The sequence below is a fragment of the Puntigrus tetrazona genome, chromosome 6 (assembly GCF_018831695.1).
Source record: "Puntigrus tetrazona isolate hp1 chromosome 6, ASM1883169v1, whole genome shotgun sequence".
NCBI classification, from domain to species: domain Eukaryota; kingdom Metazoa; phylum Chordata; class Actinopteri; order Cypriniformes; family Cyprinidae; genus Puntigrus; species Puntigrus tetrazona.
In genome coordinates, this window is record NC_056704.1 from 15,342,555 (window position 1) to 15,414,643 (window position 72,089).

At 35.5% G+C, this 72,089-nt stretch overlaps 1 protein-coding gene across 1 annotated transcript; it reads right to left on the reverse strand.

The window, feature by feature from the left end:
- Positions 1-2,374: 2,374 nt before the first annotated feature.
- Positions 2,375-51,569, reverse strand: sgip1a (SH3GL interacting endocytic adaptor 1a). Its single transcript, XM_043242571.1, is given in 26 exon segments — positions 2,375-2,619; positions 2,724-2,888; positions 3,542-3,606; positions 3,806-4,008; positions 4,428-4,560; positions 5,632-5,787; positions 7,100-7,211; positions 13,017-13,076; positions 14,058-14,211; positions 15,071-15,195; positions 16,306-17,049; positions 17,439-17,513; positions 18,758-18,844; positions 19,314-19,402; positions 20,510-20,657; positions 20,831-20,852; positions 21,665-21,676; positions 23,035-23,046; positions 27,845-27,966; positions 27,969-28,027; positions 28,248-28,294; positions 28,442-28,504; positions 28,683-28,703; positions 29,502-29,526; positions 30,411-30,474; positions 51,279-51,569. Coding segments are annotated over 26 exon segments (2,796 nt in total). The 5' UTR covers positions 51,289-51,569; the 3' UTR covers positions 2,375-2,596.
- Positions 51,570-72,089: the final 20,520 nt, after the last annotated feature.

The following is a 72,089-nucleotide window of genomic DNA, read 5'->3' on the forward strand; positions in this document are numbered from 1 at the left end:
GTTTTCTTCCACATCGAGTCCAAATGAATACGAACACTTCTCAAGTGTACTCTAAATGTACAGTCAGTTGTAATTTATTTAACAGCTTAATTTGCCAGTAGATGATGCTAATTTACATAAAAAGCATGTCTAATTTGGGATTAGATGATTCTGCTACACTTGTACTCTAAATGCACCACGAAAGAGGTTAAATATCAAGTCACCGACAGCAGTGAAACTGCATAATGTGGTGCTCAGCAGTGATCGTGCTTTGAAAGTGTTTAATTTTAACTTGTATTTTGCAAACTTTGTCAATAAACATTATTGCATATGCATCAAAGGTGTTTATTCTCCCCCCTCCCCAAACTGTTATTAACCCAATCTAATTATATTAAATGACTCTACATTAAATAAGGAATATTATTGCATAATACAGATAAGCATTTCAGGCATAATATTTTATAATGATATTAACGGATCAATTTTAAACATGACAATACATCCGCTTATCAGGCTTATATGTTTTATTGTTTTGGAAAGAGCAAAGTAATCTCAGTATCAGATCTTTGTTAACATTTTTTGTACAAACACAGCTTGCACATGTTGCTGGGAAGAGATGATTTACAGTTACCAGACGCGCGCACACACACACACACACACACACACTCTCCCTCTTACACACACACAAATGCAACTTTCACACACAGCTCCACTTTACATCTAAACTGACGTGAGTTTTCTCATTTCTTTTCGTGCATCTGAGTGACGTTTCACTTTAGACCACACTGATTAAGCACTACACAATTTAATTCATAGGTTTTTTTTTTTCCTTTCAGCTGACAAGACTCCAAATTGTTCTTCGATTAAACTCAGTGCAATAAAACCCCCTTTAGTTACAGTGCTCAGAAAATACGCAATGCGGTGTTAAAGGATGGCGACGCTCATCCTCAACGTCAAATGCGGATGAAAACCCATGAATCACAAAGCACCAGAATATTCTTCTCCAAACCATCACGACGTCTACATCAGACACTCAAAGATGGACCCAAAATGTTTGTTCTTGACACTGAACATCAGAGCATCTGGGAAGTTAAACAGTAACACAGTGTTTTTTTTTTTTTTTCCTTTTCGTTTTTGTTTTTTTTTTCCACAAGAAACAATATTTTTCACTTTATTCGTAGGTTTAAACATTTAAAAAATATGCAGCTCGTTTTCTCTTAAAGGACAATTCTGGAGATACACGTACAAACGAAAAGAAAAAAGAAAAGAAGCGATTTGGTCATTTAACCACTCAAGAACCTCGTCATCTCACAGAGACCATTACCGTTTGCAAAATAAAGATGTTCTGAAGCGCAGGGGCTCATGCTCAGGACACTCAATAATATGTGCTAGGGGGAGAGAGGCTGGATACAAACACGTCTGCGTGAGTGAGAAAAGAATTTACAATGTCCAAAAAAACGAATAGTGCTGCTATACATAACACTGTAATAACATTAAGCGTGACGCATCTAGGTAGATACAGTATCCCGTTTCGTTTTCTCTTTTCAGTGTCACCCCCGACCCATATATAGCATAAATTTTCTTTTGCGCTCGAGTTAAAAAAATTATATCTGAAATCAATTTAAAAATTATACCTCAGCATTATACTGTACACAGCTCACCCAACTACACAGATAACAAAAAGTCCAAAACTTCAAGGATCCTAAATTATGATACCATTCAAAGTCTATTCATATACAGTGTAATGTTTCGTTTTTTTTTTATATATATATACAACAAATCGTGAATAAATAAAAATAGAATGATGTACTCTGATGTCTAACACCGTTCCTTCGGGAACAACAGAAAGGCTATTTAACAATACAAAAAAACACCAAACGATATATATATATATATATATATATATATATATATATATATATATATATATATACGACTTTTCCGTTCTTTTGTGAGTCTATTGCAAGCAGGAGTCTATTTTTCAAGCGGCGCTCGTCTAAAAACGGATTCGACAAAATTTGCATCCTTGTCCAATTAACGCACCTGACTGCGCTGTGTGAATTAAAAGGAGATATTCCTGAATACTTTTTTTTTTTTTTTTTTTTTAAATAAGCTTGAGCAACACCAAAATCTGATGCAGACCTCATACTACATGCAACAGTATAGCGCCATCTTGTGGCGGAGGCTCATTTCCTCTTTTTGACCGTACTAATTTGCTACCTTGCTCGAAAATGTGATACTTTTGACAAACTGAATGCATAGAGTAATAAAAAACATCACATCAGTATCGCTCCGAGAGAAGGATACAGAGATTTCAGGTTCAGGTAGGCACAGCCAATAACACGGCGGACAGAAATAGAGGCTAAACTCACGAACAAACCCAGGCCATAATACAGATGTTGCAAAGTGAGTACGGTTCACAAATATAAGAAGTACACCCTAAAACGGTCCACATTTTATAATGCAACTCATATAATACTGCTGGAGTGTGTGTGTGTGTGAGGTCCACCTGTATTGTACATCTACAAAGGTTTATCCATAAGGTCAGGTAGGGGTCATGTCCTGTGTTTTAAATACTCAGAATTGGTCCAAAATATGCAGACTGGCGTCAGGTCGTTTAGTTGTCCGCCATGTATTTTCCTACGATGAAAGCGCAAATACAGTTTTATGTTTTGAACGAACGCAGCAGAATGTATTTTCTCCAGATTCCCAGGCCACTGCTGATCAAGAAACAGACGACTCACCTGCTGCAAACCTCTTTTTGATGAGGGAAAATCGATACCCGAGGCCAGCCAGCTCAATGTCACAGCCTGACAGAGTGCTGCCCTCACTGGTGAACTGCACGGCCACCGGAGCCGGTTTACTGGGACCCTCCGTCAGCTGGAAACGGGCCAGCAGAGATCCCACACCTGAACACAGAGGCAGAAAAGGAAATTAAGAGAAGCGATTCATTTACTGATAACTGGCATAGGCAGTTTAGACCGTTCAGAGGTTTGGAGTCGTATGTGAGCCGGAGCCACAAAACCAGTCAGGAGAGTAAATGTTCAGTGTCTGTAAGCTGAATAAATGAGCTTTCCTTTGATGTATGGTAGTAAAAATACAAAGTATATACTATTAGTACTAAATTCAGCTTTTTTTACTGTTAGTACAATTCAGCAAGCTTGCACTCGTTTCACCAAAATTGTCAGTACAGACATTTAACATGTCAAAATGTTTTTGCTTTCAAATAAATGTTGTTCTTTTGAAACGTACGTTCATTAAAGAATCCTCAAAAATATTACGTACTATAGTAGAATGATTTCTGAAGGATCGTGTCGCACTGAAGACTGGAGTGATGGCTTATAAAAATGTAGCTTTGCCATCACAGAAATAAATAATCTTTTAAAATATATGAATAAAAAGGTAGTAATATTTCACAACATTTATGTTCTGTATTACAAAAACGTTGCCTTAATGCGTATAAAATACTATTTACAAATACTTGAGATTAAAACATCTTACAGATCCCAAACCTTTGAACGGAAGTGTACGTATACACACGAGAATGAACCATGAACCTGACCTCCATTCTCAGACTTCTGAGAAATATCTGGAATCTTCCATAAGATTCTCTGCTGTTCAGCATTCCTAAAAAGACAGCAATAAAAAATACATCTATTAAAAGGTCAAATACGCTAATGCTCTTCTTTTATGTCTAGTACTACGCACAGTTTCATTTTTTAAACTCTCAAACTAAATTCCAATCCTAATGCTTCATTTTTACAGTGACGGTCTGATTTCTGTAGGCTGGTAGTCCATTAATAGAAGAATCTAGTTCATGTCTCACCAGGCAGCCGGGGGAAGCACTGCCTGTAGTTTGCTGACGCCTCCGTCCACAGGAATGAGGAACTGAACGTTGTTGAGGGCAACAGGAGTGGTCATGGCACCACCGTTGTACTTGTAGTCTATCCTCAGATCGGTACTGGTGGGCTCACACCTCCAGCTCACTGCTAGATTTAGAGGAGTGGACTGTAGGCCCTTCGGTAACACCTGAGAAAAAAAGTGGCCGCAATCTCAAAAACAAAACTGTGTTTTAAATCAAATTCCAAAAAACCACCCAAAACAATAACATTAAATTAATAGTGATTAATAAATAAATAAATAATTAATGTATACAATTTTCAATTAATTTTAAAAATAATTTAAAATAAATAATATAAAGATAAAATAATTATTTTATTATTACATTATAAATAATTAATAATATTATTTCATAGATATTGCATTAATAATAATGCAAAAATAATGTGCTTAACAAATATTAAGACATTTTTTAATAAATGACAATTATTCATAAATTATATATATATACAATATAAATTATATATAGAATCATAAATGATAGTTAAATATAATTTAAGTTCTAGATATAGATGTTCCTGTGGTCAGTGTTGCTTTGAGGTTCTCACCTGATATTTCAGCATGTCTACATTGTAGTAAGTTGCTTGTGGTTTCTGCTCGGCCACCTTCTTTAAATGGGTCATCAGGTTTGGCATATTCACCCAGAACTCCTTTGAGTCAGGATTGGGCTGTGTGGTGTCACTGGCAGAAATGTAAAAAAATGCATTCAAGACGCAAATCTCATGCAAAGAAAATAAATAATTAGGCATTATCTGTTCTTCCTATTTTAACATGTACACCATTCAAAAATTTGCAGTCAATATGTTTTTACTTTTTATTTAAATATTTTTGTACTAAAAAAAGTGGCAGTAAATTGTGACAATTTATATAAATCCTGAAAAAATGTATTATTGTTTTCAACGTTGATAATAATGAGAAATACTTCTTGAGCAGCAAATCATCATATTAGAATGATTTCTTTACTGTGTGGCACAGAAGTAGCAAAGGTTCCTAAAAATTCAGCTTTGCCATCACAGGAATCAATTACATTTTCAATTACTAATGACTAATCACTATTAATCACACCCAAAATAAATGTTTTTGTTTACATAAAGTGTGCGTGCACTGTGCATATTTATTATATATAAATATACATGCATATATATATATATATATATATATATATATATATATATATATATATATATATATATATATATAATATTTACATGTATATATTTATATTCATATAATTTATATTATATATAAAAATATACAAGCATATTTATCTTAAATATATACATGCACGCGCATGTGTGTGTATTTATATATACGCAATAAATATACAGTTCACACACATATTACGTAACACAAACCTTTATTTTGGATGCCTTTAATTGTGACTAATCGTTTGACAGCACAGATATTTACTGTATTTTTCATCAAATAAATATGCCTATGTGAGCATTTAAAGTATTAAAAACTCCACAGCTTTTGCGAGATCAATAAACGACCGCATCCCCTCACTACTCCTACATAAGTGTGGAGATCACATATATTTAGTCATACGCTACGTGAGTCAGCCTCAGCCCGAAGTGAAATCTCACACTGAGAAGACGAGCTTAGCGATATAGAAGCATTACTCTCCGTCCTTTACTAATTAGCCCATAAGCAATGATTCATAATACATTAACAGGCTAATGCCTTATAAAGTCGCCGGTCACTAACTATGTGACGGGTCTGTCGTAGTCGATGTTAGATGAATGTTATTACCAGCACAGTAACTGAGGGTTAGGAAGGACGTGTTCCAGACGACTGTAGTTGGTTATGCTGAAGGTTAGCACAGCAGGCGATGGGTTATTTGCAAAATGCCGTGTGATGCCCGCCGGGAAGGACAACACCATCTCTCCGGTGATCTTCACCACACACCTTAGAAAGTGACATTATTATACACATAAATAAGTAAAGGTCTGGCGTGTGAAACACTGTTAGAAACAGAGTGATCAATAAAAAGTAATTCACGGGGGCCATTCACACAGAACAAGTTTTTTTGTCCTGTTTAACTGCAGCACGCTGCTTTTGGTGTAAAACATGCTTGACGGACACCTTGTGTGTTCTGAAAAAAGAGAGGAAACTTACAAGAAGTTCAACTTCAAAAAAATGTATTAATTAATCTCAAGACCTTGCGTTTTTGTTCTTGTTTTATTCCAGTGCCTGTTTCTTTCAAAGCAAAAACATTCTACATGAATGGCCCTACATACTGTAATAAGGGACATCAGGACATAGAAAAAAAACAGATGTACAGACAGAAGAGATTAACAGAGAGAGGGACAGAGATGATGGGTAAATATACGTTTTCTCATTAAAGGAATGGTTCACCCAAAAATGAAAATAATGTCATCATTTACTCACTCTCAAGTACTTCCAAACCTGTATGAATATCTTTGTTCTGACGAACATAAAAGGAAGATATTTTAAAGAAAGTTTGTACCCAGGCTGTATTTTTTCTGCTATGGAAGTCAATGGTGACCAAAAACAGCCTGGGTACAAACTGTGTTTGAAATTTCCTCCTTTGTGTTCAGGGTGAACTATTCCTTTAAGGACCTCTCTGAAACATATAGGTCATATATTTGTACATTAATTTAACTTAATATAATCTGAATTTGGTGTGTGAATATGTATGTATGCATGTATATTAGTTCTGCCAAATGATTAATCGCATTCAAAATAAAAGTTTTTGTTTACATAATATATGTGTGTAGACTGTGTATATGTGTGACACACAGTGTAAATTATTTTAGAAAAAAGCTAATATTTTATACCTATTTATCTGTAGAAATTGAATCATGACATAATACATTTCAATATAAAACCAACTAATGTCAAATTAATATTATCATATTATTAAATGATATAACATATATGTTCTGCATTGTTTATTTATTATTACTTATCGGTTGTGAAATATCACTAGCAGCTAAGGGTACATCGATGTTGCGTTCAAATTTTTAATGATGGGATGTTATGCAAATATTGGATTCATATGTGCTTTATTTAAGGAATAATTTAAGACTGTTTCTGTAAATGCCTTAGAACTTAAACCTAAAATAATTATAGATTATAATGATCACGGTTATTCTAGCAAGCTATACCCTATATTTACAATTTCTATGAAATACTTGTAAAAGCTGTATAAAAGCTAACATGGCTCTGATTCTGAGATGTGAAGATGGTCACATACTTATTGGGGTCAGCTCCTTTGAAGTAGGCACTGACTGTCTCTGTGAAAGCTGCAGCCACGGGCAGGGTGTCCTGGGCCCCCATTGTGAGGGGACTGGGCCCTCGAGAGCAGCCTGAGAGAACAAACACATACACACTGACTTACAATTGTTTACAGACAAAACGTACATTGAGTCACTGAGATACAACACAGAGGCTAAATACATGGGTGAATGTCAGAATGGAAATACACACAAATACACAAACAAAACATCTCACGGTTTATGAGACGATCAGCGGCTGACCAAACTGATTTCTTCAGTTGTATTTGTATTTTAACAATACACTCGAACCCCTCAAATCTAAAACAATGCTTTTCGGTTTACTTTCCTTGACCGCACCGTAAGGACTTATCAGTAAAGGTGTAGTTTATGTTTATTTATGGGCATACAAACAGATAAGCATACTGAAGTTGCAACACAATCTTGTTTTCAGAATATTAAATAGAAGTAGAAGACGAAGAAGAAGAAGCAGCAGCAGCAGCTCACATATAATGTTTATTTAGTAAAGACAATCATGCAGTTAATTATACGGCTTAATTTATTAAACCGAGCAGCAAAGACACGTGTAAATAAAATGTAATTAAAACCATAACGTATATCTGTATTAATACACATATAACACATAATGTTCAATGATTGTATTGATTTTAAGGAATATTAAATCTGGTTTTGTGTGCGAGTGGGATGAAAATTACAAGGGATTTTATTCCAATTTCAATGTATTTGGTTCCTTAATGATTAAGTAAACCGGTAATACTTTATAATAAGGTTAACATTAGTTCATTTAATAAAACATCAACAAAGAGTGAACCACACATTTATTACAGTATTTATTCATCTTAGTTAATGTTAGTTTATAAAATACAATCATTCATTGTTAGTTCATGTTAGCCCACAGTTAACTAATGATAATGATGACTTGTGATTTTAATAATGCATTAGTAAAAACTGAAATTAACATTAACTAAGATTAATAAATGCTGTAGAAGTATTGGTTTATTTCTAGATCATGTTAACTAATGTTGAACCTTATAGTAAGGTGTTATCAGTAAATTGGGATCAATTTGTAACTATGAAAATGAAAAATTATACTATAACAGGTCTAGTGCCATTTTCAGCAGATCTTTTATTCAGACATTTTTAAGTGTGCCTTAAGATTTCAGAAGTGTCTAAACATTAGTAAGTATACTGTAATGTGGTATGTAATACAGTGTTTTAGAAATATTATTTAAACCATAATATCTTAAATGCAGTTTAAAGCATTTTTCTAGTCTTTTTTTCAATTTTAAATTCAATTGCATTCACTTGGATTTATAACAACAACTAAAGGTAAGTGCAATATATACAAAAGATGGAAGAGAACAGAATGGAAAAGAAAAAGTAAGGAAGTTGAAACAGTAAACACTCGGCTTCAGTGACATGCACCTGAAGCAGAAACCCAAGACCAAAGTCAACATGAAGAGATCAAAGCAGACGAGCCACAAAACAACAAGAACGAGAAAATATACAGTATTAGTGACGAAGGTAAAAGTATGATGATCCTTGAAAGAAAAGTAAACCTGCCGATGACTGGAAGATGAACGGTTATATGGCGAAGCAGAAATACTGAGCAAAGCAGATGTGTGGAGGACAAACAAATGCGTCACAGTTGGTTTTGATGAAGGAACGAATGCTTAAGAAAAAGAGGGAAGTCAGATGTCAGATGAGACTTGAGTGTGCACGCGCTACGTCCTTAGATATTAACCCCAACTTACCTTCAAAGGTTAAATAAAACTTGCCTCTGTCAAACCACACGAGGGAAGGCTGGTCTGTCTCTGTGTTGGAGGGGGAGGAGGTATAAGGATGGGGGGTGAGGAGAGGCAGGGAAGGAGAAGGGGGAGAGAAGGACAGTAGCGTGAGTCACACACAGGTCCATCATATGGCACAGTGATGGGGGCCAGGGGCACAGGGCAAAGACGCTCACAATTCACCGCAGATGGAGATGACTAGGACATGTGAAACACAAATGTTGCACAGGACACTGGGCAATGAACAAATAAAACTAAAAAAAACTAAACAAAAAGATAAATCCAATTCAATTTGTGTAGTTATTGTGTCGTTTTATTTGCAGCAAGACTATAAGTGAGAAAATGAGGTGACATATTAGCTTCAGATTTATGGTTATTGTTGGTATTAATAACGCATGTGTAAACTTCTATTTTAAAGTGCACGGTCTATTAGAGGCCTGTTTTGATGTTTTGGAGAGATGGGGAGATTCGAGAATACAAAAACGATATTCTTACAAATTTTTCAAAATTATGAATAATTCACGTGTAATAGCAGCACAGACGAAAGCTGGAAATGATTTCAGGTGCTTATGAATTAAAGCCTCTAGATTCAAGGATGACGTTAAACGGCTTATTCTTAAACTTTTGAAGGTACAGATTTTTCAAAATGGAAAGTTCTGTCCTATTTCTTCACGCTTTTGATGTTTTAATATACTCAAACTGCACGCATGCAGAGATCCTGCTACATTTATTTATTGAGACGATTTTTGGTATCTAACATATCCAACTTTTATCATAGCAGCAGTCCTTATGACTTGTGCACTAAATTCAAAAGGTCCTTGCACCTGACAGTCTGACATTTCCAGATACGTTTTTATCATCCCAAGCAGTTGTCATGCACAGAAACCTTACTCACTGAAGATAATTAATCAATTGTGAAAAAATTAGCGAAACAATACAAAAGGCAGACCTCAAGCAGTGAGGACGATTTCTTCTTAAAAAGAGAAAAAGAAAGAGGAAATACTGGGTCCATCTAAACCCAAGATGGATGGAGGACAGAAGACATTCTGGATTTTGGTGTTCACTTGGACAGTGGCTCTGAATTTTCAAAAAGCAAAAATGTAAGCTTAGTGTAGTAGGCAGTGTGTAAGGTTGTGTTACATTTTTAAATGTGCACAAAATTTCAGACTGTGTGCAAGGACCTCAAGTCTTCTGTATGTGAGGAGCTTTGTGTGAGGAACAGACTGAAATAGAAGTTCTTATTCATGAATGAGTTGTTCTTCACTGAATTTAATGAGGCTTGCTGGAGAAGATGATAACCAACACACAGTGATTTCAGTCTAGTGCTCACAAAATGTCAAATATTACGAACGTCTGGACTAAATAAAGTTTTTAGAATGTAATTTCAGTGTTTTTGTTCCATGAAATCAAAAGGGTTTAGAATAACATGAGGGTCAGTAAATTATCACGAATATCATTTTCACTTGTAAAGTGCTTTTGGAAGCAAGGAGTTTGTGTTTTGTGAAAAGTATATCATGTATGTTTCTTGAAATGGGAGGAGGTGTCTGCAGTAGGGATGATGGGCAACAGGGGGCGGAAATGAGTAACAAGAGGGAAGAGTAAAGGGGGGCTGCTTCTACTGTGCTGGAGAGGGGTAATACAATTTCAGACAAAACCTGGACCACGACTATAAATGAGGTGAAGATCATTTAAGCAATGAGAAGATGTAAGTTGTACAGTTATGCTGAGCAATTAAATTTGTTATTTTTAACTAACAACAATGTCCAGAACCTGGAATAGTGCAATAGAAGACTGAACTTGGACTTGGAAAAAATTACTTTGCATATTGCAACCCAGGGAGATGTAAAACACAGAATGCTAAACTGAGACCTGCAGAATATCACCCCATACAGAATAATGTCATGATATATATATTGCCCGGTATAAGTGAGAATGTCACTTATGACACTTATGAGTTCATGGAATATGTTACCAAGGTGATATATAATTTTTGCATACATACCATACATTCTCTGGGTAGATGAAAAAAATACTTTTAAAACATATATAAAATACCCACAGTAACAAGTTTATAATACCTATATGATGATTTGTAATTGGTAGCTACAATATGTCAATAACATATTTTTATATGCAACTTTTATATTAAATAAATGTTATATTATATAAATTATATGTGACCCTGGACCACAAAACCATGTTAATCTTTCAGAATTAAGATTTATACACATTCAGTTTAACCAACTTACATTTTAAGTTATTTAATGTTAATTTAGGTGACAACTGGAATATTTTAGCTGCCAGCGGGGTAACATTATTTTACAGTGTATAAGATGGATATACATAACCATCCGTGTGGACAAGATATACATGTATATGCATGCATCAACCTCTGGTTGCTAGGAGTCTTTATTATTGGTAATCAATCAACTGCAAAACTAAAGCCAATGCCATTTTGTTTATTTATGTAATCCATAGAGCAGCACACACTTTATGGTTAAAGATATTAAGTAGGAACACGCTACATTTGATTTGACTATGAAACGCAGCATAGGTTTTGTGGATGTCGAAGATAAAATTTAAAGATGTGAATTTTACCTGTGAGGATAAAATAGACGTGGCAGTAAAGCTTGACATTTGCAGCTTGACGATGTTAGAAATGCTTTTACCCAGGTGCAACATCAGAGAGCTCTCCACTCAAACTAGTGTGACGGCTGGCATACTGATCAGCTCTGCTGCCACTCGGGCCAAATTCCAGACCGCACTTCAAACACTGAGAGGCTGTGTGTGTGTGTGTGTGTCATCTGTTCAAGCAGGATGGTGGTGCTCTTTGAGTTTTCTGAAGAATCTATAGCCAGACAGATGCTTTTCAGGCACTAAAAGACTCTTCTGTTCCTGGTTCTTGATGTCAGTGCAGATGTGAGATGGGGGATGTTGCATAACTGTTACAGGCGGAGCAATCTCTAACATGCATGATGAGCTAGACAGACGTGTTGTCTTTATGAATGTGAAGAGCAAAATATGACAAAGAATTAAAAATGGATGAAGTAAATACTGTGTCAAATAGTGCTGGACTGTAATCAACTTGACAAAAGTAAAAGTAAAAATACCTTTCAAAAACTGCTGAACAGTCTTTGATAAGTCAATATTCATTACAATTAATGTTTATGTACAGAATTTGAAAATGTTTTTAAAATAAAAAGCGATTTATAATTTTATACAGTAACAACTCTGATAAAAGGCCATTTATTATGAATGCTTTTTATTATTAATAATTGCAATAAATCTCCTGCCAAGTAATGGTTCAGTACCCAAACAAGGATTTTGTAGTTGTCAAGTGACATTATTATTATTATTATTATTATAAATTTCATAAATATCTGGTCACAGGTATGTTTATTATTTTTCTTTTACAATAATTTTCTATACACGATTTTTACTGGCTTCAAATGTGGCTCATCCAATCAGAATTGAGAGTACAAACTATCAATTTTTATTTGAGCAAACTATCCACTATAAACTTGTTAATGTGAAGGATTTTCAAGCAACCAAATGTATTACCAAGAACAGTGGAGCAGAATTAAGCCTTTGTTTATTTTCCATATGTATTTTGGAGTTGTGATATCAAACGAAAATAACCAGGTTTACTTTTTAGCTTGTAGAGACCAGGCTGTATGCAGTTTTATCACATCAGTCTGCAATCAAGCATTCAATTTCTATAGTTCTACTTTAATTAGTCGGGTTTGTACTTTGAGAGTAGCATATTTTAAAAGTTTATTGGCTGAGCTGGCAGCTTTAATGCCAGGCTTTCATTATAAGTGCATTGCTGTAATCAACAGTGAGCCACAGTTTCTGCCGATGGACATTAAGCCATAAATGACCTGGAAAATTACTTTAAAGACTCTTTACATGAAAAGTTTTCATTTTCGTACTTACTAGTTTAGGTCACTGGTGCAAATGAAAATGATCAACATGTATGAGCTATGCTCTGACAACTGACACTATGCGAAATGTAACCATTGTTACATTGTTGAATCAGTGGTCTCCATCCCCATCCATTAAACCAGGAAGGGTTTATACAGTAGCGTACCTGCTGGCAAGTCTGCCCGCCTCTCAAAGCTGGGAAGTTTGTCTACAAATGCGTCATCTTCTGACATCAGACAATTACGTCAGCCCAAAAGACAGGACAAGAAAGACGACAAAACACAAACAAAAATAAACGTAATTTAAATTAAATGACAAATAATTGCAAAGAAAACCAAAAAGGTCACAGTTTTTAAACTCAGATGTCACAATGGATGCACGGCACACATTTAAAATAAAACAAAAGACAGCTGAAGAAGAAAAAATGGAATGGTGAGGGGAAAAAAATTGACCAAAGCTGAAAAAAATCCAAAAGGATGGAATAGCACAAGCAACAGATAGACCTATTTCCATCAAAAGCTCTAGAATCTTGATTCACAAAACAAAATAGTTTGGAAACCTCCGGAAATGCTGATATTAAAAAATACAAACCAAAAAACGACCTTTCCAGCATCAATGAAAGCATTCAATTTGGTACAGCAGATGCCATACAGTATGTCACATTTCAAAAAGTCCAGCAAAGTAACAACTAGGTTTGTATGTTATGGTATTTTTTCTTTAAACTGATAAATATATCTTTTTTAGGTCTTTTTACAAGACAAAGACCAATTGCTTGGATTCAGAATTGCAGGGATTAAACATGAAAACATTTTATCTATACAATATCCAAGTAATCTTAGCAATTATTTCCACTTAAACATGCAAAAAAAACCCAACTGATTAACAAGCTATTATACTGTATATGTATGAGCTAAACTGTGTTTTTAGCTAAGCAATTAATCTTTCATAATTTCCAGTGATCTAAATATCTTAATGCAGAATTATAGCGATTTCACTTCAGCATTTTAAACAAAACAGCATCGTCACCAACTAGTTTTGGTCCAAACTAAAGCCAGAGCCATGACAATATTATGACAACAAATTCAAAACAGAGAAACAGAGGACCTCGTTTTGTCAAATTCTTGTTTGAAAAGCAATTTCCACAGCAGACACATAAAGACAAAGCAGCATGGCAAAGCAGAGAGAGTGATGGGAAATGGAGTCACACCTGACACAGACACGGAGAGCTCTTTACCGACGGTGGGAGTAGTGGCGGCACTCAGAGAGTTGGTGGAGGAGATTGAAGAAGTGCTTTCTGCACGGGCCAACGGAGCCAGAGGAGGGGGGCTTGACGAGTGTACAGGGGGGCTGAACGGCCGATTCTGACAGGAAAAGCAGGGAAAAGGTAGAACAGACAGAAGGGAAGTTAAGTAACAAAAGAGTAGGGGTTTGTCATTTCGGTCAGGTGATCAGGAAGCATCTTATGGTAATGTTTCTTGTATTTTGTTTCAAGGTTTTTATTTAAAGTATATTAGATACATATTATATATTTGTGTTTCTCAACTGGTGGGACACCAGACCTTTTGAGTGGGTTGCGGAGTGTGCGCCCAAAAAACAACACTGTGAGACTTTTATTTTAAAAGACGGACATGAAAGCCGAGATCTTGATAGGCTTAAAGCCAGTGTCATTATTCTATTGATATTTCGTAACTTATGAAATAGTCTCTCTAAAACAAACTATCCTGTCATAGTGTGCACTCTTCAATAGCACAATGTGCACATCACTCTTCAGGATATCACAAGTGCATAAAATATACGAGCATGCAACGTGTGAAATAAAAACATAACTGGTACTGCGCGGATCAACTGAGAAGGTATGATTTTTTATTATATTCAGGAGCAGATTCCATTTTTCGTAAAGAGTTTGGTTGTTTCCATAGTATAGGACTGCTATTTAATTAGTATTCGTCATATTCATAGCAGTCTTAACTTATTTTTTTTATTTTTAAATAAATTATTTTTATATAATGACCATAGAAAGGCCAAACCAGTTGAGAGCAACTGGTATGTATCAACCTAGGTCTGGTCTAGTATTTTGAGGACCCCTTGCTATTCTTAAAAATGTTTTAAAACTTACATCGCCATGGAAAAGTCAGAGACATTGAGAATTTGCTGGGAACTAACAGGGACAGTAATAGTTACTATTTGAAAGTACTGTGAATTTTTTATGTTATCACGTACCACGTCCCCTACGCTTGGTTTCCCAGGTGGCAGTTTGGGTCGTGAGGGTGGCCGAGGTGGGGGAGGGGGAGGGGGAGAGCTGCTTGTAGTCAATGGCGTAGAGGGACGTGCAGGGGAGGAGGAGCCTGTGGAGCGAGAGTATTCCATTAAAGCAAAGCCATTCAAAGACTAACATGCATTACGCCCAGTCAAAAGTTCTTCCCAATTCAGATAAAATACATTCAAGTATGATACTTGACTGGAACAGCTTTAGAAAATAACTATACCAATCAGATTAGATTAAATCAAATTTTAAGAAACTCATCACACAAAATCTACAGAGATTGCACAAACAATGAAAACAAAAACATGATTTGTATCTTTGAAAATTAAGATGCATGACAATGGTACATAAAAGCAGATGCATGACTCCCAGATTAGAGCACTGCCAAAATTTGAAACTCAAAAGTGTAGTAGCACTATTACAAACAGTAAGACTATGTGTGTCTATATATAGAAAACAATGAGGCAAAAAGTTGTCAGATACCCTTCATTCCTCTTACTAAGAAAGTACTTCTGTAAAAACCCATAACATGATGGTGAATGGAGCAGAATGACTCAACCAAACTTGGTTGGTATGTATTTTCAACACCCAGAACCTTTTGTTTCTGCTTATTGCCTTAGGGTATATTCTATTAATTAAATCTGTTATTTCCCTAATGCGGATTGGTGGTTTCATTGTTTGAGGGCTAGTTCATCTAAAATTTAAGGCTGCATCTAATGATTATTTTGGTAATGAAATGATAAACTGACTAAACTGGCAGATGCTTTCCACACACAATGTGCAGATGCATTTTATTGCTAATTACATTTGTTGTCGATTATTTTCATTGAGCTTAATTTTGTTGTAGCCCTACTAAAATTACTCTGTGATCACTGTTCGTAATCCAAACCTGAGCCACTTTGTTTTTTCAGGGGGAAACATAGAAGGTAAAGTTCAGCAGAATGTCTAAGTTGCTCTCATTAATACAATGAAACTGGATGTGGACAAGTCTTGTGTGATGAACAGGCTTAAACATTCAATGAAAATCACTATTAATAAATCAAATAAAAATGTGCTCTACAGAAAACCTCATTCAGGTTTAAATAGACAAGCGAAATGATGATGACAGAATGTTTATTTGCAGGTGAACTAAAAGCTTTAGTGTTCTGTGACCGCTGGCCCGGCTGACATTTGTTTTTTAGATAGGACTCACCACTTTCATTTCCACTTGTTGCAGCTGGAGGTATGGGCCCTGGGGATGACACCACCGCCCTATATGTGGGAGGTGGAGGAGGAGGAGGTGTTGAGCGCAGTCCTTGACTGATCTCTTTGGGTGAAGCGCTGCTCTCACTTGGGTCCTCTTTTGATGGGGTCTCCTCAGGGCTCTTCTTGTCCTCTTGGTTCAGAACCAAGGGTGGAGGGATTGTGCGTTCACTTGTCTCTACAGTGGTTGGAGGGCTGTTGGTCGAGTCTGATTGGGACTCACATGCCGCAAAGTCTGTTTTGGAGTAAGAAAGATCATCTGGTTTCGGGGGTGGTGGGGCCTCTTCAATCGGAGGAGGAGGGACAGTTGGGGGAGAAGGAGTGGTGTCTTTGGGAACAGGTGGGACAGGAGGGAGGCTATCCTTTGGTGACTCAATGGAAGGAGGAGAAGGTGCTGGCTCTGCAGGAGGAGGTGGAGATTTTGGTAAAGGAGGATTCGGCTCCTCTGTTGGAGGGGGTGATTTAGGTAATGGGGGTGCTGGTTCTGCTGGGGGAGGTGGAGATGAGGGTAGTGGAGGTGCTGGCTCTCCCTCCGAAAGAGGTCCTTGAGGTGACTCATCATTGAAGCAGACCCACTTATCTCCAACATCTTCACCAGGTTTTGGAGAGTCTTCTGGACCAAAAATGTTGTCTAGATCAGCTATAGAGGGCCTCTGCGAGGTCTGCCTTGAATTTTCTTCTTCTTTCTGTCCATCTGTATCAGGGACAACACAAATATCATAGACAAATATTTTTTTTTAAACAGGCCAAGGGGGAGACAACTGAAAAGGCAAGACATACCTTCAATCCAAAAAGATTTTTTACAAGACAGAGTACCAAAAGTCAAGCACAAACAAAACCAGACACATACTCGTTGGGGTCAGATATTGTTACAGACCAGGTGCCCAAACCTGCTCCTGGAGGGCTGACTTCCTGTAGAGTTTAGCTCCAAAGTGCCCCAATAGATCTTTTAGTATTCCTCAAGACCTTGATTAGCTGGTTGAGGAGAGGTTAATTGCGATTGGAACTACAGTCTGCAGAAAAGTGGTCCTCCAGGAGCAGAATTAGACACCACTGCTATAGACTGAGGCCCGGGGATCTTACCGGTAGGTTCTGTAGCAGGAGATTCAATCGGAGGGGGGGAAGTCGGCACATTCTTAGGCGGAAGCGGAGGCAGAGCTGCAATGACATTAGTGCGGCTGAGACAAGCTCTTACATACACCCCCCACCCCCCATAGGCCACACCTCCATGCCCCACAGCACCATGCAAAGGCAAGGTCTCATTCAGGTAGTCAGGGACAACAGAAAAGGACTGTGGCATGGGATGAATAGCTCAGACTCTATGATAACACTTCACTCTTTGTGACCTAGTAATGCTATCATGCTATTTTTATTTTTTTAGGTTGTTACATATTTTTATGGTAATATATATTGTTTAGTATGCTTTTACTAGGGCTTGCAAAGACTAGTCAATTTTTAATGCTTGGAGGTCCAGAAAATTTGACTGAAAAATAAAATTACTAGAATGTTCAAAAATATTAAACATTAAATAAAAAAATTAATATTCTTCACATCATACTATTACACACACAGATTGAAGCTTATATCATTAATACTAATATTTTGTTCTGCTTTCAGATAACTGGTCAGAAATCATTGCTAGTTTTTAACAATGGGGAATCTTGCTTTATATCATTATTAGGAAAAAAAGGAGATGCTAAAGCCAAGTTAATAAATATTATATTTGTATTATGCACTAACCACAAAAAATGTCTTTATAAAATCACGCTTAATATGTTAATATGAGCTGCCTCCCAGTTCAGCTGCATGTTATTATCATTGAAAAGTAACTTAAAATATTTAGAGTGCTTTGCATCATGTTAGCTGTGTTTAACAAACTTTGCAGCTGGCTGTCAGACCAGTCTTTGTCTCATTTTAAGATTAACACTCTCTCACTTCACAGTTGACTACTTTCCTAGATGACTAGTCATATATTTTTAAAAAAGTAGTCGTGCAAACCCTAGTACTGACACATTTATGTAAAAGTACATTTATAAATATATTACTTTTAGCAAGCACAACATTCCCTTAATTTAGCCATATGCATAAAAATAAACCCACACAGTGTCATTCTCCTTTTCTTTTAGGTTTAGGCTGACAAAAAAATAGGCCACATTGAGTAAACCGTTACCAAATGACAAGAGTACAAGATGAGCTGGATGACTCTAAGGATTCTGATTGTTTTTCTGGCTAATGACTTAGAAATTAGTAGGTTAATGGAGACTGCCAAAGGGAAAGTTATTAAAATAAAAATTCAGAGGCAATCATGATTTTTCCACTCAGACAACCGTTCACCGTTTTGGAACGTATGGGTTTATGATACCAGGATGATGGCAATCCATGCCACACAAGCAATGACTTACTTCCTGTAGGAAAAGGTCTTGCCAGAGAGGAGTCTAGGTGTTGCTCAGGCAGGGGTGCACCCCAAACCTCAGGTTCCTCTATCACCACTAATTTATGGAAGAGGACATGATACACAGTCGATGGTGGAGCAAAATTAACAACTGCGTGACTCACAGAGAGGAAGGAATCACCATGAAACACTTATCTGTCCCTATTTCTGTAATAAATGGCCTATGAGTGTAATTGATTTCATTTCAACTGCTGCAAATGGAATTGAGTGGGAGTCAAAACAACTACTGAGCACTAATAAATGTTCTGTTCTGTAGTTGAGATTACAGAAATCTATTATAGAAGCATACAAACAAACAGTATTTGGAAAAAGAAGTGTCATCTTTAAACCCTCTGTGAGTCCCTTGAAGACAAAAAACTGTATATGACACAGAAAAATGAATTTTTGTTCAAGTGAATGAAGTGAACATAAAGAATCTGGGTTGTGATCAGGTTCAATTGAATTGTGAGTGTTTTATTTCAGTGATAAGCAGCACTAAAGGGTAAAGATATGGTTATAAACAGTACCTTCACTGGTCTTCTGCTCATCAAAGGCTGTCTCCAGCGGAGGGCCGAATAAGGCTGTTGCATCCTCTGGCACTGGAGATTTCTTATTACTGAAATGATGGAGAATTAAGCCAGATTTGCATGACTCATCCACACAGATGCACACTAGTCACATCCAGGCTGCAACTCTCCAATTTTATAATATAATCCAGTTAACTCATTTAACAAATGTTTAAAAGATTTACACACTATACTAAATTGCAACAACCAGGGTTATATTCCATATAACCACACTTGGTAACACTACAATTTTTATATTAGGGACCGATTCTCTCTATTAACTAGTTGATTATTAGCATGCCCATTGTTAACATATTGGCTGTTTATTAGTGCTTATAAAGCACATATTTTGCATTCCACATCCCCACAACATTTCTAATTATTAATTAAGATTTTTTGAGGCAAATGTCATAGTTAATAGATTATTAATAGCAGGAACTGGACCTTACAGTAAAATGTAAAATGTTTTGTATTCTGCTATTTAGTTTTGTTATTATTTTAGTTCCAGCACAAATTGGTCAAATTCGCAACGACACAGTATACTATAGTATAAATATTTACCACTACAATTAGCATTAAAATGAACACTGTCAAACGATTAATTGTGATTAACTGCAGACAAAACAAATGTGTTTGTTCTGTGTATATTTATCATGAATATATAAATACACACTAATGCAATATGTATATTGAAAATATTTACATGTATTTACATGTTTACATTTATATCCACATAAATATATTTAATATATAAACATAACATGTGCATGTTTATATATATATATATATATATATATATATATATATATATATATATATATATACACACACATCACACATATGTATGTTATGTAAACAAATACTTCTATTTTGGATGCGATAAATCACTATTAAATGTTAATTTTACCTGCACCTAAATGTCAACCTGAGTTTTAGACATTCACTTTGACTGTGGCATATCTGGCAGTTCTTTGTTTTTTGAGAAAGCACTAACAGTGTGAAGTTGAAAGATTAATTCAATCTGATCATCCAGCTTTGATTGAAAAATTATTTTTCTATAATTTTTAATCTTTTAATGTGCACATTTGTGGTCTTAACAAAATAATAAACAGGCAAAATGACAGTTTTGTGAAGTGTGTAAATGTGTATATAGATACCTAGCAGGCTCAGGAGGGGGTGGAGGTGCAGGTGTCGGGGAAGGGGCAGGAGCAGGAGCAGGAGCAGGAGCAGGAGCAGGAGCAGGAGCAGGAGCAGGAGCAGGAGCAGGCGCTGGAACAGCACGTCTTGGTCGTGCAATTTCTTCACCTGAAGTTAACAGCATGTTAAAATGAACACAAATAAACTGTACCGACTCATACACACGCAAGCAAACCTCTATATTCACATTTTAATTCCAGACAACTATTTAGTGTCAGATTTGAACCGGCTTAGACATCAAACTCATAAACCAAAGAACAAAATGCATTATGTGTACTTACCGGGATTTCTTTTAGCCAGCCCCTGAAACAAACAGAAGGCCAAAACATTCATAAGACTAAAAGCTCATCACACCATATCTCTCATCAGTTAAGAAGAGTGCATTTTGGGTAAATTTAATCAAGGGAATGGTGAGTCAAATTCAGACAGAGACATTGCCTTGATGCCCTTTAAATTGCTGTTTCATAATGCATTCTACAGCTGACAGAAGAGCTGATTCCTATGAACAATCTTATCTGACTCAATGATGCATTAGAAACAAATAACACTGGCATCAGTGTTATTACATTAGGTTCTTCACGGTGGCTGTGAATTTCAAATATACGAACACAGCATTCTTTTTTTATTTATCAAAATGGCATCCTTTGTACCAAATATGAAACGATATTCAAATGATTATACAGATAATAGCTATCATATTTAGATTAAGAACTTGCTTTAGGCAAGGCTCTAATACACAAAGACTACAAATCATAAAAAGGCATTAGTTTGATTTCCAAAGCAAGCATTTTTTGGTAACATGGGAGCACACAAGTAAGCGGTACTTTTATTAACATTAGCCATTCAGTTAGCTAGAAACGACCAGCTGTGTAAAAGAGAACGTGGATAAAAGTGCTTATGTTAATGAACAGCGATGTCTATAAAGAGTAGTCATTATTGATAAAAATGATACCGATTCCGACATTTACATTTATATAAAGAATATCATCTCTCTATGCATCTATTCTAAAGTATACTCAAAATTCAAAAGTTCTGCTCTGTATAACTTTTTCAACTGAATAACAAAGTGGTTCTAGAACTTGGAAAACAGCAAAATTATGTTAGAAGACACTTACCGGGCTACGTCTCTGTGACCAGCAAAAAGGAAGAGAGAAGAGACACTGGTCAGAAAGTGATAAATCAGTAATACAGACTTCGATCAAAAACAACCTCTGTTCCTAAATGTTTACCTTTATGATGTGTTTTAATAATGATTTTTATTTAACAATGTTTTCATTACAAAAACCAAGGAAGGCAATGGCAAAGTTAAATTAAGATTAAATAAAAAAATCTATCTGTTTATCATTTAAAATTATAATAAAGATGGTGGAAATATGGAACCGTGAAGATAACATTCATATCTCTATTAAGATCTCATCTTATGTTAGGTCTACTCTAAATAACTTGGAAATACTCTGCTTTAAAAGACACTTTTCCAGTTTTCAGCAATTCTTGATTATGGTATTCATGCGTCTATTGCCAACGCTGCACCTGTGCAGTGCTGCTTGTCTCAGCACTGTTTAGTCTTCAGAGGATCTAAATGCATAAAAAGTACGTACTGCGCACAAGTCACTTCAAAAAATGCTGTATGTCAAATTGTGGTCATGATACTAGACCAATTGTACAGTTATAATGCAAACTAAATGACATTGACATTCGCTCTAGCTGTGGACATCCGTTCCTGCTCACTCCAAGTTAACCCCATTTTTTCCTATTCCTTCATTCTTCATAGCTGGATTAAGTCCAGGAACAAGGGCTCTGAGTTCAGTCTGGCTTGTGAGTTTGCAGTGATTAGGCTGATGTACCAGTGGCAAAGTCTAATCCTATAGACTGTAAGTAATGGTCACCACCAATCGAAGCCAAAAGTAGACAAGCAGAAAGACTGGCATGCAACCAAACACTTAAATGGAAGAGTTAGGCAGATGACTAAGGCTGCCCACTCATTCAAATAATAAACACTTTAAAAATGATGAAGTTAAAACATGCACAAACACCAGATGCAAAAGAACACAATCAAAATTCCTAACCTTTTTGAGACTTCACTTTAACCAATCAGATTTGAATCTGTCAACTGACCAATCATAACCCACTGTGGGCATATGAGGCGCATTAGCTGGGTATGTTTTATTTGACCATTTTAGTTAACTAGTCTAGTTACGGTGTACCGTTTTATTTTTTTAACACTGAATTAGGGTTCATAATCTAATTTGGTCACGTAGGTCTGCATCATGTCTTTTGTGTGAATTATTATTGAGACGAAAATGGCTCCATACTAGAGTCTATTGTTTGTTTCAGCACCTACTAGTCCATCCCTTAGCACCCTAACTGACCTAAGATCAGGTGTTAATGACTTATTAGCCACAGAGCATGCAACCTTCACCATGCCAAATGAGAAACGTGAGAAGATGTCACTCCAGAAGAGTAAGACAAAGTATAAACAGCTTACCGGACTATTCCTCTATATCAGCCAGTAGAAAGAAACAGACAGACAGGTAGAGAGACAGAAGAGGGAGCATGATCTACATTAGTATAGTGCTGGTAAGCATGCACAAACACATTACAGAAGAATTTGAGAGCAATGACATGGCAGAAATGTCTGCACACAGATCACAGTATGATGCAACACTGTGCAAACCCATTTTGCCAATTTTTTGGTGTCAGCCACAGATATCGCCTCCAGCACAAAATATATCGCAGCTAATAAGCATATCAGCGAAATCTGGCAACAGATCAAGATCTTTTTGGGAAAAAAAAAAAAAAAAATAAACACATGCTTGTTTAAAAAAATTCAAATTATATTTCACCGCAGTCTTTTTTTAATTTTGATATTATCAGGAGACAGGGTGTAAGCTTTCACTGTTATGCTGATGACACTCAGCTCTATATTTATACTAAATTGAGAAACTAATGGAATGTATAGTCAATATAAAAAACTGGATGATGAGTTCTTAGTGCTAAATTCAGAAAAACAGAGGTGTTAATTATCAAACCTAAAAACCCCACATGTAATAATCTACAACACTGTTTTACACTTGATGACTGCTCTGTCAATTCTTCTTCATTAATTAGGATAGCACAGTTTGATAGCACACCTAGGTTTTCCTTGTGTTTTCACCATCTAAAAACATATATAAATTCCAACCTATGCTCTCAACGTCGAATGCAGAAATGTTAATTCATGTGTTTAAGACCTTGAGGTTAGACTACTGTAATGCTTTTTTAAATGGTTGTTCTGCACGCTTGTTAAACAAATTAAAGCGGGTCCAAAAGCAGCAGATAGAGTCCTACTAGAACCAGGAAGTATGACCTCGTTAGCCCAGTTCTGTTAACACTGCACTGGCTCCTATCAAACATATACATTTTAAAATCCTGTTTATTACTTATGAAGCCCTGAATGGATTAGCTCCTCCCTACTTAAGCGAGCTCTTATCACATTATAGTCCTCCACGCACGCCATGCTCTCAAAACTTATGACTTATACTTAGGATATTAAAATTGGTTGGGGGCAGCAGATCTTTCTTCTATTTAGCACCCAAACTCTGGAACAATCTACCTACCTATTTTCTATTTTAATCTGTAATTTATTCCGTGACTGCAAAGCAGAATTTGCAGTCAGGAGACATGTGACAAGATCCTTAAAAAAACCTCAATCTAATAATTTTTGTTGAAATCGTAAAATTTTTAATTCTTTGATGAAATGAAACATTCAAAAGACCACCATTTATTTGAAATAGAAATCTCTATTATGTAAAAATTTGCACATTTAAAATTTAATTCCCATGGATTTAAAAAAGCAACATTAGGCTGAGCAAATGAAACATTTTTGTTGGTCACAGCTCCAGTCAACTCCTGCTTGCTGCATTTCTACATTCTGTTACCTAGCTTGGAATTAAGACTGTCGAATGATCAAACAAGATCTGAGCACGGAGCTTTTCCCATGCGTAGCTTTATTAACTCTTCCTGGATGACTGCCCATATACAAGAGGCTTAATAAAGAAGCAAACCTTATCAATAAAACATGAACACCAGCTGGAACACAGCACCTGGCGGGGAGGTGTGCTATATAAAGAACCCCATGCCTTTGTGCTCTGTTCTTGCTCGACTATAACTCCACCGTTACATTTATCTCACCCAGCGTTCTGGATGGCTGGCTGGATGCAATATCTCTTCTCTGACTACACAGGTGAAGTACAGTAGAGAATACAACAAGCCGAATGTATTATCACTCTGCTCTTATACAATGAGAGCACATTCTCTATTGTAGAGCTTCTGTTGTTCAACCTTTGCTCACACTTTCTTCTGACGAGTATTCATGGTTAATCCATCACCATCGTTACACACATACGCACAGGTTGCCATGGCACAGGATGGGCATGTGACTGATATTTAATTCATGAGTAAGGAATGTCAGGCATTCCAATGCACTGAACAAAGTGAATTTCAATAATAAACATTTTTCAAAATTCAGAGTACAAGACATTAGGATGAATTCCCTAAAGAAATAACCATTAGTTACACATATTTTATGCACATTAGGACATATAATACAAGAATGATTTTTATGCAAAATGTGAATTACACTTTTATTAATTTATTTACATTTCCTGAATATGCAGCACTTTCCATTTATTTGAAAGGATTTAATACTTTTATTTAGCAAGGATAAAGCAACTGACCAAAATTAAACAATTATAATGTTACAGCATATTTACATTTTTAATAAAGGCAATTTTTTTTATTTTATACTGAATGAATCCTGAATGTATTGTTACTGTATAAATCTAAGCATTTAGCCCAAACTTTAAGGTGTACTAGATGCATATCATAAATATCACTTTCCTGCATGGAATCTAAACAACTTCATATTTGTGGTGCTTTCGTAGTTCTATTTTGCTTGAGCATCCTGTTTAGTCACATTAGTAACTTCCTTCTGCTCGAAGATATAGTTCCTTTACATAACACAACACTGCTAAAAAAGAAAAATAACTATTGAGATATCAGATCATTACTGTTACTTTATCATGGATTTAGGAAGCTATGGAACTATTTTATTCTACACATTTCACACCATGCACAATGCAATCAGTTCATGAAGCTAGCTAAATAAACTGCACTATTTTAGTAAATGTGCTCAAAGTTAAAAGTGGTTTGCATTCATTGAGCATAATGTGAGAGCAATTCATAAATGCGCAGATTCAAATTGAACTTTGGGAATAAGAGCTAATGAAAACCCCAGAAAAGATAATTACTTTGCGACAGCTAAAGACCAATCTGAGTGCCAATTAATTTTTGGAACAAGGCAGAACAAGAAACACCCCAGTAGGTGGTCCTGAGTTGTAGATCAGAGCAAGATTGATTGAAAGCGCATTGACGGAATTACATGTATCAGCGTTTGTGAATAATTTAGAGAGCAAGTTCATCATGTGACGGGCTCTGGATGGCTGTGCTCAGTCTGTAGACCTGCCGCACCATGCACTGGAGTCATTGTGCCCAGTTTCCAAGCTGAATTATTGAGAGAGAACAGAGTGACACTTCAGTATGAGACTCCACCTGAAACTCCTACTCACTTTGACAGATAACAACAGTAAGTCAGATAAGACTCATCTGCGCTATATCTTATCTGAATGACCTCCATCAGATGAACTTCAGATGACTTCATGTACAAAAAGTTTTTAAAAGTCAGTACTTCAGTACAGGAAGTCTTTCTGGAATCTTTTATAACTGCACACACATCACATGAGCGAGATGTTCTCAATAATCAACTAATGAGTGAACAAATATTAAAATCATATGGTTGTTTAGGAAAATTGTATCAGTAAAAGCTGTATCTTCTGTCATATGTAGTATGCTAATCAGGGCTATAGAAAATTTGGTTTGGGGTTGGTAATGTTTTTTGCTTACCAAGGCTGCAAAAAGTACAGTAAAAATTAAATATTATTGCAATTTGTTAGAATAGGACAAAATTCGGTCGAGGTACAACCATTTGAAAATCTGGAATCTGAGGGTGCAAAAAAATCTAAATACTGAAAAAATCTCCTTTAAAGTTGTCTAAATGAAGTTCCTAGCAATGCATATCACTAATCAAAAAGGTTTTGGATACAATAATTTTGATAATTAAGTTAATAATTTTTATATATATATATTACTGCTACAAATATACCCTGTGCAGTGACGTAAGGTTTGTGTGATCCAGGGTCGCATATTTTAAAGTTATAAAAGTATTTTTCTCTTGTAATAGTACAGCTTAATTTTCAGGAAACATTACTCATCTTCATCATCACATCCTTCAGAAATGTTTCTCATATTAAAAAAACAAATAGCATTTATTTTGTAAAATTGTAAATTACTTTACTGCCATTTTTTGTCAAATGTAATGCTTTGTTGAACAAAATAAAGTGTAGTTTACCTGTAATATTTATTTGTTAAATAAGTCTGTTTTGAGCCAGTGGAGAATGAATGCTGCCCACACAGACATATTCATCTCCTAAATGCTGTATATATAAGGCACACAAACCTAGACCTTCTTGCTCAAGGTACATCCTAGAAATTCATTTAAAGCTCATAAGAGCTTTATTTAACAGGATGCAGCTATGTTGACTGCTGAAATGTTTTAGTGAAATGGCAGGTAGGCGTTTTTGGACTATTAAAATGGCAGGCAGCTCTATCTGAATTTCTCACACTGCTCTCTCTAGAAACAGCCCCCACAGCCTGATGATAGCCTCATATTAAGCACACACTACAAGCAACAATCCACAAGAACAAGCAATTTGTACTGTAAGCCAAGTCTGGCTCGTGGCTTGTGTCATCATGTGACTATAAAATTGAGTTGACAAGGTTAATAAAGAACTTAAAGCACTTCCTCCATTTCATGAGCTTCCTTATACAGTGCAAATAAAATCTGTAACAGTGCAACAGACTGCTTCCTCTCCCTACTGACAGAAACACAAAGCACCAGTAAATTGGCTCTACAACATGCGCTGAGAGTTACAGTCAATATCAGAAAAGCCAGGTATTAGCAGGACGCAATAGGCTTATTCACAACACCACAGCAGAAGAATTAAAGTGTACATTCACTGTAGGGAATACTATATATCTACATTTAATATACATCTTTTGTAAAAGGGATGTAAAAATCAGTACAAATTAGAAAACCTTTAACACATAACATAACAGAGACTATTGCCATGTGATATATGTAAGTGTGAAAAGTCACAGGAAACAGCTTTGGATGCATGGGTAACATTGGTTGGACTCACCAGAGGCGAGGGAGACAGAGCTATGTTGCCTATGGAGGCTTTTAATTCATCTACCGAGGGAGTTGCAATGTTAGCGTCTGCTGGCAGCGGTCTGATTTTGATTTTAAACTTTTTTAAGTGTGGTCCTCCTCTTCCTCAGACTCACTTGAGGAGAAAAAGTGAGACTTTTCTTTGGGGGCTGGTGGAAGGCTGTTAAGGGACCAGTTGTGAATTATTACAACACAATCAGCATTTTTTAAAACTTAATGTAAAAAATATGTAAAGTCAAAAGCTGTGTAGGTGAAAAAAAAGCTACAACATCAAAAAAGCACTACAGCTTTGTTTTTTTCACAAAAAAAGAAAAGAAAATTCAATGATTCAAATTTTCGTAATTTTGGCAAAATGTAAGGATATCTCCTCTTCCTCTTCTGGCCTGATGCTATATCCTTCATCATCTAACTCAGGCGAGTTCTGCAAAAGAAAAGAACTAAAGTCAGTCTTCATTACAGATGCGGTGGTATTTTGTTAATAGCTTAAATTAAATAGCCATTAATGTAGCAGGCTTGAACTGCCATGCCTTGCGGAGTATCATCAGGCTATTAAAAAAGATGTACTTACATATCTGTCCCAATCAATCTCCCCGTAGAAGCCATTTGGAGCACCGTTGGTCTTTTTCTGTGGCTGAGCAAATCAAAACACAACTTTAGTAACATCACTCAGATTCACTGATCTCTAGATTAGAACAGCTTAGCCTATTTAGGGGTGCCGCTGGAGGAATCTACAGGTGCTTAGTGAGTATTTGGTTCTAGTGTTAGACTAGACAAGCTAGAGAACTATGCACTCTCTATGTTTTCTGTACCGATTCAGTCTCTTGGGACTCCTGAGCCATGGTCATCCATCATACAGAAAATAGAGACATCATTTGAATTATTACACTTTTTCTCCTTGTCAGAATATTTCTATTTCCAATAAGGATTTAAATAAAAAAATTACATTACAAAGCCATGCATAACATTTTACTGCTTTACATTTCATTGTAATTTTTGAGTTTGTGGATTGTAATTTTTGGGTGAACTATCCCTTTAATGCACTTGTCAAAACAACACAAGCAGTAAAAAGAGAAGTTAAAAAAAGGGTTGAATATGGCAAAAATAATTATTAATAGTGTACCGTTTAACTTAGTTTTTAACAATTGAAAAAATATAAAAATATAGCTGTTACTTTTTTAAAATACTGAATGAAATTAACATTTTTATAAAGCATTGTAAGTAAATATTTCACTAACTGCTTTCAATATTTCGATAACTAAATTTCGCCACACAAACAATGCAAATGACTCAACTTTTGTTGAATCTAATCTGGGCTTATTTTATAAATAAATTACCCATAAAAATGTTTCATCAAATGAGAGATCTAGGGTTTTTTGCGTGTATGCATGTTTGTGTGTGTGCCGTATGTAGCTCTAATTAGCTCAGAATATTTAAATTAATAATTAAAAAAAAAACCCACAAAGAACGAAGTGAACTGAATACATACATTAACAATGCTAAACATTTGATTAATTATCAGCTATGTTAATCATCAACTTCATGAGCACTATTTAAAACAAACATTGATTTAAATTCCAAAATATTAATTCTGGCTCTTGAAAAGATTCTGTAAGTTAAGAGGCACTTACTCCACCATCTCTGTCTGGTGACCCCCTAAAAACAGGGAAAACAAAAGAAAGAGACAAAGAGAGAGACAGAGAGGTCTTTAATGCCCACTTAACATGCAAGCCTCTATTTTTCTCAACTCAAGCACAGAAGCAATTAGCCAGGCTTCGCTCTGAGGCACAGAAACACCTGTGCTATGGGCCCCAAACAGGCACGCGCTCTCAAAACAGGCATCATCTACATCACCATGAAGCAGAAAACAGGGATTCATCAGCCTGCCTTTAGGAAGCACTGCTATTATAAGTTGTTCACGAATCCTGTAAGGTCTGATATATGAGATAATAGACAAGCAAATATTTGAATGGATCATTATTGAACCATTATTGAACCTTTACACAAAATCATATTCAGAAGCCCACATTAAGCCAAAATATGTAATTTAGTGCAGTTAATGACATTTATATGGCTATAAAGTAAGCTATAATTCTTACAACTTATAACTTATAATTATTGTCAATGAGAACTATATTAATACTACTGGCATATTAATACTAAATTGCATATAAATACCAGTTGTTACTCTTTATTTCCCAATAGTAGGTCTTAGTAAGATTATATTTAAAAGTGAATCACTATTAAAATAATCAAGCAAAAGTGTTCATCTTTAAATATAACTAACTATACGTAAGTTATTCTTTCTTTTACTTTATAAAAATCATTAAAGATTTAGCAGCAAAAAGATACAAGTATTACCTAAGGAGGCAATTCTACAATTACTCTAAAAAGGCATTTTACCAGCTAAAAAGTATAAACTATTAATCAGACATCAGAAGGACTAAAACTGTTTTTTCAGCAAGCTTTTGATAATTAAAAATTCATATAAAATTCTTACAGCAGGCTTTATAGATGGTATGTAAATCAGTGAAACTTACGTAGAGTCAGTGTCCTTTTCTTTCTTCCGTATCCCGAAGGCCTTCCTGGTGCGTTTTTTCAATCCTGTGGTGTGAAGAGATATTGTTAGTTCTCTGATTTGAAATGGCTCACAAACACACACTTTATCCTCACAGACGCATGGCATATGATGAATTTATAAATTAGTTTTAACTGTGGGTGTGTGTATTTGTGTGTGTGTGTGTGTGTGTGTGTGAATGTAAGTGGGTTGATGTTTGTAAAGAAAGAGTGCTGAAATGGCTTATGTCCAAAGTCCTTTGACATTTCAGATCAAAGAATGAACTGAATCTATTATTGAATCACACTGCTGACCGCCGGTACAGAATTGATTTCAGCATCAACAACAAGAAAGCATTTGCATTAAACAATCAAGTTCCTCTCAACACTTCACTGTAGCCATAATCAGGTGCTTAAAGGAACATAGGTTCATTTTCTAACTCCCTTAGAGTTAAACAATTGAGTTTTACCAGTTTTGAAACCATTCATCTGATCTCCGGGTCTGGCGATAGCACAGATTTTCTAGTGGTGATTTTCTAAGCTGATATTACTAGAAACTACAGTATGTTCTAATATAACTAGGCACTGAATGGATTCAACAATGATAAAAATAAACTGCTGAACTCTAGGGAGTTAAAAATGAGTCTATTTAAAAAAAAAAAAAAAAAAAGTGGTGTGTTCCTTTAAATGTAAACCTTGTGTGTTTTGGACAGTATTAGTGCAATTAAACACAAAAGATGACTTAGTGCTGTAATCAGTCACTGTTTGACAGGCTTTTTAGTGTGCACACGTTTCAGATGTACATGCTCAGAAGAAAACATGACAGAACAACGAGCAAATGAAATGTTTAAACGCCAAGGCTTTAAAGTACATGCAAATCATTTAATCCTGTGAGTTAACATTTGAATGTATTTCGTGATGTGCAGTATATCGATTTTAATAATGCACAATCAAAAAACATGATATTGCACAGCCTTACACTGGAGTAAAATTAAGCATGGTCCTCACATAATTTAAATAGTCAAAACATCCTCAAACTCAGTGTACAGTAAATACCCATATAGTTACTTGGATATGAGGACATGATTGTGCAGCTATGGGGCCTGAAGGGCTCTGAGTCAGGCATTGATCCAGTCAAGCCTCTGCAGCGACAGGGAGCTCCAACATGGCGGATTGCATTATTGATCTTTACTAAATATTTCCTAACACATCCACAGACTCAAGCACTGCCGTCTGGCTGAGAGCAAAACCAGAGAGAGAATCTAATTCTCGAGACTTCAGAGAAAATTCCCAGACATTGCCTTCACACATCTACTTTTTCTTTGCCTTACATGTTTCACTGTTTTTGACACATTTCTTCTAAGCAAGCGCTGCTTTGTCTAATTAAAAAACATGCCAATCAGTACAACTAAGGAGGAGCAGTTGTAATGGAAGTTCACAGTGGTGAGGATAAAAGGGGAAAATGGAAAAAGAGACTAAATTTAACAACATGAAACTGGCCAGTTTACTTTGGGGTTGTGCATGTAATGAAATCGACTATATTTAAATATACAAATCTCCAGAGGTAAAAGTGTTAGAGATCGATGTGAAAACAGAAGCTGAAAGCTTTATTTGCAGATCTGCTCTGTAAAGGGAATAAAACAGGTCAAGGCAGGACTTGAAAATGAACTTGATCCGGGGCTTTTGAACACCTGACTGTTAAATGAGCTTTTGAAACAGGCTTTTTATTAATTTGGGCAAGACTGCTTTTAGTTTTTCCACAGCTGCTATCCATTATTACGCTTGTCTTGTGTTTGTAATTTCAATAAATTGTAATAAACTGTTGCTAGAATAAAAACATTAAAAGAAATTGCATTATAAATTGTTATATTAATTTGTATTTGGTCGCACTTTATTTAATGGTCAAATTCTCACTATATTAACAAACCATTTACTACAACTTTTGCCTCAATAAAATCCTAATTTGTTATACATTAAATGTTATTGGGTAAGATTAGGGATGTAGAATACAGTCATAGAATATGTGCTTTATATGTTAAATGGCTAATAAAAGCTATATTAGCAGGCATGCTAATAAGCTACTATAGCTAATAGTGAGAACCGATCCCAATTCTAAAACGTATATATATATATATATATATATATATATATATATATATATATATATATATATATATATATATATATATATATATTTTATTTTTATTTATTTTTTTTTTTTTCTCAAAGGTCAAACTACTTAAAATAATAATTCTGTTTGTATACTATTTGCATCTCCTTGTATACCTGAAAAGTAATTACTGGTGAGTCAACTGTTTTAAATAATTTGTCTCTTGCAAATCTATTCTGAATATGAATCAGGCTTAGATATTTTTGAATTTAGTATTATGATTGCATTAAGTGGACTATTACATAATCAGGATCTTCTGGTAGAGTACGGTATAGGGGTATAATGCTACATAAGCAATCCAGCAGTTTTGCCTTTTTCAGGGTGAATAAATTAATAATATGTTTATATGCAAAGAGCTCTTGAAACAGGTTTGACACAAATAAGATTTTATGTAATTAGTGGTTAGTTTGTTTACACTATTTGAGATAGAAAATAACTGTTTTGTACGAACAATATACTTAACTGTAATTCAGCATATAATAGGTGGTAATGCTTTCCAGATTTTCCGGCTCATAAAAGGGTCTAAATGTGTTGCAAACTTACAAATAAGAACAGTAGTGGCACCAAAATACAACGGTGACATCAAACGACATCAACATGATACTTTGAAATGTGTCACTTTGCAAAACATACTCAAAGGAGTAGCTTTTAAAGATCACATCTGCGTCATCTATGGTTCACATGGATCAAGCACTTTAAGAATTTAAATCTGAACCTTGACATATCACCGTTTCACTTAAATCCACATACTGGCAAAGACAAAAGCAACTACAGTGTATATCAGTGCAGTCTGGGATGCATCCGAACATGCTGCTAAAGCAGATTACAGTCGGCAAAAACACAAACTCCAGCGTGGTCACACTTTCCATATAAGCTAACCCCCATGAGATGGCTTAAGTCCATTTTTTGACAAGAGGGATTTCTAAACACAGCATAACACTAATTAATGGCTATGAAAATAATAGTCTTCGTATGTAAGCATAGAGACGGAAGTGGTAACGTGATTACCACTAGCTAACTCATGAAGTGAAGGCCAAAGAAAATGACAGAGCTAACCGTCCACTTATGCAAACAGGAAAAGACAATACGGTATGTGAAAATAAAGATAGATAGTATTCATGACTTTAGAGACTACAGCAACCAAAAAAAAACAGTGGTGGTTAAAAGCAACAAAGATTAATTGTCAGAGAAAATGCTGGGGACACTGCAAGTGCCAAAGAGCTGGCAATCATCTGTGACATCAAGATTTAGCTATTATAGCCAAGAAAGTTTTTTAAGAGCTTCTTATCCAACAAACACAAGTGTAAATGCCAATATTCCATCACAAAGAACTTCATGTTACCGATGTTACAGATGACATCATGTAAAACCATATGCTATAGTATATAATACAACATGCATACAGTAGTAAAGACTGCATTAAGACTCATTTATTTCTGTGATGGCAAATCTATATGTTCAGTCACATGATCCTGTATGTATTATAAAAAAAATGCTTTAGAAAAGAGTCGGGGACCAAGTAGCAAAACAAACTTGTAGCCAATCAGTAGTAAGTGGCATGTCCGCAAATGGACGAGGCGTTTATGCATGTTGCGCTTGGCGTTGTACTGTTGTTTGAAAAATTGCAGAATCTACGAACATGCAATAAGTGAAATAAAAGTACACTACCAATAAATCACATAAATGGTACTGCGGGATTTGCAGGAAGGTATACTGATACTTTTCTGGAGCAGTTTCCATGTTTCATTAACAGTTCATGTTAGTATTGCATCCTATTCACCATTTCCATGAACCAAAAATACCATGTTATTTTACCATGCCATTTTGTATGTTTAAATGACTGTGGTGGCTCAGCAGCTTAATAACAAAGGCCAGCACGCATTTACAATTAACTTATTTACATTTGACACTAAACTAATTACAAAGTACCAAAACTAGAAATTAATGTGTTCATTTTCTATGTGCACTATTTACATTTCGCGTGCGTGTGTGTAATGTGTTTTTATGAGGACAGACAATGAAATGAAAAGTTGACTTTGAAATAACAACACAATCAATTGAGTTACAGTTAATGCTTCATTTGTTAAAAGTATGACAATTTAAAATGCTAAAATATTCAAATTAATTGACCCTTTATCAATACAAACATCATCATGATGGGCAAACAGTGTCTGTGCTGCATCTCTGCTGCCTGTCTCAGGTGAGAGTGGCACTAAGTGGTCATCGCCCGTATGGAACATCATGGTTAGTCACAGGGATGCATATGATTTATTATTTAATTATGTTAATACATATTTATTTTACATATTAATTTTACTTTTGTGTCAAATGGGTACTCGGTATCAGCCAATACTGAATCCCAGGTATCAGAATCAGCATTGGAAACAAAAAATGCAGATCGGAGCATCCCTAGTATTCGTACTAAGCTGTCACAGTACAAACATCTTGGTTTGGTGCATAAAGCCTTACAACAAACACAGACAACCCCGCAAGTAAGTAAGCAAGCAAGCAAGCAACAACATTGTGAAGCAGTTTAACACAGACCTCCATAATGATGACAATCAGCAATCACCATATAACAATTAACAACTGACGAATGATGCAACAACAATATTAACTCAGCACAGAGCAAAATAATGTATCAGAATAATTTAGTCAAGCTTCAAAGCCAGCTGGGGGCTGAAAAAAGCAAATCAGCATCCTCTATATAAAATAGAGTGGCAAACAGAGACAGATAAAACAGAAGAAAAGGAAAACACACTAATGGGTAATGGGATGGTGTTCATCATGGCCATGATGCAGATGGACATTTCATGTCACCTCATTTCATGACATGATCATAAATACATACCATTATCATGGTACATTAACAGTACAAAATAACACAATATAATGCTGCTTTTTAATAAGTGAGAGCGCTTATTCATTAACAAATGGATCATTGATCTCAAATAACAGCTTAACTGAGATAAAAAGTCAGGTTTTTGCATGTACTGTACAGCTTAAGCATTTGTCTATAGACTCGTATTAACATCATTCGCAACAGAATAACAAAAAACACAGATACAAGGCAAAAAGCTAATTTTAAGCACCAATATTCAATGTACTTCAATTCCACTGCAGAAATTTGCACTCTACATACTGTCAAATTCCACAAATTAACAGGAAGCCAAGGGCTCTCATTGTCTGTCATTTCACCTAAAATGTAAACTATCTTCAAGCACAAAATGTGAACCTAATCGCCTATTCACTTCATCGGGTCCAGGTGGCTTCATCGTACGCCATGTACTCAAAAGACCAACACACACACGCTCACAAACTCTCATCCACACAGAAGTAGATAAATGACTGCACATACTCAAAAGACACACTCAGCTTGAAATCCCAACCCCACCCCCAGAGGAAAAAACGTCCACCACAGGGGAAACTGGGTCAGGAGAAGAACGGTCTGTGCTCATCACTAAGACAAAGACAAAGTAAGTGATCAGACAAAGACTGTTTTGGAAAAAAAAAGACATTTCGGAAAAAACTGAAAGATTATAACTAAAGACACATGATTCTGTTGTGACACTGAGAAAAACACCCGAAAATTTAAATTCTGTCATACATTTAATTATTTGGTACAATGCACTTTGTGTACATACATGTTTTTACATTGTGCTTATATTTTTTAAAATACCTATATATAATTACACCTGTAATTAATTCTGTAATTACATTTATGATTACACTGTTGAGACATCCCTTACAGCCTTAAACCTACCCATACCACCAAACCTGTCCCTAACCTTACCTGTATCCACCTCAATAGCAGCAAAAGTGTTTTGCAAAACAATATGCCCAAAATAAGTACACTGTACTTGCATTTTGATACAAGTACATAGTATTTAATTAATGGCCAGCAAGGGCGGCTTTACATATAAATAGTGGTTGGAGTCCAGAATGTTACACTTTATATTAAGTGGACAGTTCCTGGTATTACAGTGGTGTACCAACTCCAGATCCATCTTCTCCTAAACCTACCCCCTGGATCAAACTGTTCCCAATACTGTTATACAAATTGTTGTCACAATTTCTTTTACCAAAGTACTTCTTGTAACCAATGTCCTTTTGCACATTTAGGTTGTTCCATGTGTGTATATACTATTATGTAACATTGTGGACTTATACTGTGGTTACATACTAAGCATCTTAGGGACACTTAATATAAAGTGGGACCAACCTCCCAAAAGAGGCTTGATTATGAAAAAAAGACTTCAAATTTCAAATTTGTATTTACTTTCTTGTACTGTTTTTTATTTAAAAAAATTCTAAGGCAATATGCATTGTAACATTACATAAAAAATAAAAATATACACATTTTTGTTAGACCTACAATTTTATTAACTATGGAAATGCATCACTGCAGTCCGTGAAAAGGGTTCATACAAAAAATGACATTGAGAAATGAATGACTTTGGTATTTTCTATTACAGAACAGTAAAATCCCCTGATGTCATCAAAGGGTCAAGGGCAGAAAGACTTATATACAAAATATCTTCCCCCTCATTAACATGTCTACAGCGGCATCCAAATGATTGTATTATCGCAGCACCTATCACAAACAAGAGCGTTTCCATCATAAACATAACTCATAAACCATCTGCAACTTCAGAGCAGTGCCATTAAATGAGGAAGGGTCCAGTTCCTACTGGTATTCAGCAGGGGATCCAGAGGAAAAAACAAGAGAAACTAAGATAAATCTGTGGGATGGTTTAATTCTAGTATATCACTGCCAGAGGTAGCATGGCAGATTGACTTAGACAGGGATTAATGCTTAACAATCAGTTCATCTGGAGAGAGTTGAGCCATCACACAGGCGGAAGAGATCAGAGAGCACAAGCAATAATCTTAAACTCTCTCTTTAATGATTTGCACAGCTACAGTGACCTCAACGCTGATCTCTACATCTCAGAGTGCTGATCTTAATCTGAGAATATTCATTAGCAAGTCTGAAGACAGATGGCTAAATGTATGGCCAGATCAGCTAGAAACTTTTGCCCATCAAGGCATGTTTTGTTTGCAATTGGTCCAACATCCAAATCAAAAACACATTTTGATCGCTTCGACAAAATATCTGAAAGCATAAAGTATTGGAAGAATTGTTGCCTGATATTACTAATAGCTCATGGCAACTCGCACTTTGCCAGCACAGGGAAAACTATTAGCCATCGGCTCTCTCTATTAAGCTGTTGAACATGGAGTAAATGGGGTTGCCAAGTCTGCCTCTAGACTCGCTGCCATAACATGCATTATGCATTTTTCCACTAACAAACATACATACATGATTAATGGGACTGTGTTCATTTCTTTGGGAATGCAACTAAATTAACTGTTCTCGAATGGTTGATAAAACTTTTATAACTTCTCCAAACAAAACATTTATCAAAAGAAGTATCATGATCTATATTAGTCTTTGCCATGACAGTTATTTTCTCAAAGGCAGTATTTGAGATTGTGTTAATGGCCTTGTCATTTCTAGTCTCTCCCTGAATTTGCTACAATTACATATTACGTTTAAATATTGTGGATATTACATATTTCAGTATTACACACCTCTGCTAAGTTTGGAGTCAGATTGTTATTAGCATCATATTCTCACCAAAGTTGTGCATGTTTGTTCAAAAATACAGCAAAACAGTAATATTGTTATTAATTAACTTTTGATAAATAAAAAATGTAAAAACAACAGCATTCATTTAAAACAGTATATATTTTTTGCAGTCACTCTTCTGTCCCTTTTGATGAATTATCTTTTCTGAATAAAAATATAGGTTTCTTAAAAAAAAATCGTACTGAGCTTACTGAACTTGTGAACGGTTTAATAAAAAATGCATAAATAATATCTGAACATCACTGAAACAATTACTAAACGCACCCATTCAATGATTACACATGCAAAGGATTCAGTCGGTATCAATCATGCAACCACATGCTCAGTCATGTCATAATCAAAACACAGTGCAGGCTAAATTAAACATAATTTTAAAATGACAGTTTTATAATTATGACATTTTAACAAACGAAACAAAGCAGAAGTATGGGGTAAACAAGGTTAAACAAGGAAGCGCTCAACATTTCAGATAACGCTATCTGAAAAACCTCTTCACTTAGCTTGGGCTTGTTTATGAAGAGGCTTACTGAGATGCCGTAATGATAATGTTTTTGCTGGGTTCCTTCACTTTCAGCCAAGCACAGGGCCCAGTCACGTTGCATGGACGCATTATGACTAACAAACACTTAAACCTGGCCAACTCATTTGGTAAAAAGGACAGTGGAGGCCGTTTTTCCATTGTTATGGAAATAGACCAACAGTCAGGCAGAATAATTGAGTGTTTAGTAAATGAACGGTAAACACTCGCTGCACCTGCACAAGTAAAATAACCTCCACACTGGAAATGGCTGTGAAGATTTGTTCCTACAAAAGAGGATCGTGACATCTCACTTGTGCGTTTTTCATGTAATATAATGGATTTAATGGCATTGCTAAAGCAGTGATTAGATAAATAAAAACGTTTTGCGATGTTAACTCTACTCTTACAAAGAAAATATGTTCAATTTAATTAATGTTAGCAGTGCCAATGTTTAACATCGTGTCTGCTAACAAGCTTTCAAGATGTCATTCAATGGGTGGTTAAGTTAAAAAACAAATACGGATTTCTTAAATCTGACCAAGATATATGGCTTACCTCAGAAATTACAGCACAGCATCCATAAAGGTCAGGTCTACTTGCCTTAATAAAACTGCACTTAAGATCAACCGCAAATTCATATTAAACTAAAATAAGCTGCACTGACCACTATATGATCTCCAAAATCATAAGCATGATTAAGGTGGAAAATTCAGTGCATTTTAGCAACAATAGTTCTAAGAGTGAAATGCGACAAGAATGATAAGAATTCAGGAATTGTTGTTAATATTTCACAAATAAAAAGGGGTGAAAACCAGAAAGACATAAGTGACATTTCACCAACTTTATAGGAAATCCAAAACAAAACATCGACAATAGTTTGATCTGACTTTGTGTGCTGATTTATATTTTTATTATACAAATTTGTACACTCATGGATGACAGTACTTTTGCCAATAAAATTAGCTCATTAAGAGCTTTTGTTTTTATATATATATATATATATATATATATATATATATATATATATATATATATATATATATATATATATGTATATATATATATATATATATATATGTGTGTCCATTTCACCAAAAATGTCACTTACACCCTTCTGGTTCTCATCCCTCGATAAATAACGCAAAATAAAATGTATGCACGTTTATGCACTATCATCAATTACAATTTAACTCCGTACATTACAAGCGGTACAAAGACACTGCAGTGCTCTGGAGTAATTATGTTAAATCACACCAGATCTGGTAGAGGTCTGGGCACTCAGTGTAAGACTAAAGAGGGGAAGTACAGCTCTTGTGCCAATGTATGTGACATGTGCCAAGTCCTTGAGCTGCCTGCCAGCAAAACAACCAACCAAGTGGCTTTGTTCAAGTGTCTCTGCGCAATGAATGCTGATGGCAATCAATCGGAAGATTGGCAAAAAAAACTGTAGTAGGTGATAACTGAGGAAAAGTAGTAAGTTACAGTGTTAGAGACAAATGCTACCGATTAAACTATATTAACAGCAACTGTATTCAGGTTTGTTGCAGTTGTGTTTATCTTTTTGTCAGCAGTTTGTATTCTAGCTCAGTTTCTGTGAAAATAGTGTTGCCTTTTCAGTGCAAAGCTACTTTTTCCCAACGTGTTACAATGTAGTATTATTTAACACTACATTGCTATTAAAAAAACCCAGTAAGCTCAGTGTAGGTAGCTTCATTTTGTTAGCATTTTGCAGGCAGCTAATTGTATAGCTTGACTAGCAATGATTCTGGTTATCTTATAACTGAATGAGTTACAGATTTATCGTAACTCCCTTAACAGACGTCTATCAAAACCACACTTGGATCACTTGATCTTTTAGACCACAGGCTTTGTCTTCAGCCAAACACCATTTAAGATTCACTGCGTCAGCTCTGCTACATGGAAATCCTGTTTATTAAAGACAATCTTCACATTGAATTGATTCAGTACTGGCAGTGAATGAAGATTCTTTGTTGAGAAGCAGATGGAGCGTCATGAGACACAGAAGCAGATGGAGAGAGAGAGTCACAGCACAGGGAAGCTCACACACACTGAACATTAAAAGATCAGCTGCTTCGGCCTCAAAGCATCACCGACAAGCTCCAGAAATCCCAGTATCCTTTACAGTTATGTTTTTAATTTGCAAATCCAGTTTTGTACTATATAATCATATCACAGGTTGTTGACATGAAACATTAAAGCGTTTCAATTACTTGGGAAAATTCCAATAGAAAATGTTTTTTCCCGCAAATTCTCACAATAAACTAAAAATAGGGTGAACTTCTAATTCATGTGGAAACTACTTTTGTCTGTAACTGTAATAGCACCCAAAAATCAGTGTCAACTCCTTCCAGTTTTTGAACATGGTCTGTAACAAGAAACCAAGTCCAATTTGTCTGACATAAAAAATTGTTTCCTATCCCAGGAACTGGTATGAAACAGAAAACTATTGGAGAAGGTTTGTTTTTCTATCTGTAAGCTCTGTCCTCTTTTTCCCCTCATGGCTTTCTCCGTGGAAGTGGCTTTTTAAGGAGTGTCTGTGGGTTTCTTCCATTAACCTCTATCTTTAATCTTGACTTTGCACATGGGAGTTCCCTTCATCTGGATTTGAACGCGGCAGCGACTGTGTTTGTGATGGGTTTGGTCCATGCGGTCCCAGATTGCCCTTTTCCTCCACCACCCACACAAAGATAATACAGGCAATTTTTTAAAATGACAATTATAATCTCTAAACATCTTTATAACAACAACAACAGCTGCAGGAAATTAAAAATCTTCTATTACTATACTGGGTCTTTGTCAGTTTGCTTGCAGTTAATATTGGTCTTACACCTTGCAGAGATAAAAGAAGCGGGATCAATAAAAGGCAGTATATTTTAAATGTTACTTATTTTATATGTTTGTGGTGTTCACAGTAAAAAGTAAAAATGCAATCCTTTTGCAAGAGGATGATACATTTCTCATGATGGAGAAAGACAGGCGAGAGCAGTAGTGCGGTTTCTCAAAGGGCTGATTTTAGCCTTCAGGCCTCACCAGCTGATGCTCTTCATGTCCTCGGCACAAAAGCAAACTTAGTTCTGCGTGTTATTGCCATTAGAATTGCAGAAACGCATGTAGCATAGACAAAACCTAATGTTAACAGTAACAAAATCATACATATCTTACCATATTACAATAGTTTTTTTTTTTTACATGTTTTTTTCCTACAAGTGTATCTTTTTTACCACAAATTAACTTCTAAACATTGATAGAAATGTGCTTTCATTACTCTGATTCCTGGCCAATCAAATGCTGTACCACTGGCAACCAATAGCAGTGACATTACTAAAGTCTACTGGCATTTAATGTGTAATGAACTAAACTGTACCACGAGTTTAACACACATCTTACAAATCGTGGGAGAATACCGCTATGAATTATACTGCATGAATTTACATGGATATTTCGGCAATATTAGAACATTCTGCTTTGTTTCCCAGTGTTTGGATGACTTTGCATGTTTTTTCAGTCTCTAATAGAGTCTACTGAGAGGCTCTCACAAACTCCAGTTTCAACACGCATTGCAAGGCAGCTGCACAATGCCTTCTGCTCAGATTCTGCTGATTCGTTCTCCTGCCCCGTTCTCTTTCCTGATCCACTCTGCTGATGATAAAAATCAATGGAGCCTCTATTGTCTAGAGCAGGGAAGTAATGAAACCTAATCAGGATGACTCATCTTTGGGACAGGGACAGAGCGGCATGGGCTCCACAGCCAGTATTTAACTCATCTGAAGCCCAGTTACACATGTAATGGCCTCTACATCAAATTGATTGCCACCAATTTGGCTACATTTCAATTAAAAAAAAAAAAAAAAAGTTTATACAATTATTTAAAATTACTTTAATGAGAAGTAACTAGTTTTAAACAATTCTGTAACCCTTTTAGATGGTGATCTTTGCCTGTCCAACATTTTGAGCTTTTCAACTGTATCCAATAACTAAATTAATAAGAACAACACATAATTCGCAATAATCTGTTGAATTAACATTCAAGTGATGTGTCAAGAATAGGGGTGTGCACGAATACTCGAGCATTCGATTATAATAACTATTATTCGAACAATAAAAACATAATTAGAATTTTATTATGTTTTCATTTGCTGGCAGAAAATACAGTGAATCCAAATGAAATCATAAGCAGTTATAGCTAAATCCACTGGGTTTGCTGTGGAGAGTGTTAACAAATTGATAGTATTTTATCACAGAATGTGGTCATCTTTCTGCCTCGCCAAGTTTGGAATTATTTTGATCGAGATGATCTTATTAAATGATCTGACAAAATATAATTACATCTGATTAAAAGAATTAGTGAAACTGATTTATCATAAAATTACCATCGCAATGAGAAAGCACATGAAATCCACACAGTGGACTGAAGAAAGACAGCTGTCCATGACTGTATTCACGACTGCAGGTAAGCGCAGCTGTACTCTGATTGATCCGAGAATAGAGTTTATCTGGCATATATAAAGTTTCCTCAAAGGAGAGTGGTTTAACACAAAGCACTAAGACACTGTCAGCAGATCTTAGTCAGGGCGTTCTTATTGTTATCAGACTGAGGAGCAAACTTGAACATGTGGATATTACTGTTTCTTAGAATTAATAAATTGAAACAATGCAAACACAATAAATATAGGCATATGGGAGTATATGTCTATTGTTTTTTGTTTACATGTTTTCAACCAAGTTAAAACCTTGCGATATAATGTAACATTGTTGTAGAACGTTGTGTTGTGTCATAAGTGTGACAAAAAAAATTCAATAAACCTCATTTAAATAAACAAATATTCGGATATTTCGTTTTTATGAGCCCAAATATTCAAATGCAGTATTTTTTGGAAAATACCCATCCCTAGTCAAAAACTAATTTTAATTAGCTAAAGTGTAGTTTTATGACTGATACTCGTGTTTTTCAGGGCCTGTAGATCTGGGGGCGCAGCGAGGGCGTGGGAGAAATATACTATGATAAAAAGATAACTAAAATTATATTGATATAATCTCTAATAACCTCAATAAAAGATTTAGATTCAAATATTCAATTAATAGATACATATTTGATTTAACATGTTTGTGGCAAAAGCAGAACAAAACAGCGCTACTCATTTGAATGGCGCCACATGGAAAATATATCTGCTCTGTTCAAACAGCAGCACAGCACAGTGTGAGCTGACTAGAGCAGGTGTGTTTATTAATATATATATATATATATATATATATATATATATATATATATATATATATATATATATATATATATATATATAGCACATGCACTGGCTCGCTTTCATGGTTTAAAACTGAAATATTTATAGTGATTTTGCGTCATCACTGATGACAAAATGGGCAATGATTCACTTTCCGTGATAATAAAATTGTTTCATCTAAAGATCTCCCTATTTTTGTTTTCTTTCTTGCAGCAAAAAAGTTTAAACAGCCTAGTTAAAGCATCTGTTTTCGCACACAGATGCAGTGATGGAAAAAGCACTGAGTTTAGGGCAGTCGGTTCATAGCTATGCTTCAACTGTATATCCTAACGATGGGCAACCAAAATTTCTGACATGTCCGATTGCCTGTCAGGAAAAGACTTATCGCTTCTTGTTTCTCCCTGTACACTGCATGAATATAGCATGACAAATGAAGCACAACAAAACTGAAATTCGGCCCGACTCAAGAAAGAGTTGCACGAGTCAGAAATCGTCTCAAAATCAAATGAAAATGGCACAGACAATCTTTCGGATCATTTGAAGGTCGGTATCTGGGACTCAACCAGCATCAGACTGTAGTGTACAAGGTGAGTTTTTAAAAGTTTAAAAATATATAATAAAATAACAGCATAAATGGCTGTTAAGATAATATCGTTAACATTCCATTTTTATATGTTTATTGCAAGTTTATCCAAAAACAATGCATTTTTCGGTGCTCAATATCGCAATCCTCACAAGTGTTCGACTTGTTTTGAATTATGTTGCCTATTCAACCAAAAAAAAAACTTTCCAAAAAACATACACTATCATCTCTTTTATTGCTGTGCCTTGAGAGCAGCTCATACTCATGCTTTAGCTGCTAACGCAGCCAGTCAGCTCTGAGCGGATCAGCACCATATCTGCCATCCGTGAGACAGTCCAGCCCACGGTGAGCAGCACAGCTCATTCAGATGAGTCATCGCACATGCAGGCCCTAACACACACGCCTGTACAGCCATGCAGTAAACTCGCATGTGATTGTGTAGATATGCAAAACCTACATTTCATATCCATATGAAATAAATACATATTTCGCAGAGGTTCAGGTGTAATGAACACAGACAGGCATCAAGGGACCTTTCTCTCTAACGTGTTATACATGTGTCTTGATGACAGATGCTCTTTCCTGTTATATCATAGTCAAGGTCCATCCAGAAGGTACTTAATCTGTCCTTCCTGCAATAGAACTAATGCTTTCAATCATCAGCCCACAAAGAGCACAGTGGCAGGACAATAAATTGCTTTTTCGCTCTAAGGCAAGACTACTGTTTGCATAACAGGGCTCTGTAGGGTCATATACGGATGTACACACATTCAAGTAACCTTCAGTCAAACCAAGAAACCATTTCACATAATGACAGGATCATAACTTTCAAGGTTACTCTGGTGAGTTCTGGCTGTTGTGGTGCCCCAGGCAAGATGAAATCAAACCAAATGGGGAAGTTACTTCGCAGTTTAAATGAACATGACACTTTATTTCACATATTCATTTTGATTGTTTAGAAGGGAAGCAGGAAAAGGCCTGCAAAAATAAGCCTGGACAAATAGTTCATCGATAAGTCACAACTCTTTTGAAACCACTCTCTTTCAGTCCATCTACTTTCATGCATTAGACATAAAGAAATATTGCATTTTCAGTTGTTTTTTTATGTGTTACTTTTTGCCAAGTAACACATATCAACTAGCAAATCTGGAAGGATATGATTCATAAAGGACATCCTCCAACCAGGAGTCAAACAGTAATAAAACAACGACTTTTGTGAGGAAACAACTAGCTATATCAACTGAGTGCTTGTTTGCTGAACTCTAACGTGTTTACTGTTTAACACTTGCTTTGGAGTGCACTATATTTACAGTACAATTACAGTGAAATGCTGTTTTAAAGGAATAGTCGGTAAAAATTGATTTTATTTGTTCAATTTAATTTCCATTTAAACATTTAGTAGCTAAATTGTATGGTGGGCGAAAAAGTTTATTTTAAACCCCGCTGCAAAAAAAGCAAAAAAGTAAAAAGAGAGGAAGGAAACAAAAAGATAATCCACTCTAATACTGTAAACAGGAAATGATCTGTGAAGTACTCTGTGCTGAGTGTCTCTCATCAAATCCCACATTTATCACAGTACTTTAATGAATGAAACTGATCTCAAATGTGTAAGTAATTATGAAAATGTTTGTATATGCCTGAGTAAATTAATACTGAAAATATTTTATGTTTATAAGAATTCCTTCAAGAGGGCTGTATTACTTTGATCAAAAGCAACAGTAATACTTTGTATATTGTTACAAATTCTATTCCATTTTATGTAATTCTTTATATATGTGTATATATATATATATATATATATATATATATATATATATATATATATATATATATAATTATACACACACACACATGTAATGTCGCCATTTTCCCAATAGCATTTTTCCTTATGTTGCTTTTAGGGGAAATGAGGAGACAGGGATGTGTTAATCCAGGGTCATATTTGGCCAACAGATCTAATCTGGGCCCTTTAGATCTGTACAGACAGAAACACCCACCCATACACTCCACTGTGAACACAGGTATATAGTGCGGCAACTATTAAAATCAAGTAAATAATACGCCTCATAAGCTAGACAAGGTAAAATCTTCATATACAGTTGCCCTTACAAGTATTTAGGATTACATTCAGTTATATAGACCATTTTGAGAGAAAGAGAGAGAGAGAGAAAGCCTTTGGCTGTGTTGTTACAATAGAAGTATTTTTTATAAAAGTATATTCCAGACTTTCAAAAATGTGCTCTGGTCAAGCTCAGGCACCTACACTTTTTCAATTTGAACTTGATTATTTATGCAATGGCAGGATGAAACGAAACAGGATGAAAATGAAGAGCTGAAGTAAATGAGTGAGACTTTGAGAGTTAGTGTCGACTTGAACTTAAAGTTATGAGACCAATTTATGTCATTTTAATAAACAGGGTGGAATGTTTTAAAGTAAGACGATCAATGTCTGGAGAATAATGTCACCTGGGCCAGGTTGCTGATAATAATCTGGCTTCCACTACGTTTAACTAATAAAATAAATACAGAAAAAATTAAAAAATACAGAAATCATACTGTATGGCCACACTATACAAGATAACGTACGCATTCAGTTCAAAATAGATGCTTTCTGAAAACACAAGAAAAGCCAACAATCCACACCACATTTATAGTCTAGTGCTTAAACCATTAAATTATTTTGGTTATTTATGATGTTTTGCTCAAAACAAAACACCTCTGCTAGCTTTGTGTACAATATCAAACAACTATTCAATATCAGAATCTGTAATCTGTAACTGTATTACTGCATGCTGTATTCCAAAAGTACATGCACAAATAATTTAGAAACTCATATACTTATTCATGCAATGAGTTCAGCTTCTTTCCTCATTTTGCTAAGTTCATCTTAGTTCTTTGACCAATCTATTGTTGCCATTGAACAAAGGCCCTCATTCTTCAAAGCACTCAGTGTTTCTGTAGTAGAGGGGGTGTTATCACAGTGAACTGAAAGCCCAGTGGCTCTTTTGATGTGCAGACAGGCACAGACACTGGGTTAAAAAAAAAAAAATGGTATAATGTTATCAAAGTTTTCCAGTTTTCCCTGTAACTTTAGTAATTCTGCGCACTGTTGGGCCATTTCAGCACAAGGTAATTTAATAATAATAATATGATATTTGTAACTCCTGAAGCAAAACCAGTTAAGAACGTCTTTTTTAGTGAATCCAAAATTATTTTCTAACAACTTCTCCTTGCGTGTAGCCCTGTCAATGCTTCATGTGTATTACTGAAGGTACTGTCCGATATAACTCTTGGCATCATGAGACAGTGAAAAATCATCTTCCACTTTAGGCAGATGCCAAGCCACTTTTTGCTTTAGCCTGCTGGGAAATACCGCTCCAGCTCAACTCCAGTTACTGCCAAAACAACCAGAGCCGGCCTCTGTCTCGCCACAGTACAGTAAGAGCCCTTTCACATGCTGTCTGCGTTCACTTCCTCTTCGGCTGTCATCTGTAGGAATTCATTTTTTGTCACTAGTGCTCTGTCTCTGCACCTCAAAGTGGAAATTATTTTATTCTATTATATATGTCGAAATATAAGACTTATTATATTAGTTTTAAAGTTTTTCAAACCAAAAATAAGTTATGGGTAAAATGGCATCTTAGATGTCAGCAAATTCAGCTACTGAATTAGACCATGCCCATTCTTTGCTAACTCCACCCTCGCAAAGAGGAACAGGCATAAAACAACTCAAAGTCTTCTGATTGGCTAAAATGATCATTTAACAGACACGTCACAGTCCTCATTCATGCTGTACTTCTTAAAATTGGCCAAACTTCATTTTCGCTCAGAGTTGTAAATCTTTTATAATACGCTGTTGGCTGATGAGTTTGCTTTATATTACAGAACCTAAATAATGAGTAGTTACTTTTAGAAAGCGTGTATGTACATTTATGTTATTAAGCCTCCTACACAAAGTAACAAATAAGCACTCGAGCTAGTCTTTACTCAATTTAATATATTCATTAAAAGTAGAGCAAGAGGACATAATGGAATTATTCTTTTACGACTCCCACATGGCACACAGACAAAACTCCCCAGTTAATTCTCTAACAGACTACAGGAAGCAATTTCGCCATTTTACTTCTGCATTGGCTTACTTTCCTACCAACTGGAATATCTAAAATTCTGCAACAGTTAAAACCAATATTGTGGTTTAAAAAAACTTAAAAATAAACATAGCAGCATTCTAAATTTAAAATTAGTATATGGTGTTTTTAAAATTAGTATGAAATTAACAATCTATTTATTTACCATTCTACAAGGCAAATTTTCAAAAAAAAATCTCTGAAAATCCCTTCTTGTATTCCTGACACGGGGTTGGGTGGAGCCAAACCTCTGCTGTACAGGAAATACTATCACTACCACTGACACTATTTAAAGCAGTCTATATGGCAACCCTTCTATTTAAAAGCCCAGTCGCACCCCACCCATACATTGCCAGGGTCTCTAACAATTGGTGTCAGTAGAGCGCTCGTATAACGGGTAATGACACAAGCTAGTTGTTGTTTCACTTCAAAAAATGGATTGTGATTATTAAGAAACCATTGCAATAATGGAAAACAGTATTTTTATGGCCAAAAAATGTGTGTTGCTTATTGTGCACAAGGACATTTAGTCTGCACCACATGCCACTGAGCTAGTGAACAATAACATAGCATAGCATCTTAAACATATGATGAAACAAAAGTATTATTATGTTAACTTAAACTTCTTACAATGTTTTTGGAGTCATGAAATAACAGCAATATTGTCAGATTCAAGTCTCTAAAATGATCTGTTCTGACGTTTAATGATCCTTGAGAAGGTTTGGCATGTCTAGGAGAGAAATGAGAGGATGGTAACAGGATAAGAGGAAGAGCATAGACTAGAGTATAGGGTCAATAATTCTTTCAAAATATACAATATAGTAATATAACAAATCTCACAATGAATTAACTAAATAAACAAAGAGAAACAACCAATTTAAAGTATTGCACCATAAACAAAAAAACCTAATATCCGACCTCGGACTCAAAAAGAGTCTGAGAAAGCTTTTTTCTCTTCTTTTACTCAGAAAAGAGTATCCTAGCAGCCATACATGCATATTATCTTACTTTAAGCTATATTTTTTTCACAACTGAACAAGGTGGACATGGCAACTTCGACCAGACAAGATTAGAGGCAAAAATATCTTGGGAGTTGAAGCAGGCTGAAAGCATCATTTTGAAAACACAAGGTGGATTACCTTCCTATTTTACACCTTCAGGTAATCCACGCATGGCTAAGCCTGTACTATCCACACTAAGAGATTCACCTCTATGTCACATCTATTTGAGGCCACAGTGACAGCAGCGATCACTTTTGCTTCTGCGTTACCTAACACCTTAAGACCTTAGATCTGTCACATTTTGGTTTTCTATCAAGATTTTATAATGAGCAATTGATAACTTACATCTCCTAACCCTACGTCTATCCCTCACTAGAACCACTCTACAATATTATGGTTGCATTAATACATAATTTATTAAGAGATTTCAAAATATTAGTGATTTTACTGTCCTTATAGGGACCTGTGGTAACCAAAATGTAAAATACATTAAGCCATAATATAATATATATATATATATATATATATATATATATATATATATATATATATATATACACACACACACACACACACATATACATTTTATTTACACACATATCCCATAGTCAAATATTATACAGAATGAGTGAATGAGAAAGTGGCAAATGGTTTGTTCTGGCGTTTCTCCACATGCCTCAATAACACATGTTGTAATCCATATAAAAGGGGTGGATGACACACATAATCTGATGTCACAAACAATATGTACCATTTTACTCTATTCAGTGTAAACTGTACAAACAATTCTTGTTTAAATCCCTTCAACCAATCACTATTCTACTGATTTCAACCATTACATTTGACTGTACATCAGAAACGAAACGAACCAGTCACGCAAAAGAACAGACTACAGTGTTTGGGAACAGGTGACACGATACTGAGCTTATCTGATCCAATGTTATAAATAAATGATATGTTCTCGTCAGGCCGACAGTTACATAAAAACCTCCGTCACACATGCGAAACAAACCATCCCGTTTCTCCCTCCAAAACACAGTTGACAGCGGTGTTCGCATGCACACACTGAATTACACACATGAACACCTCCCTTTAAAGAAACGGCCTTGAGCAGACACACGATTAAAAACGAGTGCTGCGTTACAGTATAATGTGTACGTGAGTATGTGTGTGAACTCTACATACAAAGAGAATTCAGAGGCGGCCAGCTGGGCACATAAGCCGTAACTGCAAAATCCAAATAATCCTTTACAAAGACAAGCCATCTAAAGGGGGGTGAGGTGAAAGCACAAAGAAAAAAAATGGATATATCCCTGTACAATAGAGTACAAATACATGTATGTGAGTGTGTGCACAGTGCGTGCATGTGAGGATGTGAGTCTATATTTGAGATATCCAGCACCTTCGGTTCTATATTGAGTTACCGGAATGTCAAGCCACTCAAAATAGGCGGACAGCTTATGGCATTTAAAGCCAGCACACACTGGGCCGTACACGCAACGAGAAGCAATAAGATAAAAATAGACCAAGCCCTCACCTTCCATCATGATTGCAGATTTGCATTCCTCTATCTCCAAGGAGCCTGAAATGGGAGGAGGGGAGAAGAGAAGCCCCTGGTTACCAGATGGAGAGATGTAAGAAAAAAAACAGAGCACACTTCCAGCCTCGTCTTTAAAGTCCCCGTATCCTTGGTACGGCGGGCCGGTGGATGTTTTAGTCCTCTGCGTTTAGGCCATGGATGCTGCTGCTAGCCACTGCGGCTGTGGTCTACACGATCACCAAAGGATGCTCAAAAGAGGGCAGGAAAAAAAGCAGAGTGGAGAGAGACAGAGAGAACAGGAGGGAGGGAGGGAGAGAGGAAGGGAGGGAGGGAAGCTTGCTGAGGTCATCGCTTAGCTCAGCCAATCCCGCGGGCACTGCTGCATGTCACATGGCGAGTGGTTCATCGCTTCTGTCAGCGTCCTCACTGGGAATTCACATACACGGACACACACACACACACGCACGCACACAAGCACACAGCTTACCTTGTTATGGTGCAGCGTGCCGCTCCTGCTAGAACAGAAAGGAACTGGATTATTGGGGCGTTGGGTGCTAAATACAGGAAAGTGTGCATAGGAGCATGACTCAGATACAGTTTCTTCGGGGTTATATTCGTAGATGTAAACGCTGAAGCTCAGCTGGCAGCCAGCGCCTGCTTATTTGTCTGTTTGTCTCCGTGGCAAATCAATCAATGTGACATTACATCTGACAGAAACAGTAGCTGCCCCGTGGAGGGAGGAGCCAGCACTCAATACACTGACTTGTGACAGAGGAGGAGGGGAGGAGAGAAAGGCTCTGTGTTTGTGTGAGGGTTGGTGATTCATTTAATATGAGGAGGTGGGTCTCTCCCTTTAGATTACTAATGAAAAGACAAAAAAAGGTTGGGCAGACTAAAGAAAATTCAGTTACTTTCACAAAAGCACCAGCTGAAGTTTCGATTACATTTAGTAAAAGGGTTGCTGATGATTTTGTGAGGAACATGTCCTTGAATTTTACTTGATTTACAATAATATAAAAATAAATACTGTATAATAGGTTTAAAGATAAATGTTTTTATCAGTATGGTTTAAAATACAACTATAAATGTAAAATTATATACTGTTTCCTACCATTTAAATGTTTGTGGTCAGTAATATATATTTTTTTTATGTTTTTGAAGTCTCTTATGTTCACCATGCATTTATTTTATCAAACATACTGCAAAACAGCAATGCTCTGTAATAGTTTTCAAATTTAGTTTTACATTTTTAAATATGTTTGAAATGTAATTTATTCTTATGCTGGCAAGGCTGATTTTGTTCTTTAGAAATCATTTGAAGCTAATGATTTAGCTAATCTATTACAATCAAGTTCAAAATGTTATGTGTATAGTGCTGTCAAACAATTAACCATGACATATGATTAAAATAAAATTGTTTATTGTTGTTTGCATAACATATGTTTGTGTTCTGTATATATTTATTATGTATATATAAACACACACACAGTATTAAAAAAAAAAACTTTTTGCATTTGAATTCTTCAAATATACACAGAATGCATAGATGTATTATGTAAACAAAAACTTATTTTGTATGCTAATTGCCAATTAATTGTTTCACAGCACTACACACACACACACACACACACACACACACACACACTGTGTGCAGAACTAAAACTGCAACAATATTACAAAAATTTATTTATATGAGAATATAAATGTTTAAACTGAGCGTGCTACAAAACTACAAAACACAAATATGTGTGTATTATCTGCAGCTCTTCTCCAACATGACACACTCTTTTTATTCTCACAGCACAGATAAGAGATGCTGTTTCATTCTCAATCCTCTGTTCACCTAAGTCATGCTCTGGTCCATGTGAGCGTCTTTTTCACTCCTCACTGTCTGTCTCTAGCGCCCTCTGTCTGTAGTCTTCCACCTGTCTGAACACATCGCAGGCCATAAATGTCTAATAGATGGGGATACTCCTGCCACCCACCCGCACACTCACCCCCATTTTTGGCTACGATTCAGTTTAAAATTACATTTGGCATCCCCTCAATCCTGAAAATGTGGTCACATCCTCAATCCTCAACACAGTCTGCATTAACACAACACACACCACCCTCTTACAGCAGATGCTCTCTGTGAATACCTCCCCTCCCCCACTCCACCCAATTAACCCCCTACACCTCCCAGTGGACCTGATCTTATCCTTCCAGCGTGCAGGTGCACATGTTTGTTTCTGTGTGTTTACACATATTGCTAAATAAAGCCTTAAGGTCTAATCCCGGAGTTAAGGCAGTAAACTGTAAGCACAAACTGTCATTTTCCTGTGACAAGGTTTTATTCAGCTTGTCGCTATTAGTACAGTGCCAAGGAAAACAGACTTTGGCTGGTCTCTTAACAGTGCAGTTATACAGACAAGCATAGTATTTATGAACAGAACACTAACTGAATGGATGTTATAGCTGTGTGCAATATTTTATCTACAAAGATACGAAAAAATCATATTGTCTATATTTTGCAATATAATATAATAATATATTTTTACCTATTTTTAAAATTCTCACCAAAGCTGCATTTAGTAGATCCAAAATCTATTTGTTAATTATTTTAACATTTCTAAGAACTATTTTCTATTTGAATGAGCTGAATTTGCTGATTTGCATTATTACCATCAATGTTGAAACCAGAATGACATTAAGAATTCAATTTCTTCAATTATTATTTAATATAAAGCTTAAAATGTTTTTGTAAACTGTAATCATTTTTTTCTGGATAATCAATAGAAAGTTCAAAACACTTATTTGAAATAGAATATTTGCAACAATGTAATGCATCCTTGATGAATGAAAAAATAAATACTGACCCCAAACATTTGAACAGTAGCGTAGCCAAAATAGAGACAAAGTTATAATTATAATTGTAATCGGTTACTCCGAGGTTATAATTTAGCATGATTTAAAATGCTGCAAATCATGAACCATCTACCATCAACCACCAGTTTCTGTCAACATCCTCCTAAACTCAGCTGGAGTACAAAATATTTGTCAAAGGATATTTGTGGGAAACACACACCTACTTTGACACACATAAATAACTCAAATGTTAGAAAAAGAGAGACAAGGGAGGAAAGCCAAATGAAGCAGACACAAAACTGTAAACAAACTACAGCTTTATCTGAAATCACCACCTATTACCTCATTCTTTATACAGAGAGAATTTCTACACTGATAACAGAAGCTGTGGAGCCGTTATAAAAACTAATTTATTACAAACAAGATGCCACTTATAAGTGAATGTTATGTTTTTGGTAATTAAAGTTTGAAATTAGAAATATAACTATTTGACAAATTATGTTCTGACAATATAGTATGATTTATTTTGTCAGATATTAGGAAGGTCAGGACCTCTCAGTCTTTTGTATAAGGGATACATTTGATTGACTGCCTTATTTTTTACGCTACAGTAGTTTACTTTCTTGTGGAATTATGCCTCCAGCTTTTTCAAAAAAAAGCCATGGCATTCCAAAGTGTACCATATCTGTGAAATGAAAAGTGGCACCAACAAAAAAATAATATTAATTCAACATACTGCACTATGTAATACAAAAAATAGCACTTCAGAAACACAATGACACTGTATTACATATGTGCAGTCACACAAAATGACCAAAGTAGCTTTAATAACTGTCCAGTAAGAGGCTCTTCGGTTATGTTTATTAATCTCTTTGAGACACACTCAGCAGCTTCTTTAGGTGCTAAATGAAGAGATGAAAGGGATTTAGATGGAGAGTGTCAAAGAAACTGGAAGTAGATAGAAAGCAATCTGAAACATGAAAGAACACACAGTGTGCAGTGTTCTGTCAGTCCAATTGTTTCCCTGCAGAGGACAAACACTAGCACACAATAACAAGAACCTAACACACACACACACACAGTACAATCAGGTATATAAAACACAGAGAAGGTATCATGTGAATAAATCCTACATTAAAAAAAAATAAAAAACAATCCTCCAAAAATTAATGTTGAATGCACTGTAAGCTGTTTAGGAAAAAAAGCATCTATATGTAAATATACTGTAATGATTCCGCCCCCTTCAGTTGACTACTTGTCACTGCATCAGATGTAAATAAACGTGGCAAAATAGTTTTGCTTCTGGGTCTGTTTTGGCAGATTGATGATGTGTCTATTAAAGATCTTGGTTATGAAATACACTTCTGTGGCCATGCCAGGGTGAGTGACCCCGCGAGGGGCCTTATTTATATCACATTCCAACGATGTGAACGGGGAAATAATCATCTGTTTAGAGTAAACAAACTAGATAGGAACTCAGAAGATCATGTTTCTTTTTATACATTCATCAGAAACTGTAATTTAACAATTTAGAATTCATTCATAATAATAATAAGAATATTTATTAAAAACCTAAAGAACATAAACCTCTCAAATGACTTGTTTTAATAAAGTGTCAGTTTATGGTATTACTATTTCAATAAATAAATAAATACAGACATATAGGAATGACAAAAAGGAAATGTATGAAGTTTGCGAATTCATCCATGTAAAATATCAGTAACATTTAACCTCACGCTAAGAATAGCACCCTACTATTTCAGTAGTGTGCATAATGTATATAATGTGCTTAGTATCCAAATTTTCTATATGCACGGAATAGGTGAATGACAGACTACTATATATTTGCATTTGTGTATTACATAACATACATTTCAGTCTAGCGTAATTTCAATAATATCAACTAAAATAATAAAGTAAAAATATAATCAACTCTCTCTATGATTGCACTTTTGCAAATTAAAAAACCTAACAATTAAAATGAAATGAAAATTAAATAAATCACTCATAAATTAAACAAACATATTCCTGGGATAATAAATGGACAGCCGTTTAAAATGCATTAACTGTATAAAGGTCTGGCAAAAATATTACAACCAACCGTTCAATAATTATAATTGCATTTTCAATACTGCTTCAAATGTAAAAAAAAAAAAAGAGAAAAAAGGCGACAGTATTCTATACTATACACAGAATGCAATTCTATGCTGCATCAATTCAGTGCAACACTGCCACCTTGTGCTGTTTCATGTAACGTACAGTCGTCTGCTTGTATTAGATATTCTCTGTATTTAAGACCATAAAAGAATATTAAATTACATCAACTAACGACAATAGATATCCTTATTTAAATAACAGATAACACTTTTGATTTAGTAAAAATGTGGCAAAAAAATTGGCTCTGAATGAATTATCCAGAAAAACAAATGAACTTAGTATATGGGATGATGAATCTGCAATTTAGTAGAACACAAACTTGATTTCAGTTAAATAGCTGTACTGAGATTTACTTTTAATTCAAACAGTGAATACAACGGCGCTTGCAAGTCCATACATGTTCACTGGAAACTAAACTAAAGGAACTATCTGTTTTTTTGTTGTTGATGTTGGCACTTCACCTAAAAAAATCTGTTATTTCATTATACGCATGAAAAGAGCCCAGAAAAGCCTAGGTTTTATCAAAAGCCACATATTTTAACATTTCTTAATGTTTCATGAGAGATTCAAGCTATGCTGACACTATTCTGTCATAAGGCTTTGGGCACGTATCTGGGATGGGAGAGAATTTAACAGACAGAAAGACAAATATGTGACAGTTTAAAAAAAAAAGACATGTAATATGTATCCAGCTGTTATATTCTGAAGTCTCCCTTCTGTATCCTTCATCCCACTTTCTCTCTCTTTCTCTTTCACACATCTTGGTTTTTCTCCTACAATTCTCTCCTCTTCCACATTTGCTGACCTACTTTCCCCCTCAAGTGTTATTTTAGTCTCCAATAGATGGCAGGCAGGCTCTGGGCGTCTGGATCATTAGTCTTCACGTACGCTGAGGCACGCTGGCAGCCAGCTACCAACTGATTTAGAATCGGGCGAGTGTGCTGGGTGTGCACCTGTTTGACCTTAATTGTGCAGTAAATGGCTGCTTATCTTAAAATCGTCAGAGGTGTGCTCGACATGTAAACGTGTAATTCTGCCACGGTGCTGCAGGAGTCAAAAAAGAGCCCCAAAGTGCAGCCGAGTTCAAAACCGCCCACAACCGCCCATCTCACTGGGTGTGATCGTCCCCTCAAGACAAAGTCCACCCATAGGCGTTGAGAGATCCCTATTTAGGGGACCTAAATCTAGACAGGAGACATAGGGGTGCGAAGTCTTGACATGAACTGCATTTCACATCTCAACGCTCATGGTTCCAGTTAAATTAGTAAATAAAATTAATAAAATTTACAACTACTGAAATGTATTTTATTATAATAAATGTAAATCTTAATTTATAAAAGTCACTGTAACAGTTTACTCAAAGCCTTTATGTATTATACATTATAAAAGTAGTTTTAATGCATTTTACATTTGGTTATAATTATTTACAACAAGACGTAATGCATTGCAACAAATGTTATGAATAAATAAAATGTATCATAAGCTTTAATAACCCTTTCTAATGCATTATACACAAAGGCTTTAAGTAAAGTTTTACCATGACCAATCATATTACACTGAAGACTGGATTATTGAAATTGTAGCTGTGACATCAGAAGGAATTAACTACATTTTAAAGCATATTAACACAAAAAAACTGATTAATAAAGTGTTACCAATGTAATATTACATAAAGTAGTTTTTACTATATTTTGAATCAGATAAAATTTGACTTTTTAAAAAAAAAAAATCAAAAATGTACTTCGAAAAACAAAAAAGGTTTACAATAACTTCATATCTTTCCATCTCAGTGCCAGTAGTGATAATGAATAAAGTCAGCACTAAAAAGTTAAGGTAATACATGAGGTCACTCGCACATGAAAAATACTTAACAACTTGTAAAACTCTCACAGTTACAGTCTAATTACCTTAAGTCCCATTTCAACCTTTTTCTGCGTTTTTATTTTGATATTCAGTAATTGTTGCTGATACAAGATGCTGCGATACGCTCTAAAAGCTCATCTGGCTCAACTCTTTTTGGTCAGCAAGTAGCAGGAAGTGAGCTGATGAGGGTGTGTGAAAGTGTGAGACGACCCTCGGTCGGTCTTCCACGGGGCAACGCTTGGCAAACGGCACGTAGGCAAAGGAGAGGAGCAGACGGGCACGTCGCTAATCTGTGCCATCGCTCCGCACCAGGAATGTTGTTTTGGTTTGGGTCACTCCGTAATCATCGTCGCCGCTCATCGACAACGAAACGAGAGCCAGTTACACAAAGCTTATCGAGACATGGGGACTTTCCACACGTGCAGATGTGTTTAACAGTCACCCCCCAGTAGTTTTGGGTTCAAGAGAGGTTATGACTTCATGGGTTTGCGCTGATCTCAGTGCAAGCTAGTCTGAATCAGCAATGCTGTGAAGAGATAAGGTACCCACCGCGCTCTAGAACTGCAGATGATGTCTTTTCTTTGTACGCCTGTCTGGAGTACAGACAGAAACGTCATGCCTATTCAGACAGACTGACTGACGTGCTTTCTCAGATTGTTGAGGCTGATGTATTTTTAATGCAGAAACTCCCCTTGTGTCTTCGATAATTAAATTGCACTTAATTAGAATTACTGTGGCTTAAAAAAATGCGACTGTCTAGATTCCTGCAGCAGAAATCACCTATTCACATGGATGAGTTAAGACAATCCAATCAGATCAGTCATTCTCACGCATAACTGAATCAATTAAACAGAATGCCGTCCTCAAGTCAAAGCTCATAGGATTTCTTGTAACACAAAAGGAATAACTATTAATATGATGCTTTCATCCACACAACAAATGTTCACCACTGACTGCCAAGTTTCAAGTATGCTTGGTGAGAGAAAAATTAAAACGTGCATGACAAACTTATCTCAACCAGTAAGACCTGTTAAGTTATGTTTGCATGACACTGCTGTTAAATGTAAATAACCAAATGTAAGTGGCACCATCATTTAGTCTAAAAAAACACTGAGCTATAAATATAAATTAAATTCTATGACCGAGGCTTACAGGGTTCTTAATAACTGCACAAATCCTACCCTGTCTTTTCTCTAACTGATTAAGCTATAATCACAGTGCAATGGCACTTTCAAATTTTACTACAATTTCTATTAGTGCAAAAACTCTTTATCTCTGCCTCAAAATGCATCCCCATTCAATATAAAAAAAAAAAGATAAAGAGAGCTTAACTATAAAACAAACTTTAAAAGCAATATATTGTTAAGCTTCATTAAAGAATCATTTAATACTAGTTTAATGACTGCAATAAATTATTTCTCTACTTCTTTTAGCCAACTGATGGTATTAGCAATATTAAATATATTATCAAAAGAATAATATACACTGAGCCAGTCAGTATCACAAAATAAACCCAGACAGGCAGTATTGCATTATCTTGAATTCGTTTATTTTGCGATAACTTAGACAGCGGACTGAACATTTGCATGATGTCTTGCTGAATAAAAATAAATGGCTATGAAATACTGATATGAGTTGAAATGACTTTATTTAATGAGAAGAAAGAGCCACAAGAGCCATAATCCTGACTGCTTACTTGAAGCAGCAGTCGAACGTACAGTGTTTTGGAAGATATAATACCAAAATATTAGACTACAGAATGCTGCAATCATTTAATCAATCAGCGCAGCATATATTGATATTCTAAAGTTTTTTGTAATACTCACATCATTTATTAATAGAGAGAAGGTCATGTGTGTTGGCCGCTGAAAATGACAGTGGAAAAGTTTAACATGGCGCTCTCATAATTTGAATTCTCTAGAGAGGGTCTCAGTTTAGGACCGCTAATAGTCTGGTGTCATTATACTGTGTGTGAGTGTGTTTGTATATATTTGGTTTTACTCACAGCAGTTAGCGGTTCTAGAGCGAGACCTTAGGCCTGAATAAACAACGCAGTAAATGTACTCCTGCACCCCTCCCCAATCTCATTTCCCGCATCTCCCTCACTCCACACTTAAGGCAGAGCATACTTCCCATAAACTGGGCGGAATAACTACATATAGGCTAATTTGTGGTTAAAGGAATATTTCATACATAAATGTACTTTATGGAAATTTACCCTCAGGCCATCCAAGAGGTAGATGAGTTTGAAAATGTATGTTTTATTTCTATGTTTGCATTATAAAAAAGTATAATTACAAATAACTTTTTGCAAAAACTATGTAAATAAACATGTAGATGAGTTTGTTTCCTTATGTGAAGAGATTTGGAGAAATACAGCAGCACATCATGGATTCTCTGCAGTGAATTGGTGCCATCATAATAAGAGTTTAAAAAGCTGATAAAAACATTACAATAATCCAAAAGTAACCATCCAAACAATAAATTAACCATTTTTAAAGTGAAAAGCTGTGTGCTTGTAATAAACAAATTCATCATTAATGACTTTTAACTTAAAACCATCACTTCTATCCACATAACCAGTCTATAATCCATAATAATCAGTAAAAGTCTATTGAATGTTGTCTTCACATCAAAATCCACCGATATAAATGTTTTGGGCTGTCTTTTGCTTATAAAAGTGCTTGATTGGTGCATATTTCTCTCCTTTTTCAGATAAGAAAACTTTCCCTGGAAAATACATTTCATAAAAAAAAAAAAATGTAAGTAGCAATTTTTTTATCAGTCCTTTGAACAGTCATTGTGATGGCACCCATTGTGTTACAATAAAGAAACAACTCTTGGAAGGCCTGAGGTTGAGTAAAGTTTGAGCAAATTACATGTTATTTATATAAAGACAAGTTAAACAAGTAATCAACTACTTAAATATTAGCTTAGTACATTAGAAAGTATATACTCTTTACATTATTTTTGTGCAGTGTAAGAGGTATAAGCAAAGACTTCTGGATATGTGCAAAGACAGTGCATACCTATTACTTATGAATGAGAGAATGCAATGCACAAATTTGGTATAGTCCACCTTCTGAATAACAAAACCAATCACTAATCAGCTGCTGTTATAATACCAATTAAGCTAGAAAAAAATACAATTTTAATGCTATTTCAGAAAAAGAGACAACATTTATATGACACAGCTGTCATTTCATTGGTGATGTCAAATATGATATTTATTTGGAAACTTGGTGCACTGGAAATAGCTGCCCAATAGACATTTAAAAAGATATCTACCAAGTTAATTGACTTGCCTTACGGGACTTTGGTATAAGATACTATTGGAAGTTACAACATTGCATGTGCCAATCCCATTATGACTCATATATAGTTTCTATCATTCACCTCGACCCTCTGGCATACTCTTTCTCCATTTATGACAGGATCCACTTTAAGACAGGACACTATAATTTGGGTTGTGCGATGTGCGGTGACGGAGAAGTGCCTAACTGGTGCAAATAACCAGGTCTCTGTAATAGATATGGGGATTTCTTGAGCTAAATAAATGCACAGTGAACTGACACTTTTGGCCAAGCTCTATTTCTAGGCTCAAGAGGAAGAATCACTTCCGCTGTGTGACCCTTTGATGGACCCCACATTGGTTAGGTCAATCCACGGAGTCGGATCTTCATGATGACTGTAATGCTATAAGGAGAGATATCCGCAGAAACACTAGGGAACCTGTATGTAGGGCACTCCACACACCAAAAAATCTGCATTGGACACATGAAAGAGAAACTATTTGCTTTGCTCTCCTCCTTGAGGCAGTGTGGCAAAACATCGAGCTTTAAAGGAGCACACAAAGAAGCTGGTAGGGGACTATGCCAGGAGGTAATCTGGTTTTTATTTAGAGCCAGTTAACTGGCCCGTGATAGAACATTCTGAAAAAAATGCTGTTACATTTATAAAACACAATGAAGAGATTAAAATGGGTTTCCTTTCCATTGTTGTTTTTTTACTGATAACTGTATTAGTATACGAGGCTTCTAAATCCCCTCAAAGACTGAATCATCTAACCTGAAATTATGGCTCACCAAGAATATTCCAACATCTTTCATCATGCTTTTCCATCCATCCAACAAGGCTAAATAGTAATGGTTTTCTGGTGGCTGAGTCAGTTCCAATATGAACTTGCCCAAACAAATCAACCAACCAACCGTCTGTATGTGTGTGTTACATATATACTTGATTTTTTTTTTTTTTTTTGGTTGGATCAAAATCTGTTTTCGAATAATAACCTAAAACCTGATTTAGATCATTCTATAACAAAGGTTTCTAAAGAATCACAAATTAATCAGTGCACCGACATCATCCATTTTAGATACAACTGTCCAACACAATAAAGGCAGCCGTATTACAGAATATTACATAGGATAGTTATATTCTACAGCATTTTTAAGTGTAGTTGTGACAAAACTTTCTATTATCGTGAAAACAGTGCCTTAATATATGAATTAACCACAGAGATCATTTTGTTTCCAAAACTGCATGTTAAATAAAATTATTTACGATTTATTTCCAGTAAACTTTTAGATTTTTTTCTGTGTAATATACAGTGTATCTACAATCATTATGTGAGTTGATATTCTCATCCAAGCAACATTTTACCAGTTCCAAAACTCAATCAAACCTCTTAACACAAATAATTTTAGTATTTTATCATTTATAAAGGACAATTGTTAATCTAGGGCTGGAAGTAAAAACTGTCTCAGTATTTTAGATGTGCATAATTATTAAGTTTACTTTTCTTTTTATTATTATTCAATTTTTCAACAAGCAAAATGCAACTAAATAAGATACGCATCTCACACCAGAAATGAAAAAGCAATTGTTATAGCAAATATATGGGAAATATCAAAAGCCAAAGTAACACAAAAAATTGCTAACTGAATCATGACCACTGGACAATGAAATAAACGATGGCTCAGCAGGGTCACAACAAAAAAAAAAAAAAACAGGTGGAAAAGAAAACCACACAGTAACAAAAGCAAAAATACTCAATACATTACATGATTGACAGAGATATATAAAATATGTCACTTAATCATCCTGTCCCAATTTGGAAGTTTGCTGAGGGTTTCTAGGGGCTTACAATAACAACCAAATTTTCAGAATACACTGAGGTGGCTGTGTGCAGAGCCACACAACCAATAGTTCATGCTATTAATGCACAGTGTGTGTGTGTGTGTGTGTGTGTGTGTGTGTGTAAACTCAATAATTGTTTTAAACGTCCCACACAGGCCTCTCTCCTGTTGACCTCCTCAATTCATTCTGGGATGTACATTTTCTAAGATGGACTGGGGAGCCATTAATCAAATATGTTTTTCCTTGCTCTTCCAAACTTTGCTTTTGTAGAAATGCAAGGAGCTGTTAAACCTTGAGAATCAAGGTCGCAGGACACTGCCAAACACTTATTGGGATAGAGTGCTGATTTATGGGACGTGAAAGGAGTCAGGCAACGCCAGCTGCTGCAACTATCGCTGAGCCATGACTGGGTCAACAGAGGAGGTTGCGATGGCGGTATATGACCAAATGACGTACGTAACGGTTTCGTTTCAGTTACAGCCACCTTGCAACATCATGTCACTCTGTCGTGCCAGGATTGAAATGAGAACAAGCAAAACGTCTGCGCAGTGGTGGCATCGCTGTTTCAATTACAGTGAGTTTGAATCACGCCATCGCGCAGGGCATTGAACATCTCCGATGAAACATGGTTGTTTCAAACTGTGTCTTTATTTGTGCTGTTTGACTTGAAGCTTTCGAAAAGGATCACAGTAATTTCGCTTTTCAGCAGAGATGAGTTCCCCCTTTCTTATGACAGCGACTTTTTACGATTCGATTTCACTTTAATGTGAGACTTTTGCAGGACTGTCACAAATTTTTACCAGCTGTTAGATTTCCTCCAGGTAGTGTGAGTAAATTTGGTGCTGACTTCGTCTTATCCCCGTAGACTTGGAGCCATGAACAGCATAAGCAGCAAAATAAAGTATCCAGCAAAACACTGACTTTTTTCTACAGTTAAGCAAAATGTCCTTCATTATCATTTAAAACTATGAAAACTTATTAAAACGACTCAAAATTATTTTTGCATTAATTTTTATTAATTTTGTAACTGTTACAAAAATGATCATTTGATTTAAAAAAAAATGACTAGTTGTAATTTTTCTGGTCAGAATAAAAAGTAGAAAAAAATAGAAATCTATCTGATATTCTTCATACAACTGAATAGAGTAGAGAGAAAGCAAACAAATTAAAATGTGAGAAACGTAAAAAATGCAGCATTGCAATTATTTTATTCTTTATTTTGTTATGTATTTAAATATATCTTAAACAAGCAATCAGTGTAATCCTAAAAGTTACAAACACAAATATATCTTTCAGATTAGTGATTTGTGTAAATTAATAAATTAAAACACTGTATATAGCTTTGTTTTAGGATATTGATTCAAATTAGGCCCTCAGACAGGCTGTTAAATTCCCAGAGAACAGCAACAGTTTTGCATTCATGGGGTGTTTCTCTTTTCCCAACAGAAATAACTTTCAGCATTAACAACAAGTACAAGAAACATTTGCTGGTTAGTTAGTAAAGAGTCTTAAGTAAAAGTGATGAAAAGTCTGTAATATCACAGAGAAAGCATGTCTTGTAAGTTACTAGATTTATATTTTGTGCCTTGTCTTAGGCAAACGCTCTCTCTTATATTGGATACAGTGTAACTTTAGGCTGAGTGTGTGCAGTGGGTCACGTACTGTACTGCCAGATCTCAAGAGGAGGTGTTGCAAACAGTAGTTCCACAAACACTAGCCCATTCAGCAGCTGTCATCACGCCCTTCAGTCTTCCCCAATACATTATTGGAAATAGAAAGAATCTTATGAAAGCCATACACTTTATCTGACTAGCTACTGAACACGGCATGTTTTCCACGACTTTGCCAGTAATGCAAACATCTGAGGATTTCTGGTAACTTCAGTCTCGTATTGTAGTAGTCTTACTGCAGCTGGCTACACAGGCTCCTCTTAGTGAGAAAAACAGAATGTGTGCATAGTTTTAAAATACTGGGTTGATTTGGATTAAAGAATGTGTAGATATGCCTCAAATGTGGAATAAGTTTAGACTCTCTGAGTCATTGGACATAGTTAAGTTCTTCACCCAATAATTAAAATATCATTGTTGCTCATCACTCTATTGTTCCAAAACACATTACAGGTTACTCAAATAAAGTAATGCTGGTTGACTTCCGCAGTAGCTTTCTCCAAGACAATGCTAAAACAACTATCAACTACCGATTCGTCAAATATCTTATACTGTACTTAAGAAGAAGCAGAAACTCATAAAGTTCAAGTACCTAAATATCTAAACATTTCACATAGCCGAATAATAAGGAATACAATAGCATTAATAAAGATGTACATGCCACATAGCTGCAGTATAAACAGCTACTGTAAACTCAATACTCCCAATTAAACAACAAAAATTACATTGGGTAATGAAGATTAAATAACACCATGACTTTCTTTGAAATCTGAGGTCCTGAGATTGAGAAGGGGAAACATGTTGTAGACATATGGGAGTAAACCAGCATGTAAACGGAAAATGACCGGCTGATCCAGCAGAGACTGCACTAGTTTCTCTCTTGCCTGTTGTTATATCACCTATGTAGACAAACACACAACTGTTAATCCACTTTTAAGACCGTGTACAAAACATGCTTAACATATATTTCACGCTAGCATGAAAGTACAACTGCAATATAACCATAAATCCTAAATACTCCAAAGAAAATCATCTTAAGTGGATAGGGTGTGAAAAATAAAGCTAAAATCCTCTCGTCTGAAGTTATATCTCATGCTAGCTTTGCTTCTAAAATATAGCCACTGTTTAAAAACATGTTTTACGTGTGAGTTATACAAATGCAAACATAACAAACACTGATGTTTTGTGTAATTATTATCAGCTCATATGATTTATTTGAAGCATCAGGTTAACTCGATATACAGTAAAATAAAATATCGTGACGTTAAATGACAGCAGAACCATCTCTACGTAACAAAATTAAGCACAGCATGGCCAGTGCACATTTGCCACATTTCTATAGTTTCTCGCCCATGCTGTCTCAAAAACACCCATGCTACCTGTGTGTGTGTGTGTGTGTGTGTGGACCTGCCCTTCACCACATAAACAAACTCTTTCCTACAAACATTCACAGAAAAAGAAAAAAAAGGTCTCAAATCTTTGCGTCGAGGCGCAGATCTGACCTTGCAATTTTTTTAAGTATATAGAATGTATATATTAGTATAAGATCTTTAAAATGAGGTGACTGGTGCATTAAAGAGGAAACTGCTGCCGCGTGAGAGACTACGTTTAAAGGAATTGGACCGATTTATGATCACGTATTACTTTATAAATACCGATCAAAATATCCTTTTAATAATTATATTCAAATATTCGTGTGATACAGGAAACCGCGCATTTCTTTTATGCTAATTTAGTGATTAGCCAGCAACACAATATTTAGTTATGCATCACAAGATACTATTACACACAAAATATTTCAATCTGAAATATTCATTACTTGATATGACACAAAGGAAATATGACAAATTATAACAGAACTGAAGAAACACAATAACGCTTTATAAACACTGAAGCTTATTTATTTTGATGAATTGTGTTTAAATATTAAGTACATTTGTTTCTGCTGCTTGCTGTAAGGTCATTTCTCTGTACAGAACACTTAGATCAATAATCCATATTGCATAACCAAGGCAATCCCAGATTGATTGAAAATCCTTGGCAGTCACACTCCGTGGCATAAAGTACCTACCCATAGTAAATGTGAAATGAATTTTGCCCGTGTTTGCAGCAAGATGAGCGTTAATTTAAGTAAAAATTTCCAGTTTAATACAGAGATGTCGCCGAGTTACAGATGCAGTCAATAGTAGAGTTTGCCATAGTAACTGCGAGTCATCCGGGCTAGACATTGTGTTCTAGAGCAGCCGTGCTGCGTCCTCACAAGTGTTTTATGGGAGGACAGAGCACTGATTAGCATTCAACTTTGATGTAGCCACGGTCACAACTCGATATGATCTCTCTCCATCTCTGTAGAGAAAGTGAGACATTTAAAGTTCTATAAGGTTTGCAGAAGCCTCATGTAAATCACACACACATTCCACACGCTAAATGAAGCATAAAGATGGCTAACTTGTGAGTGCATTTTCTAAGTAGCTGTTTTATTCATAGCCCTAATTTGTGTGTTTACTCATTCAGTAAGACAGCTGAGGCCAGGCACATGCTGCATCCACCAAATGTCAGAAAGCATTTTGGTTCCTCATTTGAGGCAGAGCAGTATCCCCGGGAAGAGCAGCTTCCCTTTCTTCTCCTCCTCTCTGCTTTATCCATCCCTCCTCTGTCTGCAAGCATACTGCACTTCTCTTCCCGGAGAAGACACAGCTGGCGGACGCAGGGACGTGTGGAGTGGAGGGGAAAAACGTTTAGAGAATTAGTAGCTAGATGATACTACGCCATGTGCATCATTTTAAAGTTATTTGTTAAGTTTGATTATAATTCAGACCCGTGGGGTCTGATGAGAATGATCATTCTCAGTAACCTGACAATGTACAGTTCAATGCGTAACACTTGGACATAATATGGCCTAAATGTTATTGTATTTAGATATAACACACAAAACAAGTGGCACATACAATTTCCTTTAAAATACTAAATAATAATAATATACTATTAAATGCTCTCTAAATATAATCTAGAATATATACCACTACCAAATAAAAATAAATAATTTGTTGTTATTTGAGTTGCATTTCAGGATTTTCAGGCCTACTTGTTTGTTTATTTTGTAGAGACCAGGATTAGTTTCAAGATTCTTTTACACACCAGTATGTATTTCAGAATATTATTTATTCATTCATTCATCCATTCATTCATTCATTGTTAAAAATATGCATTTTTAGCTAAATTTATTTATAAATTACATACTTACATTTTAGAGTAAATACAATTGAAACAAAATGAATTAATCAATCAAGTACACTAATAATACAAATAAAATGTTAAGCTCAGCAATTATTGCAATTAAACATTTGCCTAAAATAACACCTGATATTATGTGACAACATGGTATTTTTTTGTTTTGCCATTTAATTAGACCCCTGTTAAGACATCAAAACATCCGTCTCTTATATTAAAATTAAATTCAATTTTATTTATATATAATATTTAAAAAAAGCTGTTACCAAAACAACGAAATAACTTCATATATTTAACTTATGGCAAAATGTATGTAATTATATGTCGTTTGAGGGTTGGCATCCTCTGGGAGTTAGCATCATTTTCTTTTTGATTGTTTAGTCATCTCAGATCATTTGGGGTTGGATCCAGACTGAAGCTTGGATATCCCTGTAGAGATGTAATCCCGGAGACAGAAACAGACAAATAGATACATAATTAAATGTCTTAGCTGCTATTTCCATCAACAAAAATAACCATAACCAATTGTGTTTGATCAGATATAATGCAGTCCAAGATTCACGAAATGCTTGGCTACAAAAAGAGATGTTTCTTTAATCTAGATTTGAAGCAGAGAGAGTGTGTCTGAACCGTAAACGTTATAATATCAGTTGTTTTTACCTGGTATCAGGCTGCTTGTAAACTCTTCATTGTTTCTAGTAAAGTTGGTTTCTTGGTCTGCTGTAACTAAGCAGACAAGAGCCATCATACTAGAAACAATGAAGAGTTTACAAGCAGCCTGATGCACAAGTAAAAACAACTGATATTATAAACGTTCACAGTTTCAGGCCTTTACTCTCTCTGTTTAAAATCTAGATTAAAGAAACATCTCTTTAGCCAAGCATTTGCGTAATCTTGGACTGCGTATATCTGATCAAACACAAATTATTATGGTTATTTTTGCTTGGATGGAACAGCTACACTAATTATGTATCTATTTGTCTGTTTGTCAAGTTAACATCTCACGGGGATTATCCAAGCTTCAGTCTGGATCCAACCTAAAATGATCTGGGATGACCAAACAACTGAAGAAACGTGCCAACTCACCTCAGGAGGATGCCAAACCTCCAGACGACATACAGAATTACATACATTTTGCCGTAAGTTAAATATATGAAGTTAGTTTCCTGCTGCTTTGCAACAGTTTTTGTAAAGAGCGCTATATAAATAAGAGTGAATTTAATTTAATATAAAGATATTGGATGTTTTGCTGTCTTTAAATAGGCCTAATTAAATGGCAAACAATAAAAAAAAATGCATGTTGTCACATAATGTACTTGTGTGTTCTTTTATACAAATGTTTAATTGCAATAATTGCTGAAGCGAACATTTATATTTGCATATTAGTGTACCTGATTGATTAATTCATTTGTTCAATTGTATATTTACCTGCACTGAGGCATGTACCTATAAATAAATTAGCTAAAAAAATTAATATTTTTAACAATGAATGAATGAATGGATGAATGAATAGACTAATATATTCAAATACATATAATTGTAAAAGAAATGCCAGAAACTAATCTGGTCTCCACAAAATAAACAAACAAGTAGGCCTGAAAATCCTGAAATGCAACCGGAAATAACAAATTATTTATTTTTATTTGGTAGTGGTATATATTCTAGATTATATTTAGAAGCATTTTAAATAGCATATTATTATTATTTAGTATTTTAAAGAAATTGCATATGCCACTTGTTTTGGTGTGTTATATCTAATACAATAACATTTAGTCATATTAAATTGTCCAAGTGTTACGCATTGAACTGTACATTGTCACATTGAGAATGATCCTCATCAGGACCCCACGGGTCCTGAATTATAATCAAACTTAACAAATAACTTTAAAATGATGCGACGCCAGAAACAAAGTATCATCTAGCTGCATAATTCTCTAAACGTTTTCTCACCCACCACGTCTGCGTCGCTCAGCTGTGTGTCTTCTCCGGGAAGAAGTGCAGTGCAGTGAAGCTGGCAGACAGAGGAGAGAGGGATGGATAAAGCAGAGAGAGGAGGAGGAAGAAAGGAAGCTGCTCTCCCCCCCGAGGCATTACTCTGCCTCAAATGGGAACAAAATGCTTTCTGACATTTGGTGGATGCAGCATATGCCTGGCCTCAGCTGGCCACGGAATGAAGTAAACACACAAATTGAGTTTATGCATAAAACAGCCATTTAGAAAATGCACTCATGTTTAGTCATCTTTATGCTTCATTTAGCGTGTTGGAATGTGTGTGTGATTTACATGAACTTCTGCAAACCTTATATGAGAACCTTGATATCTCACTTCTCCACAGGCGAGTGAGAGAGAGATCATATCGTGAGTTGTGACCGTATGATATCATGTTGAATCACTAATCATGCTCATCTCCTGGAAACATCAGAGCATGATACGGGCTGCTCTAGAACACAATGTCTTGGCCTCTGATGATCTGCCAGTTACTATGGCAACCTCGTGGTGGTTTGCATCAGTAACTCTTTGAAACATCTCTGTATTAAACTTGGAAATTTTCACGAGTGCTCATCTTGCCGTGTAACCGCGAAGGCAAAATCATTTCACATTTACACCAAGAGGTAGGCCGCGATGCCATTTTGAAGTGTGACGCTCTAAGGATTTTCAATCAATCTGGGATTGCCTTGAATTTATGCAATATGGATTTATTGATCTCGTGTTCTGTACAGAAAATGACCTACAGCAAAAATAGTGTGAAAACAAATGTACCCATTATTTAAACACAATTCATCAAAATAAATAAGCTTCAGTGTTTACAAAATGTTATTGGTATTCTTCAGTTCTGTTATAATTTGTCATATTTCGAGTCATATCAAGTAATGAATATTTCAGATTGAAATATTTTGTGTCTTAATAGCATTCTGCTTGATGCATATGAAAACGATTATGTTGCTGGCTAATCACTAAATTAACGCATAAAAAGAAATCTGCGTGTTCCTATATAAATCACGTAATATTTGAATATAATTAACTAAAGCGATCTTTACTCTATATTTTATAAAATGTCGTGGATCATAAATCGGTCCAATCTCTTGCTCATGAGTCTCACGTGGCAGCAGTTTCCTCTCTTTAATGCTAACTCAGTCACGTCTTCATTTTAAATGATCTCTGCAATAATATACACATTCTATATGCCAAAAAATCGTGTTATCAGATCTGCCTCGGCGAAAGACGGAGACCTTTTTTCTTTTTCTGTGAATGTTTGTAGTGTGAAAGAGTTTGTTTATGTGGTGAAAGGCAGGTCCACACACACACACACACACACAGAGGCGGGTGTTTTGAGACAGTGCGTGAAATCCGAGAAATGTATTGGCCATTCATTTGCTGTTGTGCTTTGGTACAGATTCGAAGATAGTTCTGTTGTCATTTAAATCCGCGATATTTTATTCCTACTCTATAGCCAAACAACTCGATGTCAAATAAATCATATGAGCTTTTAAGTGATACACTACTAAAACATCAGTGTTTATCGTATGTTTGCATTTGCATAACCCACAATAAACATGCTTAAAACAAATATTTACATTTTTAGAAACAAAGCTAGCATGAGATATAACCAGGCGATATGATTTTAGCTTTATTTTCACGCTATCGGCAGAAGAACATCTTCTTTTGGAGTATTTAAGGTTATGGTTATATTGCAGTTTATGCGCCTTCATGCTAGTAGAACATGTGTTAAGCATGTTTTGTACACGGTCTTTTAAAAAGTGAGATTAACAGTTGTGTGTTTGTCTACATGGTGATATAACAACAGGTGAGAGAGAAACTAGTGCAGTCTTGCTGGATCAACAGTTTATTTTCTGTTGCATACTGGTTTACACTCCATGGCAACCACAACATGTTTTCCTTCAATCCT